At 43.3% G+C, this 72,089-nt stretch overlaps 3 protein-coding genes across 3 annotated transcripts in view; 1 reads left to right on the top strand and 2 right to left on the bottom strand.

Annotated features, from left to right (window-relative positions):
- The window catches only part of LOC130282410 (protein spinster homolog 1-like), a 2,941-nt gene extending 2,904 nt beyond the window's left edge, over positions 1-37 (top strand). The window contains exon 2 of the mRNA XM_056530632.1: positions 1-37. This exon is cut by the window's left edge and continues 1,551 nt beyond it. The gene's annotated coding sequence lies outside the window, so the exon portion shown is untranslated.
- A 32,473-nt stretch (positions 38-32,510) lies between these two features.
- LOC130283100 (trypsin-like) lies at positions 32,511-50,421 on the bottom strand. The gene is made up of 3 exons (XM_056532286.1): positions 50,412-50,421; positions 41,610-41,781; positions 32,511-32,775 (listed from the first exon to the last, which is right to left on the bottom strand). Exons 1-3 carry the CDS (start codon positions 50,419-50,421, stop codon positions 32,511-32,513), a joined length of 447 nt encoding a protein of 148 aa, XP_056388261.1.
- A 14,104-nt stretch (positions 50,422-64,525) lies between these two features.
- LOC130282409 (trypsin-like) lies at positions 64,526-69,149 on the bottom strand. The gene is made up of 5 exons (XM_056530631.1): positions 69,104-69,149; positions 68,781-68,934; positions 67,477-67,734; positions 65,664-65,796; positions 64,526-64,675 (listed from the first exon to the last, which is right to left on the bottom strand). The coding sequence occupies exons 1-5, from the start codon at positions 69,141-69,143 to the stop codon at positions 64,526-64,528; spliced, it is 735 nt and encodes a 244-aa protein (XP_056386606.1). The 5' UTR covers positions 69,144-69,149.
- Between the last annotated feature and the right edge of the window lie 2,940 nt (positions 69,150-72,089).

The raw sequence follows: 72,089 nt of genomic DNA, 5'->3' as shown, positions 1-72,089 counted from the left end.
TGCTTACCTTTATCTCGTTTACTTCATTAAAAAAAAATAAAAAATTGCTGCAATTGTTCTCTGTTCCACTTTACCAGTTAAAACATTATTCTCTACCTATCCAACTGTGTCCAAACCCCAAATAGAAAATGAAAATCTCCTCCAAAGACATAAAAAGACTATGAATAAGAAGAGGGATATATATGAGTGTGTGTATGTGTTTGTGTGTATATGTGTGTGTATATGTGTGTATATGAGTGTGTTCATGTGTTTGTGTGTATGTGTGTGTGTTTGTGTATGTATATATGTTTTTGTATGTATATGTGTGTTTATGTGTGTGTATTAGAGCTGCATGATATGGGGAAATTGTGCGATTGCGTTAATGGAGGTAAATATTGTGATTTCGATTTAACGCCTTAACGACATCGGAAGTAAATGTACATCATGGTGTGGTGGTACTTAACACACCACGACATACATCTATTTCATGAACATGAGCCCAAGCACCAGACGATTTCCACCATTAACCCCTCAGATGCCGTGCTCAATAGAGATCACAGCATCTGCGGCAGAAGGGCACTTAATATGGATGAACGGATCGCCCGTAGCGCTGCTGCGGGGATCTGATCATCCAATATGGCTGCTGGAGGTCCCCTCACCTGCCTCCGGCCGTCTCCTGGGGTCTTTGGCTCTGGTCTGAGATTGAGCAGACCAGAGCTGAAGATGACCAATAATACTGGTTAGTGCTATGCCCTATGCCAACCTTTATCGGCTCGGGGCACCCGGGGCGAAAAAATCGCGGGGAACCCCTACTGAAGTTGACGAGCAAAAAAAAAAGGCAGCAATGCACAATATCCAATGTCTGTTTATCAGTGGGTATGTAGTTTACCCCCTTAAGGACCAATCATTTTTCTGTTTTTGCACTTTCTTTTTTTCCTCCTTACCTTTTAAAAATCTTACCCCTTTCAGTTTAACACCTAAAAATCAGTATGAGGGCTTATTTTTGTGCCACCAATTCTACTTTGTATTGACATCAGTCATTTTACCCAATAATGTACGGCGAAACGGGAAAAAAGGAAAATTTATACGTTTAACCCCTTAAGGACACAGCCCATTTTCACCTCTAGGATGCAGCCCTTTTTTGCACATCTGACCACTGTCACTTTAAACATTAATAACTCTGGAATGCTTTTACTTATCAATCTGATTCCGAGATTGTTTTTTCGTGACATATTCTACTTTAACATAGTGGTAAATTTTTGTGGTAACTTGCATCCTTTCATGGTGAAAAATCCCCAAATTTGATTAAAAAATTTAAAATTTTGCATTTTTCTAACTTTGAAGCTCTCTGCTTGTAAGGAAAATGGATATTCCAAAAAATTTTTTTTTGGATTCACATATACAATATGTCTACTTTATGTTTGCATCATAAAATTTATGAGTTTTTACTATTGGAAGACACCAGAGGGCTTCAAAGTTCAGCAGCAATTTTACAATTTTACACAAAATTTTCAAACTCGCTATTTTTCATGGACCAGTTCAGGTTTGAAGTGGATTTGAAGGGTCTTCATATTAGAAATACCCCATAAATGACCCCATTACAAAAACTGCACCCCCCAAAGTATTCAAAATGACATTCAAAAAGTGTTTTAACCCTTTAGGTGTTTCACAGGAAAAGCAGCAAAGTGAAGGAGAAAATTCAAAATCTTCATTTTTTACACTTGCATGTTCTTGTAGACCCAATTTTTTTATTTTTACAAGCAGTAAAAGGATAAAATTTATACTTGAATTTGTAGCCCAATTTCTCTCGAGTAAGCACATACCTCATATGTCTATGTAAATTGTTCGGCGGGAGCAGTAGAGGGCTCAGAAGCGAAGGAGCAACAAGGGGATTTTGGAGAGTACGTTTTTCTGAAATGGTTTTTGGGGGGCATGTTGCATTTAGGAAGCCCCTATGGTGCCAAAACAGAAAAAAAAAAACACATGGCATACCATTTTGGAAACTAGACTAAAATGTGTGTTTCCCCCCAAATTTCACATTTTTGCTAGGGTTAATAGCAGAAAATGCCCCCCAAAATTTGTAACCCCATCTCTTCTGAGTATGGAGGTACCCCATAAGTTGACCTGAAGTGCACTACGGGCGAACTACAATGCTCAGAAGAGAAGGAGTCATATTTGGCTTTTTGAGAGCAAATTTTGCTCGAGGGGCATGTCACATTTAGGAAGCCCCTATGGTGCCAGGACAGCAAAAAAAAAAACACATGGCATACCATTTTGGAAACTATACCCCTTGAGGAACGTAACAAGGGATAAAGTGAACCTTAATACCCCACAGGTGTTTCACGACTTTTGCATATGTAAAAAAAAATAAAAAATTTAACCAAAAATGCTTGGTTTAGCAAAAATTTTACATTTTTAAAAAAGGTAATAGCAGAAAATACCCCCCAAAATTTGAAGCCCAATTTCTCCCAATTCAGAAAACACCCAATATGGGGATTGAAAAGTGCTCTGCTGGCGCACTACAGGTCTCAGAAGAGAAGGAGTCACATTTGGCTTTTTGGAAGCAAATTTTGCTCTGGGGGCATGCCGTATTTAGGAAGCCCCTATGGTGCCAGGACAGAAAAAAAAAACACATGGCATACCATTTTGGAAACTAGACCCCTTGGGGAACGTAACAAGGGGTAAAGTGAACCTTAATACCCCACAAAAAAAATTTTACACTAAAATGCTTGTTTTCCCCAAATTTTACATTTTTACAAGGGATAATAGCAGAAAATACCCCCCCAAAATTTGTAACCCCATCTCTTCTGAGTATGAAAATACCCCATAAGTGGGCGTGAAGTGCACTGGGGACGAACTACAATGCTCAGAAGAGAAGGAGCATCATTGAGCTTTTGGAGAGAGAATTTGGCCATGTGCATTTCCAAAGCCCCCCCGTGGTGCCAGAACAGTGGACCCCCCCCCCACATGTGACCCCATTTTTAAAACTACACCCCTCACGGAAGGTAATAAGGGGTGCAGGGAGAATTTACACCCCACTGGCATTTGACGGATCTTTGGAACAGTGGGCTGAGCAAATTAAAAATTTTATTTTTCATTTTCACAGACCCCTGTTTCAAAGATATGTCAGGCACATGTGGGGTGTAAATGCTCACTGTACCCCTTATTACATTCCGTGAGGGGTGTAGTTTCCAAAATGGGGTCACATGTGGGTATTTATTGTTTTGCACTTATGTCAGAACCGCTGTAAAATCAGCCACCCCTGTGCAAATCACCAATTTAGACCTTAAATTTACATGGTGCACTCTCCCTTCTGAGCCTTGTTCTGAGCCCCAGAACACTTTGCGCCCACATATGGGGTATCTCCGTACTCAGGAGAAATTGCGTTACAAATTTTGGAGGCTTTTTTTCTTTTAACGATTGTGAAATTTTAAAGTGTGGAGCAACACCAGTATGTTATTGTACAAAAATGTTTTTTTTACACTAACATGCTGGTGTAGACCCCAACTTTACCTTTTCATAAGGGGTAAAAGGAGAAAAAGCCCCCCCCAAAATTTGTTAGGCAATTTCTCCCGAGTACGGTGATACCCCATATGTGGCCCTATTCTGTTGCCTTGAAATACGACAGGGCTCCAAAGTGAGAGCGCCATGCGCATTTGAGGCCTAAATTAGGGATTTGCATAGGGGTGGACATAGGGGTATTCTACACCAGTGATTCCCAAACAGGGTGCCTCCAGCTGTTGCTAAACTCCCAGCATGCTTGGACAGTCAATGGCTGTCCGGAAATGCTGGGAGTTTTTGTTTTGCAACAGCTGGAGGCTCCGTTTTGGAAACACTGCTGTAGGATACGTTTTTCATTTTTATGGGGGGGGGGGGGAAGGGGGGGGCAGTGTACGTGTGTATATGTAGTGTTTTACTCTTTATTTTATTTTAGTGTAGTGTAGTGTTTTTAGGTTACATTCACACTGACGGCGGATTACACTGAGTCTCCCGCTAGGAGTTTGAGCTGCGGCTGCAGCTCAAACTTGAAGCGGGGAACTCACTGTAATCCGCCGCCAGTGTAAATGTAACTTGTACATTCACATGGGAGGGGGGGCAAAACTACAACTCCCAGCGTGCACTGACAGAATGTGCATGCTGGGAGTTGTAGTTTTGCAACAGCTGGAGGCACACTGGTTGGAAAATACTGAGTTAGGTAATAGAACCTATTACCTAACTCGGTATTTCCCAACCAGTGTGCCAGTGTGTTGCAGAACTACAACTCTCAGCATGTACTGACTGCCAAAGGGAATGCTGGGAGATGTAGTTATGCAACAGCTGGAGGCACTCAAGTACAACTCCCAGCATACCGAGACCATTTGCTGTTCCTTAATGCTGGGAGTTGTAATTTTGCAAGATTTAGAGGGGTTCAGGCTAGAGATCACTGACAGTGGTCTCTAAACTGTGGCCCTCCAGATGTTGCAAAACTACAAATCTCAGCATGCTAAGACAGCAAACTGCTGTCTGGGCATGCTGGGAGTTGTAGTTTTGTAACATCTGGAGGGCTACAGTTTAGAGACCACTGTCAGTGATCTCTAGCCTGAACCCCTCTAAATCTTGCAAAACTACAACTCCCAGCATGCCAACACAGCAAACAGCTGTCAAGGCATGGTGGGAGTTGTAGTTTTGCAACATCTGGAGGGCCACAGTGTAGAGACCACTCTCTAAACTGTCGCCCTGCAGATGTTGCTAGGCAACAGACTCCCGAACACGCGGCGCCATACTCACCTCCACCGCCGCCATGATTACAGCCGCCGCCGGGTAAGTGACCGCCGCTGCCACCACCGCTACTACACGGTTCCCCCCGCTGTGCCCGGACACCGATGGGTGGGCATAGCGGAGGGGAACCGAACTTTAACCCCCCCCCCTGCCCCCAGTCTGCTATTGGTCGGCCGCTCCGCCGATCAATAGCAGGGATAGGAGGGGTGGCAACCCTGCCACCTCACTCCTATCTCTTCAAGGGGGATCGAGGGTGTCTTGGACACCCTCGATCCCCCTTATTTTATCGCGGCGCCGCCGTTGATGGGCAGGGGGAGAGCGCTCCCCCTGCAAACACCATAGATGCCGTGATAAGAACTGATCACGGCATCTATGGGGTTAATGCTGCCGGGACCGGCGCGATCGCGGCCCCGGCAGCTGCGGTGGGACTCCGGCTGTGATTGACAGCGGCAGAGCAGGAGATCGCTTGGACGTATTCATACATCCATTTGCGCGAACGTGTAGTTCGCCTGGATGTATGCATACGTCCAATAGCGGGAAGGGGTTAAAATTGTCCTCTTCTGACCCCTTTGTTTTGATCAGACTTTTTAATCGCTTTTTTTTATGGTATAAAAAGTAACCAAATAATACGTTATTTTGGACTTTGGAATTTTTTTTGCGCGTATGCCATTGACCATGTGGTTTAACTCACAATCTATTTTTATAGTTCAGACATTTACGCACGCGGCAATACCACATATGCTTATTTTTATTATGTTTATATATTTTTTATATGGAATTTGGGAAAAGAGGGGGTGTTAATGGGTGTGTTTTTAAACTTTTTTTAAACTTTTTTTTAAACTTTTATTTTGCCACCCATGTACACTCCCCTACACCCCTCTGCCACCCATGTACACTCCTCTACACCTCTCTGCATGATGGGGCATTATATATGAGGGGCACATGATGGGGGCATTATATGTGAGGGGCGCATGATGGGGGCATTATATGTGAGGGGCACATGATGGAGACTTTATATATGAGGGGCACATGATGGAGACTTTATATATGAGGGGCACATGATAGGGGCATTATATGTGAGGGGCCCATGATAGGGGCATTATATGTGAGGAGCAAAGAACGGGGGCATTATATGTGAAGGGCACAGCAAAGGGGGCATTATATGTGAGGGGCGCATAATGGGGGCATTATATATGAGGGGCGCATGATGGGGGCATTATATTTGAGGGGTAAAGAGCAGGGGCATTATATGTGAAGGGCACAGCACAGAGGGCATTATATGTGAGGGGCACAGCACAAGGGGAATTATATGTGAGGGACGCATGATGTGGCATAATATATAAGGGGCGCATGATGGAGGCATTTTATGTTAGGGGCGCATGATGGGGGAATTATATGTGAGGGGCAAAGAACAGGGGCATTATATGTGAGGGGCAAAGAACGGGGGCATTATATGTTAGGGGCACAGCATTATTATTATGTGGGGGAACAGGACGGGTCATAATTATTATATGTAGGGGTACAAAATGGGGCATCATTACTATATGTGAAGGCACAGAGTGTTTTGCATTTCAGAAGTATAGTGTATATTATGAGTAATTTCTGGGGCTGTACGTTTTTTATGGGCCACAATACATTACGGTATTTTATTCAGAGGGTGCACTACACAGCAAATTATATTCAGAGAGTGCAGTGTGTGGTAGTATTATATTCAGAGGGTGCAGTGTGATAGTATTATATTCAGAGGGTACGGTGTGTGGTAGTATTATATTCAGAGGGCACAGTGTGTGGTAGTATTATATTCAGAGGGTGCAGTGTGTGATAGTATTATATTCAGAGGGTGCAGTGTGTGATAGTATTATATTCAGAGGGTGCAGTGTGTGATAGTATTATATTCAGAGGGTGCAGTGTGTGGTAGTATTATATTCAGAGGGTGCAGTGTGTGATAGTATTATATTCAGAGGGTGCAGTGTGTGATAGTATTATATTCAGAAGGTGCAGTGTGTGGTAGTATTATATTCAGAGGGTGCAGTGTGTGATAGTATTATATTCAGAGGGCACAGTGTGTGGTAGTATTATATTCAGAGGGCACAGTGTGTGGTAGTATTATATTCAGAGGGTGCAGTGTGTGATAGTATTATATTTAGAGGAAAAAGAAGGATCGTCCAGTGCTTGACTCAGGGAACAGGTATTTTATTAGGATATCATGGAGAACAGACAGGTACACGAAGACGGGGGGATTCTTTTCGCCCTCAGTAACCCCTACAGCGAACACCTGTTGTGGTATGGTCGCTATATCGATGATCTCCTGTTCATTTGGGGATCCGATGTGGTGGCCATACAGGGGTTCATAGAGTTTCTTAACTCCAATGACTGTAACCTCAGATTTACGGGCCGCCATCAACAGGTGGAAATAGATTTTCTTGACTTACACTTACGGGGTGACAAATCGATCGGCAAAATTATATCCACTACATATAGAAAGAAAACATCAGTAAATTCAATTTTACATGCCGCATCGTGTCACCCGGTTCATGTAATTGAAAATCTACCTGGGGGAGATGATCCGGGCACGCCGTAATTGCTCCCTTGAGACTGATTTTTCTAGGCAAACAGGCAACCGCTTGCGACAGCGTGGGTATCCCAATTGGTCCTCAGTGAAGATTGCTGAGGAGAGGAACCGTACAGACCTTATTAAAATGAACTACATCAAACCCTTGCCTGGGGAAGTCAGCAAGCCCATCATCTTTTCAACTCAGTATAGTACTGAATTCAGGTCGGTCAAGAAAATTAGTGACAAATATGTACCCATTTTGAACACTGACCCCGGAGTCAGGGAAGCTTTTGACTCATGGTATATGTGTGTGTCACGAAGGGCTCCTACTCTGGGCCAACTATTATCGATGAGTCTATTTTCTGATCGACCTGAGAAAAAACCTACATGGCTTAATTACACAGGGTCCTACAAATGCGGGGCAACAAGATGTGTGTGCTGCAGATATATGTGCAATTCTAACAGCTTTGCATCATGTAGCAATCATAACAAATTTAATAAGAACCAATACATTAACTGCAGCACAACCGGAGTTATCTACCTATTCACGTGCCGTGACTGTAACCTTCAATATGTAGGATGCACTATGGTATCTAAACATATTGCTGAAGTCCACGGTGGTAATACATCCTCCTTACAGTTGCAGTGTATCGAAAGAGTGAGATTGTCCTCAAGAGGTGCCAATCTCAGGCAAAAAATCCTGGACCGTGAGGTCTTCTGGATTCTAAAATTGAATACCAGATTTCCTCACGATCTGAACAGGAGATTAGATATGATCCTGAATTACTAAGTTCATTTCTTATGTATAAAACATTGTACTGCTAAAGATTTTTTATACACATACAGTACGGTGTCTTTGGGGGTGGCCTCTTTAGGCATCTGCAGCCACACGCCTCCCAGTGTTCTTTGCCTTTTAGATTTAGAACAATCGGCTTTCTTTGTAATTTATATGTCTTCGACTGTATTTGTTAGATACCGTGTATTTATATTGTTTATGCTGAAAACTTATATTTTAGCACTATGAAGGTATCTACATGCATAGACAATCTATTGATTGTGTATTCTCTTCACTATAGAGAAGACGTCACCTGTTGTCATTGATATCATTGTGTATTCTCCTCACTATAGAGAAGACGTCACCTGTAGTCACTGATATCATTGTGTATTCTCTTCACTATAGAGAAGATGTCACCTGTAGTCACTGATATCATTGTGTATTCTCCTCACTATAGAGAAGACGTCACCTGTAATCACTGATATTATTGTCTATTCTCCTCACTATAGAGAAGACGTCACCTGTAATCACTGATATCATTGTGTATTCTCCTCACTATAGAGATGTCACCTGAAGTCACTGATATTATTGTGAATTCTCCTCACTATAGAGAAGACGTCACCTGTTCTCACTGATATCATTGTGTATTCTCCTCACTATAGAGAAGACGTCACCTGAAGTCACTGATATTATTGTGAATTCTCCTCACTATAGAGAATACGTCATCTGTTCTCACTGATATTGTGTATTCTCCTCACTATAGAGAAGACGTCACCTGTAGTCACTTATATCATTGTGTATTCTCTTCACTATAGAGAAGATGTCACCTTTAGTCACTGATATCATTGTGAATTCTCCTCACTATAGAGAAGAAGTCACCTGTAGTCACTGATATCATTGTGTATTCTCTTCACTATAGAGAAGATGTCACCTGTAGTCACTGATATCATTGTGAATTCTCCTCACTATAGAGAAGACGTCTCCTGTAGTCACTGATATCATTGTGTATCCTCCTCACTGTAGAGACGACGTCACCTGTAGTCACTGATATCATTGTGTATTCTCCCCACTATAGAGAAGACATCACATGTAGTGACTGATATCATTGTGTATCCTCCTCACTATGTCCTATCAGAGCTGGAGTCACTTGTAAGTTCTGCAGTAATGATGGGTGAAACAACAACTCCCAGCATCCCCTTACCACTGCTTAGGTCATGCTGGGAGCTGTAGTTTTAAATGGTAAAAACTTATTTAGCACTTTCCCATTCTGTGGCTATTGGTATATTTGAAAATTATTATGACATGCGAGCATGGCCTAAGAGTCTTAAACAAGTTTAGGACTGTATGATACATTTAATAATATTGTAAGTTCTGTAAGCAACATCTTATTTTCTGTCTGCCAACACAAAATACTCTAATAGTGCCCCTGCCGAGAGTAGACTCTGGATCCACCCCTGGTGTGAACTTTGTACAGCCCGATAGGCCGGATAAATTCCTGGCATATTCCCAGACCTTACACAGTAACTTGGTGGTGGGTGAAGTGGCAGGGACCCTGGTCAGAGAACCTATTTGTAAGATGTGAATTGGTATTCATCTCCCATGCTTAGCCATAAATAATTTGCTAGACGGAATCAAATTCGTCACTCATGTCCAACCTTTTAATTGATGTAGTTGAGAAGCCAGATAGTATAGCCAGGGATTCGGCAAGGCAAGCCCACCTGAAGCCTTACCCCACTGTAACGTTTCCAGCCCAGTTTATCAGGAGGCCCGTGAACAAGCCAAAATTAAATATTACCCTCATAACGAGAGTCAGAGACCTAGGAGAGCTACTCTCGCTTCAATGCCACCATATCTAAATCCTACTTTCTCCGTAGATGATCAAATCAAACAGACCAGAGGCTCTATGGCAAGGGCAAAGAGAAGCTGCCACAGGGGACAACCCTGTCGTGTACCCCTCTGTAAGGCAAAGGGCTCCCGGAGTCGCCCATTCACTCTAATGCAAGCCTTCGGGTTCCAATAGGACAAAAATCTAGGCCCAAATCCCATACAATCCATAACCTCCCATAAATAATTCCACTGAACACTATCAAAGGCTTTGGCAGCGTTGAGTGAAAAAATGGACCGAGTCTCAGCCACCTCCTGTGACATCTGAAAATTAAGAAAGACTTGGCAAATATTATCCACAGTAGCTTTCCCAGGCATAAAGCCTGTTTGATCCCCGTGGACTAAGGATAAGACAACCTTTGCCAGTCTGTTTGCGAGTAACCATGCCAGCAGCTTAACATCCGTGTATAGCAGAGAAATCAGTCAGTAGGATCCTGCTGGCATCAGATCCTTTCCGGGCTTTGGAATAAGTACCACAATAGCCTCAAGCATAAAGTGAGGAAGGGAACTTTCCAAGACTGCTGACTCAAGCACCAGAAGCTGGGGCAACAGGACTCCCTGAAATAGCTTATACACCTCACTCGGGGTGCCATCAACCCCCTGGGACTTCTCATTTGCTGAATCCTTCAGAGCCGTCTCCAACTCCTCCAAAGTGAGAGGTGAGTCCAGCTCGCCTCGCTGACCCGGTGAGAGGGAGGGCAGGGAAATACTATTCACAAAAGCAGCTAGCTCCCCTAGAGAGCAGGTGGTTTTGGACGTGTAAGTGTCAGTAAAAGTCAAAAAACTCTTTCAAAATACCCCCATCATCACCCGCCCCATAGAATCTTGCAGACAGACAATATATGCCACACCCTGCTGGGCCCTGGCTACAGAGGCAAGCAGTTACCTGTACTGTCTCCACTTCCAAAATATTGTTATAAATCCTACAAATGCTCTGCCGTAGTGGTATAGCTACCATAAACATACAAATCCTACAAAAATACGGTAGACTCAAATATATGTGCAAACATGAAAACAATCTTTATTGAAATTACACAAGACATCATGATAAAATCACATAAAAGTCACAAAAAACATGACAAACAAGTGCCCGCAGGAAATGATTGGACCGACTGAAAAGAGAAATGTGTAGTTTTCTCTATTGGACTGTAAGGGAAAGGGCTTACAAGTGCCACGTGCAGATTACAAAACCATACTATGAGAGATGACAAATAGCAGAGGCCATACAATAAAAGGTGTCTAAGTGCTACAGTGCAAAGAACATGATAAAATAACAGTACAGTACATGATGTTATTGCACTTCCACAAAAAATATTGCACAAAGAATACCGGCCTCCCAAAACACAAAAAGTACGAAAAGTACAAGGGTACACTAAATCAGGGTGAAATACAAGTCCCGAACACATGCTGCACCCCCCACCACTGCAGAAGGGAAAGTCCCATCAGTCACCAAACACTACCTGCGGGTAACAAGGAACACGCTACCCTAACGCACATTTCGTGTTTTTGCTTGTTCACAGGGCCACGGACCTTGACAGTCCATTCCCAAAAATTGTACCCCCATATTAGAGACTTTTTTATAATGAATATAGTAAAATTCATATACTTTAATTCATGCTATATCCTCTCCCAAAGACCCCTGCTTCTTTCCCTATGACATCTTCTAGGATCTGAGTTGTTTACCTTTCTTATTCTTCACTATCAGGCCTAGACCGCCATTAAGATTTCTTCCAGTTAAGACTCGTCTCCACAGAACCAGCAAAACAAACATTTAAGCTCTTTTCTCCAGTACAATACAAACCTCTTCACAAACTCCCCATGTGCATTGCCCCACACAGTACAATTTCCTGCTTTGCGTCCGCATAAATATAGCTATAGGCCCCCATACATAGTCGTAGGCCCCCGTACTGTTCCGCTTTGCCACTGTAACAGTATAATCAAAGGTGATTCATTTTTACATCCTAAAACAGGCCAAAAATTTACCATTGGGGGAAGATATACCTGTAGGTCGTGATTTGTCATTTATTTGTTACAATGCTCTTGTGGGCTCTATTATGTAGGGGAAACTACAAGCGAATGTTGAATCCGTTTAAACGGTGATAAATCCTCTATCCGGACAGGGAAGGTGGATCTTCCCATCTTGAGACATTTTAGAGAAATGGGCCATAATATTAGTCAACTACAGTTTTGAGTGATTGATCATGTCCCCCCGCATGGACGTGGAGGTGATGGGGAAAGAATTTTTGAAACAAAAGGAACTGAAATGGATGCATACATTGAATACTCTACACCCACACAGTTTGAATATAGATTATAGCCTCAAACCTTTTCTGTGATCTAATGCTTTGTGTACCTTCAATATTTTTTCATTATTTTTCATATTTTTTATTTTTCATTTTTCATTGTTTTTTGTTATTTATTTTTCATAATTTTTTATTTATTTTTTTAATATTTTTATTTACATTTTTCATTATTCTTTATTACTTATTATTTCTTCATTTTCACTACTTTCTTTTTACATTAAATTTTTCTTTTTAATTATTTTTCCCTTTTTACTTTTTCCTCTTTCTCTCTCATTTTTCTTTTCTTTTTTGCTTTTTCCATTTTTTTATTTTTTCATTTTTATTTGTTTTTTACCCCCTCTTTTTTTTTTTTTAACCTTTTTTTTCATCTACATTTATTTTTTTGTTCTTTTGTTTTTTATATTTTATTTTTTGTTATTTTTCTATTTTTTGTTTATTTTTCTATAGTAGGAATATGTAAACATGTCAATTTTATGAATAATGAAAAGACGTGAGGTGTTGATTTTAATCTTTTACTTTTTTCTGTATTTTTTATAGGCACTGTTCACATTGTACACGTCACAAACAGATGGAGAAAAAAACGCATGGGGGATTCCACAGTCTAGAACATCAACATATATCTGTTTATACTTATAATATAATTATATTATCATGTTTTTTACATAGTCTATATCCCTCCTGTATGAATCTCATTTTGGAGTGAAATATATTACATGGGCCCGCTGTCATATGGTCATTATGATCTGGCAGTTGGATCCATGTATTCCCTGCAGGATGGCTGCGAGTGAGCGCACGCGCATGCAAATATAGTGATACGGGAGATTATGGAACTGCCAGCGAGTTACGGTCATGTGAATGCTTCTCGCGCAGTCGCAGTTTCATTGTTTACAAACAGAGAACGGAGAGTGAATCGATCGCAGCAACTGGATCCCCCGTGAGTTATAAGACATCAAGAAGCTTTAAGAGTATTGTGGAGTCCCCCCTGTTCTATATTCCTTATGGTTTTTACTATATACACTGTATTTATTGTATATTTTATGATGTTATACTGTCTGACAGTTCTTAGGTCACATGACTAGTATGTAAACCTATAAGATTCAGGAGGTTGTCCGAATTAACAATAACACATTATTTGCACTCGTGTTTCCACCAATCACGTGTATCTGTTACCTATATAAGAATGCTCTATTGATGTTTGTATCATGCTTGAAAAAGGCTTGTTGGCTTAAACGTCGCACTTGTATATGCTCTGATGCAATAAAAAAAATCTGCAACTAAACCGGACCTGGTGAATGGTGCTGTTTCCTAGAAGTTGAGTATATAGTAAAATTCATATACATTAATTCATGCCATATCCTCTCCCAAGGCCCCCTGCTTCTTTCCCTCTGACATCTTCTAGGATCTGAGTTGTTTACTTTTCTTTTTCTTCACTATCCGGCCTAGACCGCCATTAAGATTTATTCCGGGCAAGACTCGTCTCCACAGAACCAGCCAAACAAACCTTTAAGCTCTTTTCTCCAGTACAATACAAACCTCTTCACAAACTCCCCATGTGCATTGCCCCACACAGTACAATTTCCTGCTTTGCGTCCGCATCAATATAGCTATAGGCCCCCATACTGCCCCAATATATAGTCGTAGGCCCCCATTCTGTTCTGCGTTTGTGCTCCACTGCTCCCTTGAAGCAGTGACCAGTGGCTGCTGCCGCCATTACTGATTTTTTTTCAAGTACCCCCAGGTTTGAAACCCCTGCTCTAGCGGTCCACAGACAGTGCCAGACATCTAGCTTCAACTGTGCCTGAAAAAAACTGAGATCCAAGGTAGTGTGTTGGCTCCTGGGGCCTGGGCAGTGGGACATCATGCATCTGTGATCATTTAATGAGGGCTACTGGGTAGTTATTATAGCCATTAAATGGGGGGTACTAGATAGTGGTATCGTTATATGAGCATTTAATGGGGGCTATTGGAAGTGGAATCATCATGTGGGCATTTATTGGGGGGACACTGGACAGGGCATTTTATAAGGCTACAAGTTTGTAGCAGAATTATGCTGGTATTTGAAGTGAGCTACTGGCAGGTGTCATCATTATGTGGGCATTTATTGGGTACTACTGAGCAGTGGCATCATTATGTGGGCATATAATGGGGGCTACTAGGCAGTGGCATAATATCATTAAAACTAATTAGTAAGGAAGTCAGAGTTGTATAAACATATATAACTTTTTTTTACAAACATTTTTTTTATATTTTTTTCACTTGAGCCCCTACCCTACAAAATATCAGTGCATTATCCTGATTATATGACACAAAAAGGAGCAATCCTTCAATGTTGTAGAACACTGTTAAACTATCTTAGTTCTTGGAAACTATTGGATTGCCTGCCAAGCATAAGATGCTATCTAGACATTTTGGACTGTGCGGTGGGTATAAAGTCCTCTCAAACATTTGTGAACTAAAACTTTCCATACCACATGGCCAGAAACTGGTCTAAACGAGAATTATTAAATAAACAGAATATAGTTCAAAGAGTTATTTCTGGGTACTGTAGTGGTTCTTAAAAACCTGAAAGATGACTTCATGGCCACCTCTGGTCTTTTTGCAGTAACCATAATTGGTTCAAGGACTGCAGTGTTCATACAACTACCATTAATGTCAATGGTTCAAAGAGCGTAAGGAGCCAATGGGACCCAACATTTAGCACATTTAAAGGGGTACTTTGCTGAAAACATCTTATCCCCTATCCAAAGGATAGGGGATAAGATGTTAGATCGTGGGGGTCCTGCCACTGGGGACCCCTGCGATCTCCTCTGCAGCACCCCTGTCATTTGGTGCATGGAGCGAACTCCGCTCTGTGCCCATGACTGGCAATGCAAGACAGCACGCCCCCTCCATTCACATCTATGTGAAGCCATCACGCCCCCTCCCTGTAGACAGAAATGAAGGGGGCATGGTGTGGTGTGACGTCACGAACGCAGAAGCTGCAAGCTTCCGTGTTCCAGATGCCGCCAATGCCGGCCCGGAGATCACGGGGGTCCCCAGCCATCTAACATCTTATCCCCTTTCCTTTGGATAGGGGATAAGATGTTTAGAGCGGAGTACCTCTTTAAGACTACCACACCCCAAATGAAGCCTTGATTGTGCGAAACGCCGGGTGTATAGGCACTGTTCTAAGGGACTTTGTCTCTTTGCTGCTGATCACTCTGTATTATATTTATGAAGCACATTGTACATAATTGATGTTTACATTAATTCTCATCGCATGCATCTCTACTTTACTGCTTGAGCCTCCACTTTTTAGCTCTGTTCCTTTTTAGCGCAGATTCATTGGATTACAGCATATGGCATTTTATATGTTTTTAAATGCATTGTAATTGTTTGTGGTATTTTCATCAATAAAATTGTGGATTCTCATACTCTTTTTGTTTGGTGTAATTATTTTCCACATATCAACACGTTATATGTCTCTCTGACTTCTCATATCCTGCCTTGACCAGTCTAAGGGGTTTGTGGCTAATGAAGTCACACAAGGTGCGGAACCTTTCCTGCATTAAGCGGGCACCACTTGGTGAACCCCAGCAATTCTGATAGATCTTCTCAGCCAGCATTGTGCTTGAGAAGTTCTATGAATGAAGAGGAGCCTTCGGGTGCCCTAGCACACTCTTACATGAGCACAAGCTGGTCGCAGGGTAAATACATTTTTCTAAAGCTTGGGAAAAGTATTGTTGAAGAACATTTTTACCAAGCATTGATTGTTCCCAATGGTGTTGTGGGCAATAGAGCTGCCTAGTCTTTCACTAACAATGCCATCTCAAACTAATTGCTCCATCAGTTACTGTGTTCCTCTGCTGCCTCATCTCCATACCCTCCCCCATTCTGTTTCCATTATCCCCCGATTCGTCTTGATTGGTCTCCTCCCATCTATCTTCATGCTCCTTTACTTCGTTTCCATGCTCCCACGTTCTGTTTCCATGTTTCTTTCCCTCTGTGTTTCTGTCTCCATGCCCCCTCTATCTTGATGTTCCTCCCCTTTATCTTCATGCTATTCCTATTTGTGCTCATGTCCCTGAGCTCTATCTTCATACCCTCTTTATCTCCATCCTTCTCCCTTCTAACTCTATATTCCTCCCCTCTCTACGTGTTTCCCCTCTCTGCCTCCATGCTCCTTCCATCTATATCAATGTGCCTTCTCTTTCATGTTCCCCTTTTTTCTCCCTGCTCCTGACCACTATCTCCATGTTCTTCCCCTCTATCTCCATATTCCACCTCTCTGACTTTATGCTCCTCCTCTCTATATTCATGCTTCTCTCCCATCTCCAAGTTCCTCTTCTTTATCTTCAGGTTCCTTCCCTATATTTCCATCTTCCTCCCCTTTATCTCCATATTTTCCCTTTCTTCCTCCATGCTCCTCCTGTTTATTTTTATGTTCCTCCCCTCTGTCTTCATACTTTCTCCCTCTTTTTCCATATGCTTTTTCCCTTCTTTTTCCTCTGCTCTGTCTCTCCGCTCCTCACCTCTGTCACCGTGTTCCTCCATTCTATCTCTATCCTCCTCTTGGTCCCTCCATGATCTCCATGGTTCTCTCCTTTGTCTTTATGCTCCTCCTCTTTATCTCCATGTTCTTCTACTCTATCTTCTTGTTCTTTCCCGCTCAGCCTTTAAGTTCCTATCCCTCTGTCTCCATATTCCTCCCCTCTATCTCCACCACCATGCTCCTCCCATTAATCTCTGTGTCCCTCTCTATATTCATCTTCCTCTCCTCTATTATCATGCACATTTTCTCTATCACCATGCTGCTCCCCTCTAAATCCATGTTTCCCTCTGTACCCCCATACTCCTCCCCACTATCTCCATGCTACTTACTTCTATTTATATATTCCTCTCCTCTATCTCTGTGTTCCTTCCCTCTGTCTCATGTTCCTTATCTTTATGTGCATGTTCATCCCCCTCACTTTCTCCATGCTTCTCCCTTCTATCTCCCTGTTCCTCCTATCTGGCTCCTCTCCATGCACCCTCCATCTTTGTGGCCATGTTCCCTCTCCTCTATCCTCTGTCTCCCTGTTCCCATTATCTATATGTTCAATTTTGAATGTTCCGCATGTCCATTTTTTTAACGGCATCCTTCATTTTGTTTTGAAATGTAATGCAGTAGTTCCAGTTCATAAGGTTGAAAAAAGACCAGAGTCCATCAAGTTCAACCTATAACCCTAATAAGTCCCTACTGAGTTGAGTTGATCCAAAACCCTTATACTAGACGTAAAAATTCCTTCCCGACTCCAAATATGGCATCAGAATAAATCCCTGGATCAATGTTCTGTCCCTATAAATCTAATATATATAACCAGTGATGTTATTATTCTCAAAAATGCATCCAGACCCTTTTGAACTCTTTACAGAGTTCCCCATGACCACCTCCTCTGGCAGAGAATTCCACAGTCTCACTGCTCTTACAGTAAAGAACCCCCATCTGTGCTGGTGTAGAAACCTTCTTTCCTCTAGACGTAGAGGATGCCCCCTTGTTATAGATACAGTCCTGGGTATAAATAGATCATGGGAGAGATCTCTGTACTGTCCCCTGATATATTTATACATAGTTATTAGGTCTCCCCTAAGCCTTCTTTTCTCTAAACTAAATAACCCTAATTCTGATAATCTTTCTGGGTACTGTAGTTCTCCCATTCCCCGTATTACCCTGGTTGCCATCTTTGAACCCTCTCCAGCTCCACTATATCTTTCTTGTACACTGGTGCCCAGTACTGTACACAGTATTCTATGTGTGGTCTGACTAGTGATTTGTACAGCGGTAGAATTATTTCCTTGTTGTGGGCATCTATGCCCCTATTTATTTGCCTTGGCAGCAGCTGCCTGACACTGGTCGCTACAGCTAAATTTACTGTTAACTAAGACTCCCAAGTCCTTATCTACGTCAGTCATCCCAAGTGTTCCCCCATTTAACCCCTTAAGGACCGGGGTTTTTTCCGTTTTTGCATTTTCGTTTTTTGCTCCTTGCCTTTAAAAAATCATAACTCTTTCAATTTTGCACCTAAAAATCCATATGATGGCTTATTTTTTGCGCCACCAATTCTAATTTGTAATGACGTCAGTCATTTTGCCCAAAAATCTACGGTGAAACGGAAAAAAAAATCATTGTGCGACAAAATTGAAAAAAAAACGCAGTTTTGTAACTTTTGGGGGCTTCCGTTTCTAGGTAGTACATTTTTCGGTAAAAATGACACCTTATCTTTATTCTGTAGGTCCATACGATTAAAATGATACCCTACTTATATAGATTTGATTTTTTAAGACTTCTGGAAAAAATCATAACTACATGCAGGAAAATTAATACGTTTAAAATTGTCATCTTCTGACCCCTATAACTTTTTTATTTTTCCGTGTATGGGGCGGTATGAGGGCTCATTTTTTGCGCCGTGATCTGAAGTTTTTAACGGTACAATTTTTGCATTGATAGGACTTATTGATCGCTTTTTATTCATTTTTAAATGATATAAAAAGTGACCAAAAAAGCACTATTTTGGACTTTGGAATTTTTTTGCGCGCACGCCATTGACCGAGCGGTTTAATTAATGATATATCTTTATAATTCGGACATTTCCGCACGCGGTGATACCATATATGTTCATTTTTCTTTTTATTTACACTGTGTTTTTTTTTTTATTGGAAAAGGGGGGTGATTCAAACTTTTAATAGGGGAGGAGTTAAATGATATTTATTCACTTTTTTTTTTCACTTTTTTTTTGCAGTGTTATAGGTCCCATAGGGACCTATAACACTGCACACACTGATCTTCTATGCTGATCACTGGTTTCTCATAAGAAACCAGTGATCAACGATTCTGCCGCATGACTGCTCATGCCTGGATCTCAGGCACTGAGCAGTCATTCGGCGATCGGACAGCGAGGAGGCAGGTAGGGGCCCTCCCGCTGTCCTGTCAGCTGTTCGGGATGCCGCGATTAGCCGCGGCTATCCCGAACAGCCCGACTGAGCTAGCCGGCCACTTTCGGTTTCACTTTTAGCCGCGCGGCTCAGCTCTGAGCGCGCGGCTAAAGGGTTAATAGCGCGCGGTGCCGCGATCGGCACTGCGCGCTATTAGAGGCGGGTCCCGGCTTCACTATGACGCCGGGCCCGCCGCGATATGACGCGGGGTTACTGTGTAACCCCGCGTTATATCAGGAGAGCAGGACCAAGGGCGTACCTGTACGCCCTTGGTCCTTAAGGGGTTAATACACAATCCCGTCCCAGATTTTTCTTCCCCATGTGCATAATCTTACATTTATCAGTGTTGAACCTGATCTGCCACTTTCCAGCCCAAACCTCCAACCTATCCAGATCCATTTGTAACAGTGCACTGTCCTCTATTGTGTTTACCGCTTTACACAGTTTAGTATCATCTGCAAAGATTGCTACTTTACTTTAAGTACCATTAATAACCACCCTCTCTATCACTGAGACAGTTATTTACTCACACACATTCTCCCCCAGCCCAACCCTTGTCATTTTATGCACAAGTCTTTTATGTGGCACCGTATCAAATATTTTGGAAAAATCCAGATATACAACTTCAAGCGATATATTAAATTTTTAAGGACACAGCCAGTTTCATTTTTGCGTTTTCGTTTTTTCCTGCTTGCCTTCTAAAATCCATAACTTTTTTCACCCACAGACCCATATGAGGGCTTGTTTTTTCCATGACCAATTGTGCTTTGTAATGACGCCTTTTGTTTTACTATAAAATGTATGTTGCAACAATAAAAAATTTATTTTGTGAGTAAAATGAAAAGAAAAATGCAATTTAGCAAATTTTGGAGGGTTACATTTTTATGCAGTGCACTTTACGATAAAAATTACTTGTTTTCTTTATTCTGAGGGTCAATACAATTAAAACATGGTTAAATGTTTTTCTATTATTGTACTACTTGAAAAAAATAATCAAACTTTTTAAACAAAATTAGAATGTTTTAAATCGCCCAATTCTGACCCCTCTAACTCTCATTTTTCGGTAGGCAGACCAGACCAGTTGTGCATGTACAAGACGTAAATGTATGTTCTGTTGGGCTAAGTACCAGCGCATCCGAACTTACATTTATATCCATTGTCCTTAAAAGGGTTCTCCAATGGAAAAAGTTTTTTTATTTTATTTTTATTTTTTTTAAATCAACTGGTGCCAAAAAGTTAAACAGATTTGTAAATTACTTCTATTTAAAAAATCTTAATCCTTCCAGTACTTCTCAGCTGCTGTATGCACCACAGGAATTTCCTTTCTGTCTGACCACAGTGCTCTCTGCTGACACCTCTGTCCATTTTAGGAACTGTCCAGAGTAGGAACAAATCCCCATAGCAAACCTATCCTGCTCTAGACAGTTCCTAAAATGGACAGCGGTGTCAGAAGAGAGCACTGTGATCAGACAGAAAATAAATTCAATTAGAAAATAACTTCCTATGGAGCATACACCAGCTGATAAGTACTGGAAGGATTAAGATTTGTAAATAGAAGTAATTTACAAAACTGTTTAACTTTCTGGAACCAGTTGAACCAATGGAGTACCCCTTTAAGGGGTTAAATAGCTTAGGGTGCCCTGATTTTGTTCCATTTTACATTGATACACCCTTCCGTTCAGAAATATTTGGGTTTATAGGTTGTCTGATAATTCAGGTAATCAGATGGGCAGGCCGGAGCGGGGTGTATGAGGTATATATACACCCATCAATGTAAAACATTCACATCCACCTACTGTATAATCCCGCCCATCACCTGATGTCACTCCTATTATTATAAATAAGTTCACGCCCATATGACTGATTCCTTGAATAATCAGACAAACTATAAACCCTCATATCTTGGGAACAGAAAGGCGTGCCAAGAAACTGTAAGAAGGTGTGTGAACAGGGCACCCTAAGCTATTTAATGGGGTTGGCCACAGTTATCCCAAGAAAATAACCCCTTTTTAATTAGAAATAGCTGGTGGCGCAGGTCCAGCTTCTCTGTTCACCAGTGATCATTTGTTATCACCCAGGGAAGATCCTTCAAGCTAATATTTTCCTTACAGAGTCTATACATTCCCCTCAGTGACCGTTCTCCACTATAATGTCCACATGCTTTAATTGGTACAATCCCTTTAAAGGGGTACTCCGGTGCTTACACATCTTATCCGCTATCCAAAGGATAGGGGATAAGATGCCTGATCGCAGGAGTCCCGCAGCTGGGGATGCACGGGATCATGCACGCAGCACCCCATTTGTAATCAGTGCCCAGAGCGTGTTCGCTCCAGGTCTGATTACGGTCGACCGCAGGGCAGGCGGCGTGTGACGTCTCGCCTCCGCCCCCGTGTGACGTCACGCCCTCCCGTAGGCTTGCATTGAGGGGCGGATCGTGACGTCACACAGGGGCGGAGGCGTGACATCACACGCCGCCGGCCCTGCGGTCGCCGGTAATCAGTCCCGGAGCGAACACGCTCCGGGGACTGATTACAAACGGGGTGCCGCGTGCATGATCCCGGGCGTCCCCAGCTGCGGGACTCCTGCGATTAGGCACCTTATCCCCTATCCTTTGGATAGGGGATAAGATGTGTGAGCACCGGAGTACCCCTTTAAGACCAAACTATTTTTGTCCTGAGTTGGCATATGGGGGGCAGTCATGTGTGGGTGAGGCCTGGTAAAGGTACATGTGTAGGCACTTACAAGTCAAGATGGAAACTCAAGAAACACTAAATGTGGGGGCAGCAATGAGAGTCTTGCTCATGGTGCCATTCAGCCCTTTCTATAGATTAAAGGGGTACTCCGCTGCCCCATTGTTCGGAACATTACGTCCCCTCAATGCACGTCTATGGGAGGGGACGGGGTGACTGCCACGCCCCCTCCCATAGACTTGCATTGAGGGGGCGTGGTGTGACATCATGAGGGGTGTGACCGTGACATCACAACTTCCACCACACGCACCCAGCATTCTAAATGAATGCCGGGTGCTGCACAGAGATGGCAGGGGTCCAAGCGGCGGGACCCCCGCGATCATACATCTTATCCCCTATCCTTTAGTTTATATTATTTATTTTTTTCTTTTTTTATATTTTATTTATTGAGTTCAGTGGGATCCGACATCCAAGTATAACACCAGACGCGTTTCGGGGTATTGTCAGTCAAAGTTCACACATGGTTCCATGCATAGTATATAGTATATCCAGATTATGCATAGTATAAAGCAAGACTCCAGAGTAATCTCTATGTTGTATAATGTACTATAATTTAAGAAATACTTATATTAGGAGGTAGAAGTGAAGAAATAAATAAATAAAAAATAAAATATAAAATAAAGAATAATAAATAATAAATAAAAAATAAATAAAAAAAGATATAAATGTTATATTTTTATTTATTTATTTATTTTTAAAATAAAAAAGTGGATATATTATTTTTTTATTTTTTTATTATTTATTATTCTTTATTTAATTTTATATTTAATTTTTTATTTTATTTTATTATTAAAATTTTTTTTAATTTTTTTCTTTTCTTTTTTTTTCTTTTCTATATTTTACTTATTTTATATATATTTTATATTATATATTTTATATTATATATATTTTTATTTTATTTTATTATTTTTAATTTTAATTTTTTTTATTTTTTATCTAAGTGGATATATTATTTTTTTATTTTTTATCTTTTTTATTTATTATTATTCTTTATTTTATTTTATATTTTATTTTTTACTTTATTTTATTATTTATATATATTTTTTTCTTTTTTTATATTTTATTTATTTTATATATATTTTATATTATATATTTTATATTATATATATATTTCAATTTTATTTTATTATTTTTAATTTTTAAATTTTATTTATTTATTTTTTATTCTTTTAATTTATTATTTATTATTCTTTATTTTATTTTATTTTTTATTTAGTTATTTCTTCACTTCTACCTCCTAATATAAGCATTTCTTAAATTATAGTACATTATACAACATAGAGATTACTCTGGAGTCTTGCTTTATACTATGCATAATCTGGATATACTATATGTATGGAACCACGTGTGAACATGTGACTGACAATCTAATGAATCCATTTCGGACTTTCAGATGAGAGCAAAGTCCATTCCTGAATTTTGGAGTCTCTGTACGGTCTAATTAAGTTTCTAACTGAAGTGACTATATATAAGTCTAGTGAGCTCATTACTGCCATGTACACCACTGAAGGAGGGGTGTTAATCTGCCATACCCCGAAACGCGTCTGGTGTTATACTTGGATGTCGGATCCCACTGAACTCAATTCATATTAAGCACCTCATTTTGGTGACATCAGATACATGGTAATTCATTCAATTTCTATGTAGAATAGGGGCTATATGGAGTCATATTGATTCTTGTATATCGATTTTTGTATTTACTTGTGTATTTGTGGCATCCGCTTTAACTATTATATTGGTGCCTATGTGGGGCCCCATGTAAGGCACACTATTATCATCATCTTTTACTTAAGTGTATTTTATTGCTAATTCCCATATATTGAAGTTTTTACATAATAAATCTATTCATTGGATCATTATATTTATTTCCTTTCTTGGTGATACCAGACAGATACCATATAACTTTTTGGTGAGTTAATGTACTGAGGACTAGAACATTTTTTTTCTTTTTTGATTTATTCCTTTTTCTCCTCTTTTGGGTGAGAGGTATCCAGTTAACCTCGTACATTTTTATGCTGTAGAGCTACGTATCTCTATTCCAATTAGATTTGTAAATTACTTCTTTTAAAATATCTTAATCCTTTCAGTACTTATGAGCTTCTGAAGTTAAGGTTGTTCTTTTCTGTCTAAGTGCTCTCTGATGACACCTGTCTCGGGAAACGCCCAGTTTAGAAGAGGTTTGCTATGGGGATTTGCTTCTAAACTGGGCGTTTCCCAAGACAGGTGTCATCAGAGAGGACTAAGACAGAAAAGAACAACCTTAACTTCAGAAGCTCATAAGTACTGAAAGGATTAAGATTTTTTAATAGAAGTAATTTACAAATCTGTTTAACTTTCTGGAGCCAGTTGATATATATGAAAAAGTTTTTGCCTGGAATACCCCTTTTATGACAGCTCCATAGCCAATGGCTGCTGTAACCTCCTCTTTGGACCCAAAAAGGAAAAGAAACGGTCAGGAGCATAACTGGCTGACACATAACAGCAAAACACAACACAAAAGGAGAATTTATCATGGCTGCGTCTGGAATGGCATGTTTTGGTGTATGGATATGCCTGTCTTGGTGAAATCTTTATTTTAGAGTACATTTATTATGTCGTTTCAAGATGTACATAGAAAATATTGTCAAAAATCAACATATAGGCCTTGAGTGACTTTATTTTTGCAAATCCATTTTAATTATCCATCCATTTGTTTTTATTTTTTTACAGATTAGGTAACTAAATAACTAGTAATTTCTCATAATGTCTTGAATCCAGCTGACGTAATTGCAGACTTTGGTATAGACCCAGGGGGAGTTGTTCTCATTGCAATCATTTCCCCAGGACACGATTCCTTGCAGTTGTTTATTGCAGATGAGAGGTCCGCCCTCATCCCCCTACAGAAGACAACACAACCTATCATTAATAGCCTTGTATTACCAGGTAATAGGGTGGTCTCACCAATTGCATTCATGTCTTGGAAATGACATAAGGGTTATCCTTTGGCATGGATGAATACATCCACATTTCTCGTCCACCCCCTTCACTCCATACTGAAAGCATGCCGGGAATTTCAGATGACTTTTTAGGATAAGCTGCCCTGTGCGTACATGAGAAGCAGCTCTATTTCTGGTCATTATGTAACAGGTATATGGGAATTTTCATTAAATGTGGGGGCAACAATGGAGAGTCTTGCTCATGGTGTTATTCAGCCATTTCTAAAGATTAAAGGGATACTCCTCTGCCCCAGCACTCTGGACCTTTGGTTCCGAAAGGCTTGGAGCAGGCGGCAGGGGTCGTGACGTCACGATCACGCCACCTCGTGATGTCACACCACGTCCCCTCAATGCAAGTCTATGGGAGGGGGCGTGGCGACCGCCACGCCCCCTCCCATAGACTTGCATTGAGGGGGCGTGGTGTGACATCATAAGGGGCGTGGCCGTGAAATCACGACCCCCCGCCACACGCACCCAGCATTCTAAATGAATGCCAGGTGCTGCACAGAGATCGCAGGGGTCCCCGAGATCATACATCTTATCCCCCATCCTTTGGATAGGGGATAAGATGTCTAGGGGTGGAGTACCCCTTTAAACTCACACAGACTCCAGTTCTTGCTGTTTGACAATGTATGGAGATATACCACTCTGTATGCACAGTATGGCCGTATTACAAAACCTGACTTTAATTACCAGCATTTGACTATTAGACTGTCATAGACCACGTGTAACCTAGGATACGTATGCCACAAGAATTAACCCTAGCACTACAATGATGTTCAATAAATGTCCCATTCAGAAAGGAATCCCGCACCCTGGTTTACCAGTCACTATCTACAGATATTGAGGGGTACCCATCCGCAATATGCATAATAAGCTACAGCAAGACGTATCCACCAAGAAAGAACTGCGTGGCACTCACCGATCTGTACTATTCATTTATTCTTATTCAAACAGGTATCACAAGGTAAGCGCGAGGTTCAAACAGAAAAAGCATAAGCGTCATGAGACAACAGTGCACTTCTTCTGGCCTGGGCTAAAGGAATACTACAGATCGGTGAGTGCCACGCTTTTCTTTCTTGTTGGATACATATTACTTTGGAAAGCGGTACATATACATATTACTTTGGAAAGGGGTACTCTGCTGCCCCACCGTTCGGAACAAAATGTTCCGAACGCTGGGGCAGCAATCTATAATTTGCAGTTCTCCCAGAGCTGGTGGGCAGAGATCCACCCTCCTCTTCCATAGACTTGTATTGCATGTCTTGCTGACACAGGACCAGGCTGAGATGATTTTTTTTAGAGTGGAATACAGTCTTACAGGGGCACAGGTGGGGGGGAGGGGGTAGAGAAGCTTGATAAAGGGGGAAAGAAGCTTTTTTGTCTAATAAGTCATATTACAAAGTTTTGTATATCTGCTTGTACTATTGTTCTATGCAAAGTTTGTTTGCAACACAGAAACATAGAATGTGTCGGCAGATAAGAACCATTTGGCCCATCTGATCTGCCCAATCTGAATCCTATCAATAGCTCTGGAGCTATCTTATATGAAGGATAGCCTTATACCTATCTCTATCTTATATGAAGGACAGCTTTATACCTATCCCTATCTTATATGAAGGATAGCCTTATGTCTATCCCTATCTTATATGAAGGATAGTCTTATGCCTATCCCTATCTTATATGAAGAATAGGCTTATGTCTATCCCTATTTTATATGAAGGATAGCCTTATACCTATCCCTATCTTATATGAAGGATAGCCTTATGCTTATCCCTATCTTATATGAAGGATAGCCTTATGCTTATCCCTATCTTATATGAAGGATAGTCTTCTGCTTATCCCATGCATGCTTAAACTCCTTCACTGTATTTGAAGGCTATTCCATGCATCCACTACTCTATCAGTAAAGTAATACTTTGTGATATTACTGCAGAAACATTTTCTCCTTTAATTTAACCACTTAAGGACCAAGGACGTACTGGTACGTCCTGAGTCCTTTCTCTTTCTATAACGCGGGGCCACGACGTGGCCCCGCGTCATAGCAGGTCGGGCCCGGCCTCTAACAACGGCCGTGACCCGTGGCTAATAGCGCGTGGCAATGATCACGGTGCCACGCGCTATTAACCCTTTAGATGCGGCGTTCAAAGTTGAACGCCGCGTCTAAAGTGAAAGTAAATCACTGCCGGTTAGCTCAGGGGGCTGTTCTGGATGTCCGCAGCGAAATTGCGGCATCTCAAACAGCTGTGGGACACGAGGAGGGTCTCCTACCTTGCCTCCTGGTGTCCGATCGCCGAATGACTGCTCAGTGCCTGAGATCCAGGCATGAGCAGTCGAGCGGCAGAATCATTGATCACTGGTTTCCTATGAGAAACCAGTGATCAATGTAAAAGATCAGTGTGTGTATGTGTATCTTGTAGGTCCCTATAGGAGCTATAACACTGCAAAAAAAAGTGAAAAAAAAAGTGAATAAAGATCATTTAACCCCTTCCCTAATAAAAGTTTGAATCACCCCCCTTTTCCCATAAAAAAAAAAAAAAAAAACATATGTGGTATCGCTGCGTGCGGAAATGTCCGAATGATAAAAATATATCATTGGCGTATGGCGTCAATGGCATTCGCGCAAAAGAATTCCAAAGTCCAAAATAGTATATTTTTGGTCACTTTTTATATCATGAAAAAATGAATAAAAAGCGATCAACAAGTCCGATCAATACAAAAATGGTACTGCTAAAAACTTCAGATCACGGTGCAAAAAATTAGCCCTCATACCGGCTCATATGCGGAAAAATAAAAAAATTTAAACGTATAAACGTACAAAATCAAACCTATATAAGTAGGGTATCATTTTAATCGTATCTTTCTGTATATCCTACAGAATAAAGAGAATGTGTAATTTTTACCGAAAAATGTACTGCATAGAAACAGAAGCCCCCAAAATTACAAAATGGCATTTTTTTTCAGTTTTGTCTCACAATGATTTTTTTTTCCGTTTCGCCATTTTTGGGTAAAATGACTGATGTCATTACAAAGTAGAATTAGTGGCACAAAAATTAAGCCATCATATGGATTTTTAGGTGCAAAATTTAAAGAGTTATGATTTTTTTAAGGTAAGGGGTAAAAAATGAAAGCGCAAAAACGGAAAACCCCCTGGTCCTTAAGGGGTTAAAACTATGTCCCCTTGTGGTAGTTTTTCTTCTTTTAAATATGGTCTCCTCCTTTACTGTGTTGATTCCCTTTATGTATTTAAAAGTCTCTATCACATCCCCTCTTGTCTCTTCTTTCTTCTAGACATGTTAAGGTCCTTTAACCTTTCCTGGTAAGTTTTATCCTGCAATCCATGTACTAGTTTAGTATCTTGTCTGAACTCTCTCTAGCGTATCTATATCCCTCTGGAGATACGGCCTCCAGTACTGCGCACAATTCTCCAATTGAGGTCTTACCAGTGTTCTGTACAGCGGCATGAGCACTTCTCTCTTTCTACTGCTTATACCTCTCCCTATACATCCAAGCATTCTGCTAGCATTTCCTGCTACTCTATTACATTGTCTTCCTACCTTTAAAGGGTAACTCTCACTAAAACTAATTTTTGCTATTGCACTCCTTAGGGTAAATAAAAAATATTTCTAATATACTTTGTTTAAAAAAAATTAACTTTTCTATGTTTTATAGGTGCTTAAAAAAGCTCAAGAGCACATTTTCCCCCATCTTAGACACAGACTTTGGACCGAAGTCCAAACACAAAAAGTGCACCCTGGAGTGCTGAGGGGGTGTCCAGCCTCATCCAATCATAGCTCCTCTCACACTTAACTGCCATATGCTGTTGGTTGGACCCCCCCCCCCCCCCCCATCAGCACTCCAGGCTGCACTTCCTGTGTTTGGGTTTCGGTCCAAAGTCTGTGTATGAGATGGGGGAAAATGTGCTCTTGAGCTTTTTTAAGCACCAATAAAACAAAGAAAACTTAATTTTTTTAAACAAAGTATATAAATATTTATTATTTACCATAAGAAATGCAATAGCAAAAAATTTTTTAATGAGAGTGCCCATTTAAGTCTTCTGAAATAATTACTCCTAAATCCCTTTCCTGATACTAAGGTCAGGACTGTGTCAAATATTCTATAGTGCCTATGGAATTTCCTGGTGCATTGTTTGATCATGCTGCATGCACCTATTCTCTCACAGCATCAGGATATCATCAGAACCACTGAGCCCATTTAAAACATTTAACAGATGTGCATCAAAAATTGTATTCCTAATAGTTTCTTAGAAAATCCAACAAAATCATAAATTTGACACATATGATCAGCAAAAGCTAAAGGTTTGCTATGGGAATTTGCTCCTACTCTGGAAAGTTTCTGACACGGACAGAGGTGGCAGCAGAGAGCACTGGAAAGAACTACACAACTTCCTCTGCAGCATACAGCAGCTGATAAGTACTGGAAAGATTAAGATTTTTACATAGAAATCATTTACAAATAGTATACTGTATAACTTTTTGGCACCAGTGGATTTGAATTTTTTTTTTCCTCCAGAGCATCCCTTTAAGCCTAGTGATCAGAATGGAAAATGCAGGAATTATTTCTTCATTATAAAATATTGATATTTAAATTGGCACTCTCATTAAAACTTTAAATAATTTGTTTTAAAAAAAAATGAAGTTTTCTATGTTTTATTTGTGTTCAAAAAAGCTGCCACTAGGTGTCTCCCTACTTGTCCAGAGCACATTTTCCCCCATCTTTTGCACAGAATTTGAACTACTGATGGCCTGGCAGAAGTCCAAAATCAGGAAATGCTGAGGAGTGTGTGTGCAGCCTTATCCAATCATAGCTCATCTCACACTGAACTGCTCTGGGCTGTGTGTAGCAGAGTGAGGGAGGAAGTTCTCCCCTCTATGGCTAGATGATGTCACGCCTTTTGGGGAACACCCCTTCCCAGTCTATGAATCAGACTGAGACTGAGCAGAAAATACAGAGCAATATCAAGGTAGAAAACGAAAAAATAATAAAAATAAAAGGCAGGGGGTTTATCATGATGGGGCAGTGAACTGGGAGGATTAGAAAAATTTACAAGATCATGAGAGGACCACCAAAAGCAAAACAAAAATTATGCACAAATAGACAGCATATAGAAAAAATATTAACAAAATCTTTATTAAATGTATCATCAATTAAAAGCAACAATACATATACATAATAAAAGCCAGGCACCGAAAAAGACTACAGATGGGTAGGTAAGGGCTGGAACTCAGCGTGGAAGTAAGAATAAACATAAGTATAAGGTCAAAGGGTAATCAGGTATCAGGTATCTATATAGGATCACACATCAGGATAATGCTAAAAGCAAGCAAGAAGGCATGGAAGGAACGAATGTGAAAACCAAACCCAGAGACCAAATGGAAGTATGCCAGACCTTACCTACCAACCCCAACGATCGTTTCACCACTGAATGGCTTCCTTAGGGGAAGCCACCCCCTGAGGAAGCCATTCAGTGGGGAAACGATCGTAATATCCTGGGGACAGGCTGTAAGCCCCCTTCAAATTGGGAGGATTTAACAGTGCTATAACCCCACAAAGTATCATGAATATTCATTACCTTACAAGTGCTAGCTGCACCGACATGTCCAGCACAAAACATGTTGTCCGTCAGTCTTCAGGGATAGTATCTGGAACATTTACTACAGTGGGACTATCCAAGCACTGAAGGGTAGAGGCCGGTTCAAAGACTGTAGTGTAAAAAAGAATAAATGTACATGACATACATTGATATTGTATGGTTAGATTGGCTGGAAAAAAAGAGAAGAGCGTCACGCCCCCCCCCCCCCCTCCCATTGACTTGCATTGAGGGTGTGTGGCCATGACCTCATGAGAAGAGCGAGACCGTGACCTCACAAGCCTCCACCCCGCATCGCCAGTCATCTGGCACGGAGCGAAGTTCACTCACTCCATGAACCAGATGTCTTGGGTGCCGATATGGCTGGGGTCCCCAGCAGCGGGACCCCCACAATCAGACATCTTATCCTATATCCTTTGGATAGGGTATAAGATGTCTAGGGGCGGAATTTCCAAAAATATTCTGCTTCAAATTCTGCTACTCATGGGGCTACTGAACTGTACTGCTAAGGTCCATATTTGAGGTTGTATATCTGTCACTATCTTTCAGAATATATCTTGACATCTCTATATACAGTGGGGCGCCCCTTTATTTCAAATAAATGCTAAGTTTTAAAATTTCTAGAGCTTTTTCTCATGTAATAAAATGCATATGGGCTGCAGACCGGGCCAAAATATTAAAGTGTTATCCCAAGATTTAAAGGAGATAATGCATAGATGGGATCAAGCCACTGGGACCACAGCTGAATGGGGCAGCAGAGCACATGATAACCCATCTCTCCAGGCAATCTCTTTGGGATGGGAGACAGGCTTGCTTAAAGGAGGTGATGGGTTAACATGGGGCTGGACAGATCAATACAGTTAGTAGTAGGAAACAGGTTTACTCCCAAGATGCGGCGCGTTTCACAGCATAGACCACCTTCTTCATCAGGCAATGCCTGATGAAGCAGCTGGTCTATGCTGCGAAACGCGTTGCATCTTGGGGATAAACCTGTTTCCTACTACTAACTATATTGATCTGTACAGCCCCGTGTTTACCCACCACCTCCTTGAAGCAAGCCTGTCTCCTACCTGTTGAATTGTCGTGTAAAGAGGCTGCAGGATGATCACTTTGCCTTCTTCCATGGTTGTGTATGGGGTGCACAACATATTGGGGTAAGTGTATCTCTCACCCCGCTGTTTCCATTCCCTTTATTGCTTGGACTTACTACACTATGGAGTGCTCTCTCTGTTCATTTTAGATCTCTATGGGATATTAGCTTAGAGATATTCAAAAGTCCCATAAAGAATGAATGGAGAGATGGATGATCATGTGTTCTCTATTTATCAAGGAACTTAGCAAAGAACTTCCATACTCATGACTAGTGGGCGTCCCAGTGGTCAGACCCCTCAGATCAGATACTTATCACTAATCTCATATATAGATGATGACCTTGAATATTAGGATACAGACCCTAGATCAAAGCAAGGACTGCCCCCTCCAAAAACTGCTCAATCCCTATGCCCTCCTATATACTTCTCCCTCTGCCCTCCTATATACTGCTCCCAATATATATATTGCTCCTTACACATGAACACTTGTCTCCCAACCCCATGATTTCCTCTATAACTTCCTTCTTTATGGCTCCTAGCAGATACAATGTAAGTGTATCTGTACCGGTTTATAGACTTTGTGCAGCCGGGACAGCAACAGGGCCACATTCAGATCACTGCAGTCCGACACAATTTGCATAAAATGGGGGGTGCTTTGTGGCAATTTTGTGCAAATCGAGGCAAAAAACAATAATGTGTCTTGCTGTTCAGGGGGTTCCCTTTGGGGATGGAGGGCCTGGCTATTATCCATATTTCCCCCCGAACGCTGGCCTTACCCACACCCTTTGAGTGAAGTCCCTTCCATTAGCTGTATCCCCCTATAGTCAGCCGGAATCACAGGTCATGTTCAGTAGATAATAGTATGTTTCCAAACCCTTATCATTTCTTACCATTATTGGTCAATGTGATTCCCCATCCGGAGACCTGACAGAATGAATTGGGGCCTACGCAGCCCGTGGGCAGAGACGCTTTGTTGACAAAATTATTAAAAGTTGGGGTTGAGGCTAATTTGATCAACATGATGTCGTTGTCCAGGGTTCTTGGATTAAAGGCTTGGTGCCGTATGACCTTGATGGAATTGTTGTACTGTTCTGTATTTTCAGTCCTCTTTATGTCATGTTCTCCCAGAACAACCTGAACACTTCTGCAAATAAAGGGGAATGTCACGATTCGGCTTACAGGTTGTGGATCCACTGTGTCAGCGAGGGATTGGCGTGGACCGTGCTGGTGGACCGGTTCTAAGAGGCTACTGGTGTTCACCAGAGCCCGCCGCAAAGCGGGATGGTCTTGCTGCGGCAGTAGCAACCAGGTCATATCCACTAGCAACGGCTCAACCTCGCTGACTGCTGAGAAGGCGTGGGACAGAAGGACTAGGCAGAGGCAAGGTCAGACGTAGCAGAAGGTCGGGGCAGGTGGCAAGGTTCGTAGTCAATATGGATAGCAGGAGATCAGGTAACACAGGCTTGGACAACACTAAACGCTTTCACTGGCACAAGGCAACAAGATCCGGCAATGGAGTGCAGGGGAAGTGATGTGATATAGCCAGGGAACAGGTGGAAGCTAATTAAGCTAATTGGGCCAGGCACCAATCATTGGTGCACTGGCCCTTTAAGTCTCAGAGAGCTGGCGCGCGCGCGCCCTAGAGAGCGGAGCCGCGCACGCCAGCGGGTCTGACCGGGGCGCTGCACGGAGAGAGACGCCGTGAGCGCTCCGGGGAGGAGCAGGGACCCGGAGCGCTCGGCGTAACAGTACCCCCCCTTAGGTCTCCCCCTTTTTTTGTCCGACAACTGCTTTACCTGGGACGAGGACACCGGGAGTGAATGGAGGGTTTCCGCAAAGGCAGGCAGTACAGCAGGAGTGGGAATGGGGAGGGAGGGCAGAGGGTGAAGCTTGGCACAGGGCAGTGTGTCACCAGGATGGGGGCCATGAGGAGGCACTGAGGCTTGCCTGACGGGACTGGGAGGGGGGGAGAGGCATTTCTTATGGCAAGCAGAGTCCCAGTTCTTGATCTCCCCGGTGGTCCAGTCAAGGGTGGGAGAATGAAGCCGGAGCCATGGCAGACCGAGGAGGACCTCAGAGGTGCAGTTGGGAAGGACAAAAAATTCAATCAATTCGTGATGGGGTCCAATGCACATTAAGAGGGGTTTTGTGCGGTAACGCACGGTGCAATCCAATCTAACTCCGTTGACCGCGGAAATGTAGAGCGGCTTGACGAGACGGGTCACCGGGATGCAGAATTCATTCACAAAAGAATCCAGAATAAAATTTCCAGAGGCACCAGAGTCCAAGCAGGCCACGGCTGAGAGGGAGGAGTTAGCAGAAGGAGAAATCCGCACGGGCACCGTGAGACGTGGAGAAGCAGACTTTGAACCAAGAGACGCCACACCCACGTGAGCTGGGTGCGTGCGTGCGTTTCCCAGACGTGGAGGACGAATAGGGCAATTCACCAAGAAATGCTCGGTACTGGCACAGTACAGACAAAGATTTTCTTCCCTACGGCGATTCCTCTCTTCCTGGGTCAGGCGAGACCGATCCACTTGCATGGCCTCCTCGGTGGGAGGCCCAGGCATAGGTTGCAAAGGATACTGCGGGAGAGGTGCCCAGAGGTCTAAGTCTCTTTCCTGGCGGAGCTCCTGGTGTCTCTCAGAAAAACGCATGTCAATGCGGGTGGCCAAATGGATAAGTTCTTGCAGGTTGGCAGGAATCTCTTGTGCGGCCAGCACATCCTTGATGTTACTGGATAGGCCTTTTTTAAAGGTCGCGCAGAGAGCCTCGTTATTCCAAGATAATTCGGAAGCGAGAGGACGAAATTGGATGGCGTACTCGCCTACTGAAGAATTACCCTTGACCAGGTTCAGCAGGGCAGTCTCGGCAGAAGAAGCTCGGGCTGGTTCCTCGAAGACACTACGGACTTCAGCGAAGAAGGACTGGACTGTGGCTGTGGCAGGATCATTGCGGTCCCAGAGCGGTGTGGCCCAAGACAAGGCCTTTCCTGAAAGAAGGCTCACTACGAACGCCACCTTAGACCGTTCTGTAGGAAACAAGTCCGACAGCATCTCCATATGCAGGGAACATTGAGACAAAAATCCACGGCAGAGTCTAGAGTCCCCATCAAATTTGTCCGGCAGGGACAAGCGGAGGCTAGGAGCGGCCACTCGCTGCGGAGGAGGTGCAGGAGCTGGCCGAGGAGATGGTTGCTGCTGTAGCAGAGGCAGAAGTTGCTGTAACGTGGCGGTCAACTGCGACAGCTGCTGTCCTTGTTGGGCAATCTGCTGCGATTGCTGAGCGACCACCGTGGTAAGGTCAGCGAGACTTGGCAGCGGCACCTCAGCGGGATCCATGGCCGGATCTACTGTCACGATTCGGCTTACAGGTTGTGGATCCACTGTGTCAGCGAGGGATTGGCGTGGACCGTGCTGGTGGACCGGTTCTAAGAGGCTACTGGTGTTCACCAGAGCCCGCCGCAAAGCGGGATGGTCTTGCTGCGGCAGTAGCAACCAGGTCGTATCCACTAGCAACGGCTCAACCTCGCTGACTGCTGAGAAGGCGTGGGACAGAAGGACTAGGCAGAGGCAAGGTCAGACGTAGCAGAAGGTCGGGGCAGGTGGCAAGGTTCGTAGTCAATATGGATAGCAGGAGATCAGGTAACACAGGCTTGGACAACACTAAACGCTTTCACTGGCACAAGGCAACAAGATCCGGCAATGGAGTGCAGGGGAAGTGATGTGATATAGCCAGGGAACAGGTGGAAGCTAATTAAGCTAATTGGGCCAGGCACCAATCATTGGTGCACTGGCCCTTTAAGTCTCAGAGAGCTGGTGCGCGCGCGCCCTAGAGAGCGGAGCCGCGCGCGCCAGCACATGACAGCCGGGGACCGGGACGGGTAAGTGACTTGGGATGCGATTCGCGAGCGGGCGCGTCCCGCTATGCGAATCGCATCCCCGCCGGCAATGTCAGTGCAGCGCTCCCGGTCAGCGGGTCTGACCGGGGCGCTGCAGGGAGAGAGACGCCGTGAGCGCTCCGGGGAGGAGCAGGGACCCGGAGCGCTCGGCGTAACAGGGAAAATGCAGTTTGCGATACTATACAAAATGTACAATTTGCATATAATAAGTTGACTAGAGGGTCCCGTAGCAATATGTGATGACTCCCCCAGCTCTACCGTTAGCAGTCAGAAGTCTTCTGTATTCGCTCTTCCATTTTCCCACCATCCAGTTTGTACATGTACATGTATAGGCTTCTGCACCCCAACCTGATCTCAACAACCTGGGGTATAAGGATGAACCAAGGGTACACTCCACACATCCAAATGCTTAGATACTGCATGAACATTTTTAGGTATGTGATACACCCCAGTCAATGCTAGAGGACAACAGGATTAACCAAAATGTTCCCAGACCACAGACCGATTCATTACTGATCCCCCTTTTACAACAGGTGTGACTGGCATTGGCTATTGATCAATGCTACAACATAATCAGTCATTTTGGAGACTATAGATATATTAAAGGGGTACTCCACTGGCCAGCGTTCAAAAGTAAATATTCCAAATGCTGTTTTCTCGCTGTGGGGGTCACCGCCACCCCCCCGTCCATAGACATAAATTGAGGGGGTATGGCCGTGATGTCACGAGGGGCAAGGCCGACCCCTGCAGCGCGAAAACAACGTTCGGAACACATACTTCCGAAGACTGGCCAGTGGAGTACCCCTTTAAGGGCGTTTTTATTGATGGCCTATTTTCAGAATAGAACAAAACAGGGTAAGGTGCAGCTCAATTCACGTACCTACAACCGAGTTGTCTGCCTAAATCCACCACCCGTGGAATAAGGAAAAATTCTAATATACAAAAAAGGCAGTCCTCTAAGTGGTAGGGATAATCATTATTGTTTTATTTGTAAATAGGAGATAAAATATGGTATAAAATTAAAAGATGTTGTATCATACTCAACGAGAGACCGCAGGGCCCTTTTGGTTTGTTCTCTCTTAAATTAATATGAAAACAATACATAAAATCATACAAAAAATAAAATATGTAAAACAGTATATATGTATATATATATATATATATATATATATATATATATATACATACATATATAATAAATATATATATAAATCGGTTGTAACGTTATATAACACAGGAGAGGTTGGCAGTAATGTAATCTACGGTATAAAGGAAATTTTATTATTAGCGGCCGTAGCAAAGTTTTTGCGGCAATGAGAGAAATATATGGCGGCCGCTCCAAGTAGGTAAATGTTCCGTTTAATACTTCAGAATGAAAAAGGTGGTGTACAACACCGCTCACCGCTCGAGTGACTATGGTTAAAGGGGTACTCCGGTGGAAAACATTTTTTTTTTAAATCAACTGGTGCCAGAAAGTTAAACAGATTTGTAAATTACTTCTATTAAAAAAAAAAAAAATCTTTACTCTTCCAGTCCTTTTTAGTAGCTGTATGCCACAGAGGAAATTCTTTTCTTTTTGAAATATTGTTTTGTCTTGTCCACAGTGCTCTCTGCTGACACCTCTGTCCGTGTCAGGAACTGTACAGAGCAGCATAGGTTTGCAACAGGGATTTTTTCCTGCTCTGGACAGTTCCTGATACGGACATCAGGTGTCAGCAGAGAGCACTGTGGACAAGACAAAAAATAAATTAAAAAAGAAAAGAATTTCCTCTGTAGCATACAGCTGCTAAAAAGTACTGGAAGGGTTAAGATTTTTTTAATAGAAGTAATTTACAAATCTAAAATACATAGGTGTAGGAGCTCTACATAAAGCAGAAAGGCCCTAAGCCGAGGATACTGTGCTGCACATACCCAATGTGCCAAATATACCGTATATACTCGAGTATAAGCCGAGTTTTTCAGCACGATTTTTCGTGCTGAAAACACCCCCTCGGCTTATACTCGAGTGAACTCTACGCCCTCAGTGGTCTTCAACCTGCGGACCTCCAGATGTTTCAAAACTACAACTCCCAGCAAGCCCGAGCAGCCGTCGGCTGTCCGGGCTTGCTGGGAGTTGTAGTTTTGAAACCTCTGGAGGTCCGCAGGTTGAAGACCACTGCGGCCTTTGACATCATCCAGCCCTCCTCTCACCCCCTTTAGTTCTGTACTCACCTCCGCTCGGCGGGATGTTAGGGTGCGCTGGTCCGGTGCTGAGGTCGTCCGGTGGGATAGTGGTTCTGGGCTGCCATCTTCACCGGGGGGCCTCTTCTCCGCGCTTCGGGCTCAGCCCCGGAATAGTCACGTTGCCTTGACGACGACGCAGAGGGACGTTCATTACCAATGTCCCTCTGTGTCGTCGTCAAGGCAACGCCTCTATTCCGGGCCCGAAGCGCGGAGAAGAGGCCTCCCCGGTGAAGATGGCAGCCTGGAACCATTATCCCACCGGACAGTCCTGCAGCACCGGACCAGCGCACCCTAACGTCCCGCCGAGCGGAGGTGAGTACAGAACTAAAGTGGGTGAGAGGGGAGGGGGGGGGGGGCTGGATGATTTCGAAGGCCACAGTGGTCTTCAACTTGCGGACCTCCAGAGGTTTCAAAACTACAACTCCCAGCAAGCCCGGACAGCCGATGGCTGCCCGGGCTTGCTGGGAGTTGTAGTTTTGAAACCTCTGGAGGTCCGCAGGTTGAAGACCACTGTATCAGACATTGACAAGCGGTGATGATGAAAGGTGTGAGGGTTGATGACATGTGGTGATGATGACAGGGGGATGATGAAGGGGGGTGTGGGATGATGAAGGGGGGTGTGGGATGATGACATGGGGATGATGAAGGGGGGGTGTGGGATGATGACAGGGGAATGATGACAGGGGGATGATGAAGGGGGGTGTGGGATGATGACAGGGGAATGATGACAAGGGGATGATAAAGGGGGTGGGGTGGGATGATGACAGGGGAATGATGACAGGGGGATGATGAAGGGGGGTGTGGGATGATGACAGGGGAATGATGACAGGGGGGTGATGAAGGGGGGGTGTGGGATGATGACAAGGGGATGATGAAGGGGGGGTGTGGGATGATGACAGGGGGATGATGAAGGGGGGTGTGGGATGATGACAAGGGGATGATGAAGGGGGTGTGTGGGATGATGACAAGGGGATGATGAAGGGGGGGTGTGGGATGATGACAGGGGGATGATGAAGGGGGGTGTGGGATGATGACAAGGGGATGATGAAGGGGGGTGGGGATAATGACAGGGGGATGATGAAGGGGGGTGGGGATAATGACAAGGGGATGATGAAGGGAGGGGGGTGGGATAATGACAAGGGGATGATGAAGGGGTGTGTGGGATGATGACAAGGGGATAATGACAGGTGGTGATGATGAGGGTGTTAATGACGGGGGTCTGGATGATGACAAGGGGATGATGTATTTCCCACCCTAGGCTTATACTCGAGTCAATCCAGTATGAGGCTTCTGTATACTTCGTGGCTGCATTGAGGCGCGGAGCGTGACGTCACACGGGGGGGGGGGAGGCGTGACGTCACACGCCGCCAGCCCCTTGGTCGCCGGTAATCAGACCCGGAGTGAACATGTTCCGGGGACTGATTTTAACTGGGATGCTGCGTGCAAGATCAGGGGGGTCCCCAGCAGCGGGACCCCCGCAATCAGGCATCTTGTCCCCTATCCTTTGGATAGGGGATAAGATGTCTAAGCGCCGTAGTACCCCTTTAAGGCACTGCAAGCCCAAGGATGTCTTGAGAGTGATTCTTATAGAGGATAGAAATGCAATGCGTATTTAGAGCTGTATAGCCTGGACTTTAGACTGCGATTTTGCTGGCAATTCTCTAAATGGCGTCCTTGTGGTTTATAGGATCCGTATATATATATATATATATATATATATATATATATAAAACTGAGTAGAGCGTCCCACAGCACTCCAATTAAGGTGAAAAAAGCAAATGCAGTGTATTCCCTCATATGTGGCAAGCAACGTTTCAACTGTCTGCACAGTCTGTAAGACTGTGCAGACAGTCGAAACGTTGCTTGCCACATATGAGGACATAAACTGCATTTGCTTTTTTCACCTGAATTAGAGTGCTGTGGGACGCTCTACTTGGTATTGACTACTACTGCTGCCAGTGACTACTACTGCTGCCAGTGACCTGTGCTGCCATTGGGCCCGTTTGCACCCGCATCCCTTTGACGCTGCTGGTAGTGCTGTTCCACTTTGCTACTATATATATATATATATATATATATATATATATAAAACTGGATACACCGAAAGGAATATTAAACTATTTCAATGCCTGACGCGTTTCAGGGCGTAGCAGCCCTATCTTCAGCAGCAATTATATAAGGTTGTGATCTCAAGACATCCTCGTTCAAACCCGTTAATCATTCTTCACTGGAGCGGTGTTGTACACCACCTTTCTGAAGTATTAAATGGAACATATACCTACTTGGAGCGGACGCTATACATTTCTCTCATTGCCGCAAAAACTTTACTACTGCCGTTTATAAGAACATTTTCTTTTTTACCGCAGATTACAATACTGCCAATGTCTCCTGTGTTATATAACATTACAACCGATATACTAGAAAATTTAATATATATATATATATATATATATATATATATATATTACACTTTCTAGCATATTTACTGGGTACTCCGTATACTGTTTTAAATATTTTATTTTTTGTATCATTTTATGCCTTATCTTCATATTAGGCCATCAATGAAAACCCCTTTAGTTATCCAGTCACCCAATATACATACAGTGGTTCCTCCATCTACAATAATGAATTGGTTCTGGGACGACCAGGGCTCAAGTCCTGCAGGAACGCATGGGAACGGAGTTCCTGCACTTTTTCCACAGCAGTTCCCCATTAGCGAGAGTCCTGTCGGACCAGTCCTTGAGTGGAAATCTTGGGTGAGTTCCCATACTTTTTTTTCCTGGGACTTGACCCCTGGTGACAACCATTGTACGCTGAAATCAGAACTCTATGGATACCTTGTATTTGGTTCTGAAGCCCCCAAAATGTCTTCCAAAAATAGGAAAAAGTGAGGATTAAAGAAAAATAGGTAGAAGTCCCTACATAGAAAAGTAATAAAGATCTGCTGGAAGCTGTAATCACTGTCTATGTAGAGGACAGGAGCTTCTTCAAGGGTTTTACCAGTGAATGCCCATTCTGATTGGTCGGATCTTCCGGCCATTGACACGTTTCACAGATCTGGACTGTCTGTAACATTTTATGTTGAGTCTGGTTTCAAGTTACAATGGTCCCGAAAAATCTGAAAATATTGAAACCTGAGGCCATTATAAGTTGAGGGATCACTGTACACAAATTGAGTCATTGGACTTCATAATTTCTCTTCCACTGACTTATAATAGTCTGATAGTGTATCAGTCCGACCTCTGAACACTCTGTAAGGCTGCATTCACTTTACGATTGTAGCCTACGGCTGCCGGATCCGACTGGGGGAGGGTAAAATCGGGCGCTCCCATACCCCAGCCTGACCGGCACTGAAATCCATTCACTTTAACGTTACAATTGCAGCCTATGGCTGCTGGAACTGGCTGGGGGAGGGGAAAACCGGGCGCTCCCGTACCCGAGCCACAACGACGCCAAAACGTATTCACTTTAACAAGCTGACTGGAGTCAAACAGTGACTCTGGTTAGCTCATTTCTGCCCCGGTCCGGTCCGGTCACAAAACCGAATATGGGGCAAAAATGAACCGACCAGAGTCACTGTTTGACTCCGGTCGGCTCGTTAACGTGAATGGGTTTCTGCGCCGATGCGGCTGGGTTACGGGAGCGCCCAGTTTACCCCTCCCCCAGCCAGTTCCAGCAGCCGTAGGCTGCAATCGTAAATTGAGAAAGTCCCAATATCCACATAGCAGCCCACCTGCACCAAACTGTAGTCAAGAGACACATAGCTAAAAATAATATATGTATCTGCGCAAGAAACTTTATACAAATAAACAGAAAAATACTTTAATCTGGACAGACTGGAAGGTTTTACTTACCCTTTAAAACACTGAGCAGAAGTCAGAACCCACTGATCTGCAATGAGCGCCCCTCCACAGAAGTGAGTCCCCGCTGTACGCAGGGACACCTGGTAAGTAATGGAATTCTTGGTGCAATCAAAACCGTTCATAATCCTGTCATCTGCTTCACCCCCATGAGGCTTAGAGAGAACTGGGGAAATTGGTATATACAGGTAAGGGATATTTGTGGTAGATATATATCTGTCTCATATCTATCTATCTATCTATCTATCTCATATCTATCTCTCTATTTATCTATAGCATATATATCTATCTCCTATCTATCTATCTATCTCATATCTATATATCTAGCTCATATCTATCTATCTAGCTCATATCTATCTATCTATCTCCTATCTATCTATCTATCTATCTATCTCATTTCTATCTATCTAGCTCATATCTATCTATCTATCTATCTATCTCATACCTATCTATCTATCTCATATCTATCTATCTATCTATCTCATATCTATCTATCTATCTATCTCATATCTATCTATCTATCTATCTATCTATCTCATATCTATCTATCTATTTATCTATAACATATCTATCTATCTCCTATCTATCTATCTCATATCTATCTATCTATCTCATATCTATCTATCTTATATCTATCTATTTCATATCTATCTATCTTTCTATCTATCTATCTATCTCACATCTATCTCATATCTATCCATCTTTCTATCTATCATATATATATATATATATATATATATATATATATATATCATATCTATCTCATATCTATCTATTTCATATCTATCTATCTCATATCTATCTATCTCATGTCTATGTCATATCTATCTATCTATTTCATATCTATCTATCTCATATCTATCTATCTATTTCATTTCTATCTTATCGTTCTCATATCTATCTATCTCATATGTATCTCATATCTCTCACATATCTATCTATCTATCGTTCTATCTATCTCATATCTCTCTCATATCTATCTATTGTTACGCCGAGCGCTCCGGGTTCCCGCTCCTCCCCGGAGCGCTCGCTTCACCTCCTCCGCTGCAGCGCCCCGGTCACGTCCTCTGACCCGGGGCGCTGCGATCCTGCTGCTAGCCGGGATGCGATTCGCGATGCGGGTAGCGCCCGCTCGCGATGCGCACCCCGGCTCTCCTACCTGACTCGCTCCCCGTCTGTTCTGTCCCGGCGCGCGCGGCCCCGCTCCCTAGGGCGCGCGCGCGCCGGGTCTCTGCGATTTAAAGGGCCACTGCGCCGCTGATTGGCGCAGTGGTTCCAATTAGAGTTATCACCTGTGCACTCCCTATATTACCTCACTTCCCTTGCACTCCCTTGCCGGATCTTGTTGCCTTAGTGCCAGTGAAAGCGTTCCTTGTGTGTCCCTTGCCAGTGTTTCCAGACCTTCTGCCGTTGCCCCTGACTACGATCCTCGCTGCCTGCCCCGACCTTCTGCTACGTCCGACCTTGCTTCTGCCTACTCCCTTGTACCGCGCCTATCTTCAGCAGCCAGAGAGGTGAGCCGTTGCTAGTGGATACGACCTGGTCACTACCGCCGCAGCAAGACCATCCCGCTTTGCGGCGGGCTCTGGTGAAAACCAGTAGTGGCTTAGAACCGGTCCACTAGCACGGTCCACGCCAATCCCTCTCTGGCACAGAGGGTCCACTACCTGCCAGCCGGCATCGTGACAGTAGATCCGGCCATGGATCCCGCTGAAGTTCCTCTGCCAGTTGTCGCTGACCTCACCACGGTGGTCGCCCAGCAGTCACAACAGATTGCGCAACAAGGCCAACAGCTGTCTCAACTGACCGTTATGCTACAACAGTTGCTACCACAGCTTCAGCAGTCATCTCCTCCGCCAGCTCTTGCACCTCCTCCGCAGCGAGTGGCCGCTCCTGGGATACGCTTATCCTTGCCGGATAAGTTTGATGGGGACTCTAAGTTTTGCCGTGGCTTCCTTTCCCAATGTTCCCTGCATCTGGAGATGATGTCGGACCTGTTTCCCACTGAAAGGTCTAAGGTGGCGTTCGTAGTCAGTCTTCTGTCCGGAAAAGCCCTGTCATGGGCCACACCGCTCTGGGACCGCAATGACCCCGTCACTGCCTCAGTACACTCCTTCTTCTCGGAAATCCGAAGTGTCTTTGAGGAACCTGCCCGAGCCTCTTCTGCTGAGACTGCCCTGTTGAACCTGGTCCAGGGTAATTCTTCCGTTGGCGAGTATGCCGTACAATTCCGTACACTTGCTTCAGAATTGTCCTGGAATAATGAGGCCCTCTGCGCGACCTTCAAAAAAGGCCTATCCAGCAACATTAAAGATGTTCTGGCCGCACGAGAAATTCCTGCTAATCTACATGAACTTATTCACCTAGCCACTCGCATTGACATGCGTTTTTCTGAAAGGCGTCAGGAACTCCGCCAAGATATGGACTCTGTTCGCACGAGGCGTTTCGTCTCCTCGGCTCCTCTCTCCTCTGGTCCCCTGCAATCTGTTCCTGTGCCTCCCGCCGTGGAGGCTATGCAGGTCGACCGGTCTCGCCTGACACCTCAAGAGAGGACACGACGCCGTATGGAGAACCTCTGCCTGTACTGTGCTAGTACCGAACACTTCCTGAGGGATTGTCCTATCCGTCCTCCCCGCCTGGAAAGACGTACGCTGACTCCGCACAAAGGAGAGACAGTCCTTGATGTCTACTCTGCTTCTCCACGTCTTACTGTGCCTGTGCGGATGTCTGCTTCTGCCTTCTCCTTCTCTACAGTGGCCTTCTTGGACTCTGGTTCTGCAGGAAATTTTATTTTGGCCTCTCTCGTCAACAGGTTCAACATCCCAGTGACCAGTCTCGCCAGACCCCTCTACATCAATTGTGTAAATAATGAAAGATTGGACTGTACCATACGTTTCCGCACGGAGCCCCTTCTTATGAGCATCGGATCTCATCATGAGAGGATTGAACTTTTGGTCCTCCCCAATTGCACCTCGGAGATTCTCCTTGGACTTCCCTGGCTTCAACTTCATTCCCCAACCCTGGATTGGTCCACTGGGGAGATCAAGAGTTGGGGGTCCTCTTGTTCCAAGAACTGTCTAAAACCGGTTCCCAGTAACCCTTGCCGTAACTCTGTGGTTCCTCCAGTAACCGGTCTCCCCAAGGCCTATATGGACTTCGCGGATGTTTTCTGCAAAAAACAAGCTGAGACTCTACCTCCTCACAGGCCTTATGATTGCCCTATCGACCTCCTCCCGGGTACTACTCCACCCCGGGGCAGAATTTATCCTCTCTCTGCCCCAGAGACTCTTGCCATGTCCGAATACGTCCAGGAGAATCTAAAAAGGGGCTTTATCCGTAAATCCTCCTCTCCTGCCGGAGCCGGATTTTTCTTTGTCTCCAAAAAAGATGGCTCCCTACGTCCTTGCATTGACTACCGCGGTCTTAATAAAATCACGGTTAAGAACCGCTACCCCTTACCCCTCATCTCTGAACTCTTTGATCGCCTCCAAGGTGCCCACATCTTCACTAAATTGGACTTAAGAGGCGCCTATAACCTCATCCGCATCAGAGAGGGGGACGAGTGGAAAACGGCATTTAACACCAGAGATGGACACTTTGAGTATCTGGTCATGCCCTTTGGACTGTGCAATGCCCCTGCCGTCTTCCAAGACTTTGTCAATGAAATTTTTCGTGATCTATTATACTCCTGTGTTGTGGTATATCTGGACGATATCCTAATTTTTTCTGCCAATCTGGAGGAACACCGCCGGCATGTCCGTATGGTTCTTCAGAGACTTCGTGACAACCAACTCTATGCCAAAATTGAGAAATGTCTGTTTGAATGCCAATCTCTTCCTTTTCTAGGATATTTGGTCTCTGGCCAGGGACTACAGATGGATCCAGACAAACTCTCTGCCGTCTTAAATTGGCCACGCCCCTCCGGACTCCGTGCTATCCAACGCTTTTTGGGGTTCGCCAATTATTACAGGCAATTTATTCCACATTTTTCTACCATTGTGGCTCCTATCGTGGCTTTAACCAAGAAAAATGCTGATCCCAAGTCCTGGCCTCCTCAAGCAGAAGACTCCTTTAAACAACTCAAGTCTGCCTTTTCTTCGGCTCCCGTGCTCTCCAGACCTGACCCTTCCAAACCCTTCCTATTGGAGGTTGATGCCTCCTCAGTAGGAGCTGGAGCTGTTCTTCTACAAAAAAATCCTTCCGGGCATGCTGTCACTTGTGGTTTTTTCTCTAGGACCTTCTCTCCAGCGGAGAGGAACTACTCCATCGGGGATCGAGAACTTCTAGCCATTAAATTAGCACTTGAGGAATGGAGGCATCTGCTGGAGGGATCAAGATTTCCTGTTATTATCTACACCGACCACAAGAACCTCTCCTACCTCCAGTCGGCCCAACGGCTGAATCCTCGCCAGGCCCGGTGGTCTCTGTTCTTTGCCCGATTTAATTTTGAGATCCACTTTCGTCCTGCCGATAAGAACATTAGAGCCGATGCTCTCTCTCGTTCCTCGGATGCCTCAGAAGTTGATCTCCCTCCGCAACACATCATTCCACCTGACTGCCTGATCTCCACTTCTCCTGCCTCCATCAGACAGACTCCTCCAGGAAAGACCTTTGTTTCTCCACGCCAACGCCTCGGAATCCTCAAATGGGGTCACTCCTCCCATCTCGCAGGTCATGCGGGCATCAAGAAATCTGTGCAACTCATCTCCCGCTTCTATTGGTGGCCAACTCTGGAGACGGATGTTGGGGACTTTGTGCGAGCCTGCACTATCTGTGCCCGGGATAAGACTCCTCGCCAGAAGCCCGCTGGTTTTCTTCATCCTCTGCCTGTCCCCGAACAGCCTTGGTCTCTGATTGGTATGGATTTTATTACTGATTTACCCCCTTCCCGTGGCAACACCGTTATTTGGGTGGTCGTTGATCGATTCTCCAAAATGGCACATTTCATTCCTCTTCCTGGTCTTCCTTCTGCGCCTCAGTTGGCTAAACAATTTTTTGTACACATTTTTCGTCTTCACGGGTTGCCTACGCAGATTGTCTCGGATAGAGGGGTCCAATTCGTGTCTAAATTCTGGAGAGCTCTCTGTAAACAACTCAAGATTAAATTAAATTTTTCCTCTGCATATCATCCCCAGTCCAATGGACAAGTAGAAAGAATTAACCAGATCCTGGGTGATTATTTGCGACATTTTGTTTCCTCCCGCCAGGATGACTGGGCAGATCTCCTTCCATGGGCCGAATTCTCGTATAACTTCAGGGTCTCTGAATCTTCCTCCAAATCCCCATTTTTCGTGGTGTACGGCCGTCACCCTCTTCCCCCCCTCCCTACCCCCTTGCCCTCTGGTCTGCCCGCTGTGGATGAAATTTCTCGTGACCTTTCCATTATATGGAGAGAGACCCAAAATTCTCTCTTACAGGCTTCTTCACGCATGAAGAGGTTCGCGGATAAGAAAAGAAGAGCTCCCCCCGTTTTTTCCCCTGGAGACAAGGTATGGCTCTCCGCTAAATATGTCCGCTTCCGTGTCCCTAGCTACAAGTTGGGACCACGCTATCTTGGTCCTTTCAAAATTCTGTGTCAAATTAATCCTGTCTCTTATAAACTTCTTCTTCCTCCTTCTCTTCGTATCCCTAATGCCTTTCACGTCTCTCTTCTCAAACCACTCATCCTCAACCGTTTTTCTCCCAAATCTGTTCCTCCCACTCCTGTTTCCGGCTCCTCGGACGTCTTCTCGGTCAAGGAGATTTTGGCTGCCAAAAAGGTCAGAGGAAAAAATTTTTTTTTTAGTAGACTGGGAGGGTTGTGGTCCTGAAGAGAGATCCTGGGAACCTGAGGACAACATCCTTGACAAAAGTCTGCTCCTCAGGTTCTCAGGCTCCAAGAAGAGGGGGAGACCCAAGGGGGGGGGTACTGTTACGCCGAGCGCTCCGGGTTCCCGCTCCTCCCCGGAGCGCTCGCTTCACCTCCTCCGCTGCAGCGCCCCGGTCACGTCCTCTGACCCGGGGCGCTGCGATCCTGCTGCTAGCCGGGATGCGATTCGCGATGCGGGTAGCGCCCGCTCGCGATGCGCACCCCGGCTCTCCTACCTGACTCGCTCCCCGTCTGTTCTGTCCCGGCGCGCGCGGCCCCGCTCCCTAGGGCGCGCGCGCGCCGGGTCTCTGCGATTTAAAGGGCCACTGCGCCGCTGATTGGCGCAGTGGTTCCAATTAGAGTTATCACCTGTGCACTCCCTATATTACCTCACTTCCCTTGCACTCCCTTGCCGGATCTTGTTGCCTTAGTGCCAGTGAAAGCGTTCCTTGTGTGTCCCTTGCCAGTGTTTCCAGACCTTCTGCCGTTGCCCCTGACTACGATCCTCGCTGCCTGCCCCGACCTTCTGCTACGTCCGACCTTGCTTCTGCCTACTCCCTTGTACCGCGCCTATCTTCAGCAGCCAGAGAGGTGAGCCGTTGCTAGTGGATACGACCTGGTCACTACCGCCGCAGCAAGACCATCCCGCTTTGCGGCGGGCTCTGGTGAAAACCAGTAGTGGCTTAGAACCGGTCCACTAGCACGGTCCACGCCAATCCCTCTCTGGCACAGAGGGTCCACTACCTGCCAGCCGGCATCGTGACATCTATCTATTTCATATCTATCTATATCATATCATAGTGCTGCTTCCTTACTAATTTTTATCTATCTATCTATCTAACTATCTATCTCATATTTATCTATCTCATATCTATTTCATATCTATCTCATATCCATCTATCTCATATCTATCTATTTCATATCTATCTATCTATCGATCTATATATATCACATATCTATCTATCTCATATCTATCTATGTCATATCTAACTATCTCATATTTATCTATCTCACATCTATCTATCTTATATCTATCTATCTATCTCATATCTATCTATCTCATATCTATCTATCTATCTATTTCATATCTATCTATCTCATATCTATCTATCTCATATCTATCTATCGTTCTCATATCTATCTATCTATCTAACTATCTATCTCTCTCTCTCATATCTATCTATCTATCTATCTAATATCTATCTATCTGTCTGTATCATATCCATCTCATATCTATCTCTCTCATATCTATCTATCTAATATCTATCTATCTATATCATATCCATCTCATATCTATCTATCTCATATCTATCTATCTATCTCATATCTATCTATCTCTCTCATATCTATCTATCTATCTATCTATCTATCTATCTCATATCTATCTATCCCATATCTATCTATCTATCTGATATCTATCTATCTATCTCATATCTATCTATCTCATATCTATCTATCTATCTCTCTCTCATATCTATCTATCTATCTAATATCTATCTATCTATCTATCTATATCATATCCATCTCATATCTATCTATCTCATATCTATCTATCTATCGTGTATATTTTCCTTTTTTTCACTGCAGCTCAGGAATGGACATATTTGGGATCTCATTCCAGTTTCATATTCACCCTATGAGAAGAAGATTTCATTAATATAAACTTACCCCCTGCAACGAGGAAGGCAACGACCAGAAGACGCCTCATGGTGATGATGTAGACGCCTCAGTCCAAACCTTTCTTATTTATAAGAGATCTATGTACCAGATCACCAAGGGCACGCATTGTTTATGGTCATATCCGGCTACATGAATAAATAATAGATGTTTATATACAGATGGTTTCGTTCATCTCCTTCTCACACGATAAACCGTAATTCAGGATGTTTATTTAGAAACACATCTTTTTTTATTTCTAGTTGTCCAGATTGCTCATGCACCTCGGGGTTTTAAACTAACTGTTCCGAACGCTGGAGCCGGAGCCAGGAGCTCGTGACATCATAGCCCCGCCCCCTCATGATGTCACACCCCACCCCCTCAATGCAAGTCTATGGGAGGGGGCGTGACGGCCGTCACGCCCCCTCCCATAGACTTGCATTGAGGGGGGGGGGGGGTAACATCATGAGGGTGTGGGGCTATGACATCACAAGCTATGGGGCTATGACATCACAAAAAAAAAAAAAGAAAAAAGAAAAAAAAAACTCTTTGCAGGGGGGGGGGGGGGGGGGTTGTGTACAGTATACAGCCTTTTCTGTATACTGGAGTGTTCAGTGATGAAAAAGAAGCGATCCTGTTGCGGCGCTCGCCCGTGTGGCAGGAATGAAGTTCAAAAGCCGATGGTAAGTAAAGGCATACTTTATTCAGAATCAATTCGTACTACACGTTACGAAGGGACACGCTCCCCTCTTCCTCAGGTCCAATCCTTAGAGGACTAGTGGGCCGGGCTGTGATTTAAATACGGGAAAAGCCCGCGAAAATCGGACCGCAATTTGCAGGCTTTTCCCGTATTTAAATCACAGCCCGGCCCACTAGTCCTCTAAGGATTGGACCTGAGGAAGAGGGGAGCATGTCCCTTCGTAACGCGTAGTCCGAATTGATTCTGAATAAAGTATGCCTTTACTTACCATCGGCTTTTGAACTCCATTCCTGCCACACGGGCGAGCGCCGCAACAGGATCGCTTCTTTTTCATCACTGAACACTCCTTACAGGCCGTCCAGCTGGACGGGAGGATCCAGGCGGCACACCGTGACTCGTTACCCACATCGGCTGGGCCCCCGAAGCAACATTAGATGTTATGCTCTTAGCATAACATCACCAGGTGAGCACACTCTGTTTGTGTTATTACACCCTCTTGTTGGTTGGATTTACGGCACATAGACGGGCGCATTGTCTCGTTTTGTTTTTCATATTCCACTTTTCTGTATACTGTATACAGAAGATCACTTACTTGATGTCATCGTTAGAGGCGGGGTTACAGAATGGATCGACAGACCAAGAACAAGGCTGGTAAGTGCGCATCTGTTCACATTGTTTTTAGCTTTATTATTATTATTTTTTTATTTTTTATTTAAAAGGCATATAAGGCTGCATTCGTATCACGTTTTGACCCTACAGCTTCCAGATCTGGCTGAGAAATTTCAAAACTGATCACTCCCGTATCCCAGCTGGTCCGGCGCCAAATCTCATTCACTTGAATGAGCCTCATATTCGGTTTTGTGACCGGACTTAAAACCGCAGTATACTACGGTTTTATGTCCGGTCACAAAACCGGATACAGGGCAAAAATTAGTCGACCGAAGTCACTATCTGACTGCAGTCTTACTTAAACCTATAGTTCACCACAAGGCAATCCAAAAAGTTACCCTATTTCCCATGTATAAAAACTGAATCTTTATTAGTTGCAAAAGACACCAAAAAAGTGGATTAAAATTCCAGTGTTAATCACTCCTTCATGGATAAGGATAAATCCACATATCTTATTGCCAAACTGGCCATTTAATCCTATTATGTATGATTCCCGTATGCACCTGCAGTGTGCAATTCAAGTAAGGAGTGGTCACCATATTAAAATCTGAACTCAGCCCCCCTCGACATGTTTCGCTGCTTAACGCAGCTTTGTCAAGAGGATCATGGGCACTGACTCCTTTCGGCTCATTTAAGTGAATTAGATTCGCCGCCGGTCTGGCTGGGATACGGGAGTGTCCTATGTGGAAATTTCCCAGCCATAGGGGCAAAATGTGATGTGAATAAAAACTTGAAAATGTATAAGGTGAACAGTGTATTCCCAAAGAAGGAGCCTCCAACTGTTGTTAAGCTGTTTCTAAACTACTACTCCCATTATTTCCAGACAGCCTTTGGCTGTCTGGAAATAATGGGAGTAGTAGTTTAGAAACAGCGAACCTCAAGCTGTTGCTAAACTGGAGGATTGCTGTTCCTTAACTACAACTCTCATCATTCCCAGACAGCCTTTTGGCTGTCTGGGAATGATGGGGGTTGTAGTGTACCAACAGCTGGAGGCTTCCTGTTTGGGAAAGCACTGGTTTTGAGCGCTCTCCCTCACAACCCATTTTTTTTGTTCTTTTCTTCTCATTACAGATCTGTGTATCCTGTGGATTGCATAGGATTCTGTGGTCTACGTCTATGACCAGCTATTTTTTAAAAATTTTTTATTTACATAAAATGGTTAATGGGGGCTTGTGGGAGAGTGTTTTTTGCAATCATTTTTATAATTTTTTAAAAAACGTGTCATGTTTTTAAAAACATTTTTAATTGATTTTACAGGCTTAGTAATGGAAGCCGTCTCATAGACGGAAAAGACCCAGAGCATCAAAATTGATGTGGTAACAGGCTGGTGTTATTTAGGCTGGGAAGGGCCAGTAACAATGGTCCTCGCCCACCCTGGTAACGTCAGGCTGTTGCTGCTTAGTTGGTATCTAGCTGAAAGTAAAAATAGGGGGAACCACAAATATATATATATTTTTTAAATAAATAAATCGGGCACAGCTCCGACCCAACATTGCCAGGTTCGTACGAGCCAAACTTGGCAATGTTGGAAAGTTCTGCAAGAACCCCCCGAAGTTCAGATCAAATCCAGGTTCTGGGGACTCCTGCTGCACCTCCTGTAACCCTCCCTCCTGTTGCACCTCCTGCCACTGCTGTCACCCTGCCTCTAGCTACACTTCCTGTCACTGCTGTCACCCTCCCTCCTGGTGCACCTCCTTTCAACCCCCTCCTGCTGAACCTCCTGTCACCCTCTTTCCTGCTGCATCTCCTATTATACTCGCTCTTGCTGGACTTCCTGTCACCCCCTCTCGTGCTGCACCTCCTCTCACTGCTTTAACCATGCCTCCTGTTGCGCCTCCTGCCACTGCTGTCACTCTCCCTCTTGTTGTGCCTCCTGCCACTGCTGTCACTCTCCCTCTTGCTGCACTTCCTGTCACTGTTGTCACCACCCTCTTCTGCTGCACCTCTTGTCCCCCTCTCTTCTGCTGCACCTCCTGTCCCCCTCTCTTCTGCTGCACCTCCTGTCACCCTCTCTTCTGCTGCACCTCCTGTCGCCCTCTCTTCTGCTGCACCTCCTGTCGCCCTCTCTTCTGCTGCACCTCCTGTCGCCCTCTCTTCTGCTACACCTCCTGTCACCCTCTCTTCTGCTGCAGCTCCTGTCACCCTCTCTTCTTCTGCACCTCCTCTCACCCTCTCTTCTGCTGCACCTCCTCTCACCCTCTCTTCTGCTGCAACTACTCTCACCCTCTCTTCTGCCGCACCTCCTCTCACCCTCTCTTCGGCTGCACCTCCTGTCCCCCTCTCTTCTCCTGCACCTCCTGTCACCCTCTCTTCTGCTGCACCTCCTGTCACCCTCTCTTCTGCTGCACCTCCTGTCACCCTCTCTTCTGCTGCACCTCCTGTCACCCTCTCTTCTGGTGCACCTCCTGTCACCCTCTCTTCTGCTGCACCTCCTCTCACCCTCTCTTCTGCTGCAACTCCTGTCACCCTCTTTTCTGCTGCACCTCCTGTCACCCTCTCTTCTGGTGCACCTCCTGTCACCCTCTCTTCTGCTGCACCTCCTCTCACCCTCTCTTCTGCTGCACCTCCTGTCACCCTCTCTTCTGCTGCACCTCCTCTCACCCTCTCTTCTCCTGCACCTCCTGTCACCCTCTCTTCTGCTGCACCTCTTGTCACCCATTTTTTTTGGTTGTGAATCCACCCCAATTATGTGTTTATGATGAATTTGAGACAAATCTATCAATGGGCTTTTAAGTTATTGCACAATGTATGTAAACTGTAGCCCTCACTTCATTCAGTCAATTATCATTTATATTTCTATTGTAATCACATGTTGTGGGGTCGTTCACAAACTCCTACTTTGAGGATACATTTGCGAAACTCCACTGGTCAGCTTGGAGTTGTAGTCCACTAAATGTTATGTCACATGGCAGGGTGGTGAAACTAACCTGGTGTTCCCTGTGACACAACAATCTATTGTTAGGGTCATTGAACTCATATGCAAAGTGTGGGAATAAGAAATCTGGACACAAGGATTCAATGAAACAATTTAGTAATACTACTAATTTACTACTAGAATATCTGTCTTCAGGTTGGGTGTGCTATTACAGCTCAGGTCCATTAAAGTGAATATAGCCAAGTTGTAATACCACAAACTTCCTGGAGATAGATGTGGTGCTGTTTTTTGGAAAATAGCTTAGAATTTTACTGCTTTTAAAAGGGTACTCCACTGGGAAACATTTTTTTTTCTAGATAAACTGGTGCCAGAAAGTTAAACAAATTTGTAAATTACTTCTATATAAAAATCTTAATCCTTCCAGTACTTATCAGCTGTTATATGCTCCACCGGAAGTTCTTTTCTAGTTGAATTTAATTCTCTCTGACCACAGTGCTCTCTGCTGACACTTCTGTTCATTTTAGGAACTGTCCAGAGTAGAAGCATATCCCCATAGCAAACCTCTCCTGCTCTGGACAATTCCTGATATGGCCAGAGGTGTCAGCAGAGAGCAATGTGATCAGACAGGAAGGAAATTCAAAAAGAAAATAACTTCCTGTGGAGCATATAATAGTTCATAAGTACTGGAAGGATTAAGATTTTTTTTAAATAAGTAATTTACAAGTCTGTTTAACTTTCTGGCACCAGTTGATTAAAAAAATAATAATAATGTTTTCCAGTGGAGTACCCCTTTAAGCCAGGAGAATGAATCTTGGTCACTGTCCCTTTAACAGTTACCATTATAGCAGCTTTAAAGGGGTACTCCCACCCTAGACATCTTATCCCCTATCTAAAGGATAGGGGATATGATGTCTGATCGGGGATAAGATGTCTGATGTCCCAGCGGCGGGACCCCCCCAATGTTGCATGCGGCACCCACCTGTTTCTTGTCCGGAAGCGCTGGAGAGTCTCGGTCTTGACCATGGGAACGGAAGTCCGTGATGTCAGGACTCTGCCCCCGTGTGACATCACGCCCCGTCCCCTCAATGCAAGTCTTTTCTTTTTTATTGCAATGTTATAGCCCCCATAGGGGGCTATAACATTGCACACACAGATTTCCTACACTGAACAATGCCATGCATTAACATGGCATTGAATAGTGTTATCGCCGCTCGACTGTTCCTGTCTGGATCTCAGGCGCAAAGCAGTTAGTCGGCGGTTGGACACGCAAGAGGCAGGTAGGGATCCTCCTCGTGTCCTGCAAGCTGTTCGGGACGCTCCGATTTCACCTCTGCGGTCCCAAACAGCACGACTGAGCTACCAGGATGGTTTTGGTTTCACTTCAGATACGGTCAACTTTGATCGCCGCGTCTGAAGGGTTAATACCGGGCATCACCGTGATCGGTGATGTCCGGTATTAGCCGTGGGTCCCGGCCGTTGATGGCGCAGGATGAAAATATACGTTATGCATTGTTAAAAGGGTACTCTGGTGAAAAACTTTTTTTTTTCTTTTTAAATCAACTGGTGCCAGAAAGTTAAACAGATTTGTAAATGACTTCTATTAAAAAATCTTAATCCTTCCAGTGCTTTTTAGGGGCTGTATACTAAAGAGAAATTCAAAAAAGAAAGGCATTTCCTCTCATGTCATGACCACAGGGCTCTCTGCTGAACTCTGCTGTCCGTTTTAGGAACTGTCCAGAGCAGCATATGTTTGCTATGGGGATTTTATCCTGCTCTGGACAGTACTTAAAATGGACAGCAGAGGTCAGCAGAGAGCACTATGGTCATGATGACATCAGAGGAAATGCAAAATTCTTTTTTGGATTTCTCTTTAGTATACAGCTCCTAAAAAGTACTGGAATGATTAAGATGTTTTAATAGAAGTGATTTACAAGTCTATTTAACTTTCTGGCACCAGTTGATTTAAAAAAAAAAAAAAAAAAAAATTTTCCACAAGAGTACCCCTTTAACCCCTTGGTGACGGAGCCCATTATGACCCTAAGGACGGGAGCATTTTTTGCAAATCTGACCACTGTCACTTTAAGCATTAATAACTCTGGGATGCTTTTACTTATAAATTTGATTCCGAGATTGTTTTTTCGTGACATATTCTTCTTTATGGTAGTGGTAAATTTTCGTCGATACTTGCATCGTTTCTTGGTAAAAAAAAATTCAAAAATTTGATGAAAAATTTGAAAATTTTGCTTTTTTCTAACTTTATTTTTGCATCATAAAATTGATGAGTTTTTACTTTTGGAAGACATCAGAGGCCTTCAAAGTTCAGCAGCAATTTTCCAATTTTTCACAAAATTTTCAAACTCAGAATTTTTCAGGGACCAGTTCAGTTTTTAATTGGATTTGAATGGCCTTCAAATTAGAAATACCCCATAAATGACCCAATTATCAAAACTGTACCCCTCAAAGTATCCAAAATGACATTCAGTACGTTTGTTAACCCTTTAGGTGTTTCACAGTAATAGCAGCAAAGTGAAGGAGAAAATTCAAAATCGTCATTTTTTACACTCGCATGTTCTTGTAGACCCAGTTTTTTAATTTTTATAAGTGGTAATAGGAGAAAAAGCCCCCCAAAATTTGTAACCCAATTTCTCTCAATTAAGGAAATACCTCATATGTGTATGTCAAGTGTTCGGCGGGCGCAGTAGAGGGCTCAGAAGGGAGGGAGCAACAATGGAATTTTGGAGAGTGAATTTTGCAGAAATGGTTTTTGGGGGGCATGTCACATTTAGAAAGCCCCTATGGTGCCAGAACAGCAGAAAACACCCACATGGCATCCAATTTTGGTAACGATACCCCTCAAGGCACGTAACAAGAGGTCCAGTAAGCCTTAACACCGCACAGGTGTTTGAGAATTTTTCGTTAAAAACAGATGTGTAAATGAAAAAAAAAAATTTCACTAAAGTGCATTTTTTTCCCAAATTTACAATTTTTACAAAAGGTAATGGGAGAAAATGCCCCCCAAAATTTGTAACCCCATCTCTTCTGAGTATATAAATCCCATGTTAGGATGTAAATAGCTGTGCTGGCGCACTACAATGCTCAGAAGAGGAGGAGCACCATTGAGCTTTTGGAAAGCAAATTCATTTGGAATGGTAGTCAGGGGCCATGTGCGTTTACAAAGCCCCCCATGGTGCCAGAACAGTGGACCCCCCCACATGTGACCCCATTTTGGAAACTACACCCCTCACAGAATTTAATAAGGGGTGCAGTGAGTATGTACACCCCACTGGCGTTTGATAGATCTTTGGAACAGTGGGCTGTGCAAATTAAAAATAAAATTTTTCATTTTCACGGACCACTGTTCCAAAAATCTGTCAGACACCTGTGGGGCGTAAATGCTCTCTGCACCCCTTATTACATTTCGTGAGGGGTGTAGTTGATAAAATGGGGTCACTTGTGGGGGGGTCCATTGTTCTGGCACTATGGGGGCTTTGTAAACACACGTGGCCTGCAATTTCGGACAAATTTTCTCTTCAAAATCCCAATGGCGCTCCTTCTCTTCTGAGCATTGTAGTTCGCCCACAGAACACTTTACATCCACATATGGGGCACATATGGGGCATTTTCTTATTAAGAAATGGGGTTACAAATTTTGGGGGTCTTTTTTCCTATTTTCCCTTGTGAAAAGGAAAAATTTAGAGTATCACCAGCATTTTAGTGAAAACTTTTTTTTTTTCATTTTCCCATCCAAATTTAATGAAAATTCGTCAAACACCTGTGGGGTGTTAAGGCTCACTATACCCCTTGTCACGTTTCGTGAGGGGTGTAGTTTCCAAAATGGGGTCACATGTATTTATGTTTTTGCGTTAATGTCAGAACCGCTGTAAAATGAGCCACCCCTGTGCAAATCACCAGCTTAGGCCTCAAATGTACATGGTGCACTCTCACTCCTGAGCCTTGTTGTGCGCCCACAGAGCATTTTACGCCCACATCTGGGGTATTTCCCTGCTCAGGAGAAATTGCGTTACAAATTTTGGGGGTCTTTTTTTTCCCTTTACTGCTTGCAAAAATAAAAAGTATGGGGTAACACCAGCATGTCAGTGTAATTTTTTTTTTTTTTTACTCTAACAGGCTGGTGTAGCCCCCAACTTTTCCTTTTCATAAGAAGTAAAAGGAGAAAAAGCCCCACAAAATTTGTAGTGCAGTTTCTCCCGAGTACGGAAATACCCCATATGTGGCCCCAAACTGTTTCCTTGAAATATGACAGGGCTCTGAAGTGAGAGAGCGCCATGCACATTTGAGGACTAAATTACGGATTGCATAGGGGTGGACATAGGGGTAATCTACGCCAGTGATTCCCAAACAGGGTGCCTCCAGCTGGGAGTTGTTGTTTTGCAACAGCTGGAGGCTCCGTTTTGGAAACACTGCCGTACAATACGTTTTTCATTTTTATTGGGGGGGGGGGGGGGGGCAGTGTAAGGGGTGTATATGTAGTGTTTTACCCTTTATTATGTCTTAGTGTAGTGCAGTGTTTTTAGGGTACATTCACATTGGCGGGTTACGGTGAGTTTCCCGCTAGGAGTTTGCGCTGCGGTGAAAAATTTACCGCAGCCCAAACTTGAATCAGGAAACTTACTGTAAACCTGCCTGTGTGAATGTACCCTCTATGTTCACATGGGGGGCAAACCTCCAGCTGTTTCAAAATTACAACTCCCAGCATGTACTGACAGACCGTGCATGCTGGGAGTTGTACTTTTGGCACAGCTGGAGGTACACTGGTTGGAAAACCTTTACATAGGTTCTGTTACCTAACTCAGTATTTTCCAACCAGTGTGACTCCAGCTGTTGCAAAACTATAACTCCCAGCATGTACTGACAGACCGTGCATGCTGGGAGTTGTACTTTTGCAACAGCTGGAGGCACACTGGTTGGAAAACCTTCAGTTAGGTTCTGTTTCCTAACTCAGTATTTTCCAACCAGTGTGCCTCCAGCTGTTGCAGAACTACAACTTCCAGCATGTACAGATCACGGAAGGGCATGCTGGGAGATGTAGTTATGCAATAGCTGGAGGTACGCAACTACAACTCCCAGCATGCCGAGACAGCTGTTTGCTGTTTGGGCATTCTGGGATTTGCAGTTTTGCAACATCTGGAGGGCTACAGTTTGTAGACCACTGCCCAGTGATCTCCAAACTGTAACCCTCCAAATGTTGCAAATCTACAAATTCCAGCATGCCCAAACAGCAAACAGCTGTCTTGGCATGCTAGGAGTTGTAGTTTTGCAACATCTGGAGGGCTACAGGTTAGAGACCACTGTAGCCCTCCAGATGTTGCTTGGCAACTTACCGGCTTCCGTAGGATCCAGGGAGCCGCCCTCTTCTGCCGCACGACGTCACCGCCCGCAGATCTCCGTCGCCGCTGCCTCCGGACAGGTAAGTGCACGTCGGAGCCTGGTCCCCTTCGTTTCCCCGTTCTGCCCCTCCTGTTGTGGTGGGCAGAATGGGGAAAACAAAAGTTAACCCCGCCGCCCCCGATCTGCTTTTGGTGGTCGCGTATAGACCTGCAATGTGTGAATTCACTTGCGATTTGTGCCGACCTCCAACATGGGGGTGGTCTGATGACCCCCTGGGCATTTGTGCGGGGTGCCTGCTGGTCGATATCAGCAATCATCCCACTCCGGTCACCGCCCGGCGTGCAGCGGGGACCGAAATTCCCAAGGGCTTATGGATACACCCTTCGTCCTTAAGTACCAGGACGCAAGGGCATATGCATACGCCCTTCGTCCCCAACAGGTTAAGGGGTTAATTTTGATCAGTGTTCCCTAACCAGGGTGCCTCCAGCTGTTGAAAAACTACAACTCCCAGCATGCCCAGACAGCCGTTGGCTGTCCGGGCATGCGGAGAGTTGTAGTTTTGCAAAAGCTGGAGGCACCCTGTTAGGGAAACACTGATTTAGATAGAAAGCCAGAATAAAGCTGTTTGCAGGGACAAGTCCGCCCTCTACTGGCCGAATAATCCTACAGCATCCCTCAATCATTACCCCCATCAGAAGAGAACTAGAAGATCTAATTTATGTTAGGCCTGGTTCACATCACGATTTTACCATCCTATTAACAGACAGTAAAATCGGACAAAATCAGATTACCTGAAATTGTATACAATCGTATTAAAAAAATAGTTTGGTCTCCAATTTTAAGTCGTATCAAAAAATCGTACAACTGAAATTTTCATCCGATTTTTCACAAAAAATATGATCATGTTTGGAAAATGATATGTATGTCAAGGGCAATAAAGTTTATTTAAAGACGCTGAAGTGCATGTGTAAAAAGAAATTGTGTGCAATAAATATGAAGAAATCGCACGATTCAATACGATTTATATAGGCCACAATAATATAAAAATCCAACACGATCTCGATCTAGGCGAAAAATCGTGGTCAACCATGATTTTACCCCCTATCTAAAATCGCGCAAATTCGGATGCGGATCAAAATTGATGCATGTGTTGGATGTGATTACTGAATGGAAGACAATGGATACGACCTGGTATACAGATTTGTACCAACTGGAGGTAAAAAAAATATTGAGAAAAAGTAGGATGGTAAAATCGTGATGTAAATGCATAGTATTATAGTATTTATATTCTTGTATATAGGAGCAGTATTATAGTAGTTATATTCTTGTACATAGGGGGCAGTATTATAGTAGTTATATTCTTGTATATAGGAGCAGTATTATAGTAGGTATATTCTTGTATATAGGAGGCAGTATTCTAGTAGTTATATTCTTGTATATAGGAGCAGTATTATAGTAGTTATATTCTTGTACATAGGAGGCAGTATTATAGTAGTTATATTCTTGTATATAGGAGCAGTATTATAGTAGTTATATTCCTGTATATAGGAAGCAGTATTATAGCAGTTATATTCTTGTATATAGGAGCAGTATTATAGTAGTGATATTCTTGTATATAGGAGCAGTATTATAGTAGTTATATTCTTGTACATAGGAGCAGTATTATAGTAGTTATATTCTTGTACATAGGAGGCAGTATTATAGTAGTTATATTCTTGTGTATAGGAGGCAGTATTATAGTAGTTATATTCTTGTATATAGGAGCAGTATTATAGTAGTTATATTCTGGTATATAGGAGCAGTATTATAGTAGTTATATTCTTGTACATAGGAGGCAGTATTATAGTAGTTATATTCTTGTATATAGAAGGCAGTATTATAGTAGTTATATTTTTGTATATAGGAGCAGTATTATAGTAGTTATATTCTTGTATATAGGAGCAGTATTATAGTAGTTATATTCTTGTATATAGGAGGCAGTATTATAGTAGTTATATTCTTGTATATAGGAGCAGTATTATAGTAGGTATATTCTTGTATATAGGAGGCAGTATTATAGTAGTTATATTCTTGTATATAGGAGCAGTTTTATAGTAGTTATATTCTTGTATATAGGAGGCAGTATTATAGTAGTTATATTCTTGTATATAGGAGCAGTATTATAGTAGTTATATTCGTGTATATAGGAGCAGTATTATAGTAGTTATATTCTTGTATATAGGAGCAGTATTATAGTAGTTATATTCTTGTATATAGGAGCAGTATTATAGTAGTTATATTCTTGTATATAGGAGCAGTATTATAATAGTTATATTCTTGTATATAGGAGGCAGTATTATAGTAGTTATATTCTTGTATATAGGAGCAGTATTATAGTAGTTATATTCGTGTATATAGGAGCAGTATTATAGTAGTTATATTCTTGTATATAGGAGCAGTATTATAGTAGTTATATTCTTGTATATAGGAGCAGTATTATAGTAGTTATATTCTTGTATATAGGAGCAGTATTATAATAGTTATATTGTTGTATATAGGAGCAGTATTATAGTAGTTATATTCTTGTATATAGGAGCAGTATTATAGTAGTTATATTGTTGTATATAGGAGCAGTATTATAGTAGTTATATTCTTGTATATAGGAGCAGTATTATAGTAGTTATATTGTTGTATATAGGAGCAGTATTATAGTAGTTATATTCTTGTATATAGGAGCAGTATTATAGTAGTTATATTCTTGTATATAGGAGCAGTATTATAGTAGTTATATTGTTGTATATAGGAGCAGTATTATAGTAGTTATATTGTTGTATATAGGAGGCAGTATTATAGTAGTTATATTTTTGTATATAGGGGCAGTATTATAATAGTTATATTCTTGTATATAGGAGCAGTATCATAATTGTTATATTCTTGTATATAGGAGCAGTATTATAGTAGTTATGACTCAAGCAAGAGTGGATAGTCGGCACCTCAACCCCAGATAGAACTCCTCCCTTGGTATTCAGCAGCAAGGTGTATGCAACCAGGTTCCTGGATATGTCTGAAACAGTTCCGTAAAGTACTGTCAGGCACTTTACTCTGAGTGGTTCTGAGTCCCTTAGAACTATAGCATTCACAAATATATGCAGAGAAGAAAAAGAGGGACGTCACTCACCAGGATACGGTGCAATTTTCTTTATTTCAACGGTGCAGAGACATGGTAAGTAGGACTAACTCATCAGTGAAAAGCTGGGTGACAGCTGTTGCGCGTGCGTATCACGCTTCCTCAGACCCTAGGCTTGAGGAAGCTTCCTCAGACCCAGGGTCTGAGGAAGCGTGATACGCACGCGCAACAGCTGTCACCCAGCTTTTCACTGATGAGTTAGTCCTACTTACCATGTCTCTGCACCGTTGAAATAAAGAAAATTGCACCGTATCCTGGTGAGTGACGTCCCTCTTTTTCTTCTCTGCATATATTATAGTAGTTATATTCTAGTATATAGGAGCAGTATTATAGTAGTTATCTTCTTGTATATAGGAGCAGTATTATTGTAGTTATATTCTTGTATATAGGAGCAGTATTATAGTAGTTATATTCTTGTATATAGGGGCAGTATTATAGTAGTTATAGTCTTGCATATAGGAGCAGTATTATAGTAGTTATATTCTTGTATATAGGAGCAGTATTATAGTAGTTATATTCTTTTATATAGGGGGCAGTATTATAGTTGTTATATTTTTGTACATAGGAGGCAGTATTATAGTTGTTATATTCTTGTACATAGAGAGCAGTATTATTGTTATTATAGTATGCCTATTATTATTATTATTACTACAATTATTATTATTATTTTACTTAGGAGACTGGATGGATGGGTGTCATGCTGAGGGTGGGTCACTGGATGGATAAGGGACATGCTAAGGGAAGGGCACAGTACGGATTGGGGACACCAGGATTTTCTTGCACCAGAATCCACAAGACTTTAGCTACACTCCTAAGCAAGAGGGAGGGTGACAGGAGGTGCAGCAGGGAGGGGGGTCGACAGGAGGTACACCACGGGGCCTTTGGCTGGCTGAAAGCACTGCAGATGGCAGCAGAGTTAATCCATGTGTGTTACAGGAGCATGACACCCATCCAAATGTACAGTCTTCAGGAACCTCTGAATGAGAGAAAGTGCGGAATGAGCCAGGCCACCGTCAGGGGCAGCGCAGAGGAGCGTCATTCTTGTATCTAATCCTTATATGCTGCCATTGGTGGTCGGACTGACAAACACCTAGGATGCCAGGATGAAATTCTCAGTCAAGATGACGACCTGGCGCCTGGGATTTGTCTAATCCTGAAGTTAAGCATTATTCTAATCTAAACTTTGAATGTACAGGCTTCGTTTCCTCATGTGTTGGTGTCTAAGGGCCTTTTCTTTTTCACATTCTTCAGCTCGTCTTGCTACACGAGAGGATCTACTAGTGAGCTTAGGCCCTGGGACTATAATAAGTCACAAAAGTCCAGCAGAAGAGAACTCCTTTTGGAAGTGACTTTGGAGCCAAATAGTTTTTACTATAATGTATTTCTTATGGGATGATGCTCTTTTTGATGATATGTCTTGTGTGCATTGATAACTGAGAGCATCATGCAATTTAAAGGATATGTGTACATGTTCTATATCATCTGAGGGTCCTAAGAAATGGAAAAACCCTTTATGCCTAGTATGAGTACTGATTGGTGCTAATTTTATGTGCCTTTACAGGACTGAATTATTTTGTTGGCAGGACCATAGAAACGATAGCTGGATTGTTTTGTGCGACCTTTATCGCCCCACACTACCTAATTAACAATGCTATTAGGCCTACAAAAATGATGCATCTTAAGTGGATAGACACCTAGAGACCCTCAATCATGAGACTGACCCACACCAGTCTGCGGCCGCCAAGGCAGCAAAAAAACAAGAATGCACACTATTAGCACATAGTTTTACCCTCAACCTAGCATTCACTGAGCAGTCTAATTAAGGAACCCAATGACTTCCTCGAGAAGCTGAGAGGGAACCCATTTTTGGAGTTAAAGGGGTACTCCACTGGAAAACATTTTCTTTTAAATCAACTGGTGCCAGAAAGTTAAACAGATTTGTAAATTAATTCTATTAAAAAATCCCAATCCTTTCAGTACTTATCAGCTGCTGTATTTACACAGGAAGTTCTTTTCTTTCTGAATTTCCTTTCTACCTGACCACAGTGCTCTTCTGACATCTTTGTCAATTTTAGGAACTGTCCATAGTAGGAGCAAATCCCCATAGCAAACCTCTCTTGCTCTGGACAGTTCCTGAAATGGACAGAGGTGTCAGCAGAGAGCACTGTGGTCAGACAGAAAGGAAATTGAAAAAGAAAATATCTTCCTGTGCTGATAAGTACTAGAAGGATTGGGACTTTTTAAATAGTGGTAATTTACAACATTTTCTGTTTAACTTTTTGGCACCAGTTGATTTAAAAGAAAATGTTTTCCAGTGGATTACCCCTTTAAGAAGCCATTTTTTCTCTCCTTAAAAAAGAACAATTGGCAAATACCTCATATGATTTGTTTGATTTGCCTCTGGATAAACATTTCCGGATATATTGATCCAGATGGATGGGTAACATAGAAACGTAGAAGATTGTTTTTTAGAAAAAGACCAGCTGGTCTATTTAGTCTTCCTTTATATTATTATCTTTATATTTTTTTTATCTTCAGATAAAAAAAAAACTTTTCTAGTTCAATATGTTATGTAAACTTAAACCTTAGTTGAGTTTAACTTTTTTATTGAAATGAGAAGAGAAAAAGACAAACAAAATAAAGATGTTTAGTTGGCGGCCACTGTGCTGGAGATCCAGGAGTTGTAGTTGCAGACCTTGGTGTAGACACCGGGATAGTTCCTGAGGGCACAGCCATATCCCCAGGAGACAACACCCTGGAGCTGTCCATTGCAGACCACGGGTCCACCGGAGTCACCCTAAGGGGTTAACAGAGAACAATTATTAGATTTTGATGGAAATGCAGTAAAAACATTCTATTAAATACCAAGAACTTATAAACTCCTCATCAGTGCTTCCCTAAAATATATTGTATCCCCAGTACTTGTACAGGAAGTTAGAATGGGGTTCTTCACCCACTTTATGCCAAAAACTTAAAGAGGTATTCTGCCCCTAGACATCTTATCCTCTATCCAAAGGAGCATCTGGTGCAGCGCCGGAGGCTTGTGACATGACGGCCACTCCCCCTCAATTCAAGTCTATGAGAGGGGGCATGACGGTCCTCCCATAGACTTGCATTGAGGGGGCATGACGCAGCCAAGATCATAGGGGTCCCATGCGGTGGGACCCCCGCGATCAGACATCTTATCCCCTATCCTTTGGTTAAGGGATAAGGTGTTTAGGGGCGGAGTACCCCTTTAAGATCGTCAGCAAGGGCCAAATGTCCAGGAATTCCATCACCGGTACATAGGAAATGTTAAATTCCCTTTAAAGTGATTTCTCAGGATGTTTTTGATAGATGATTTATCCTCAGGATAACCAAGCACCAAGCACTCATGCCGATTATGCTGTTCACAAAAACAGAGAACATAGCCTGAAACAGATAGCTCTGTACATTGTGTAGTGGACGTGCTAGGTTACTGATGGGTACCGTTTTCTTTGGTGGAAGCGGTGATGCAGTAACCCTGCACGGCCACTACACAAACTATCGTGTCTGCTTCTGGACCTGTCTTCTGTGTACGGGGGGCACTGGTGATTGTCATTCCTGGGTGTTGAAACTGGATATTGATGACTTCTCCTGAGGATAGACCATCAATGAAAAAGTGTCAAAATCCCATCAATATCATTCAGTAGGCCAGGAAATCCATTAGCCTTTGTTGGTTACTGATCAATGAACTGTGGCCTATGATTGGTCTTATCCTCACTTAGCCTGGTAAAGTATGAACATTTGCAAAAAAGAAACATTACCTGGCAGGAATCCTTGCCTCCTTCCAGATATCCAACACAGATCATGTTGCCGGTGATCTCTCCGGGGTAGGCGTTGCTACACTGGGAGGCGGTCAGGATGGGGGCGTTCAGGCACTGCAGGAGGTTGGGCATGCTTGCTGCAAGTAAAAGAATATAAAATATTAACATATTATATGGTTAGTAGATACAAATATTATTAACTGAATTCAGATAGAAAACATCAATCATCACATTTAACAGTATGGTTTCTACACAATTGCAGCTCATACCTGATATCTCTACAAAATATATAATTTTCCAGTTATACGTTAATAACTATTACAAAAAAGGTATTATCCATATACAGTGACCACTGTAGCTGGGAAAGATCTCAAAACAATTATATACATATATCATGGTACCAATGGTGGAGGTCCTGGGTAGTAGCCACCTACTAAAATTCTAGAAAAGGAGAACCACAAAGAGCAGTATTTGTTCTGTTGGACCCATCATGTCTAAGCATTACACGGATGGCCCAGTGAATAAAATACTAAGGATACAACACAACTGTTCTCTACAATAAGCTGCATTCTCATCATGTTTTTGGTCCAACATCAAGGTATACGTCAAAAACCAATAAGAAAGTTATACCTGCATATACTATGATGTGTTACCAGAGCGCTCACAGTCTTAAATTGGCCAACCATACTCTAAAATGGACAATGATTGGTCCATTTCTAAAAGTCAGGATTAAAAAATGTGGTCTGCCAGCTGAATGATGAACTTTACATTCAAGTAGAAAAAATATCAGTCCAAAGTGTTCATAGTCTTTAATTTCTTAAAGTCTATTTAAGATTTTATTCTTAAGGAAATACCCATGGTGCTTCCAGAATATAAAAAAAAAAAAATACCATTACTTAAATGTCCATATCCCGATGGCGCCTTGTTCCCCATTTAATAACATGCCCACACTGTAGGAACTGCCCGATAAGCCAACCAATGATGAGCAGCTTCTGCAGGGTTTGAATGTCATCAGAGGCAGGAAGAAAAAAAGAGGACTGAAGAATAGGTGGCGTTGGAAGAGACAACCCCACCCATAGACTTGCATTGAGGAGGACGGGCGTGATGGCACGAGAACGCCGGATGCTGCAGAAGATCGTGGGGTCCCAGCGGCGGGACCTCCATGATCAGACATCCAAAGGATAGGGGATAAGATGTCTAGGGGCTGAGTACCCCTTTAACCAGCCTGTAAATATTTATTTCGGTGCACCAAACAATTTATCAGTAGAATTATGCATGCTTCATTGGCCATTTGAGTTATCTGGTTGTCTATCGGAATCGAATTTGCAGCCAGTCAGATGAATCCACTGGAAGAACTTAATTGCCATGCGAGCTGCTCTCACTTCTTAAAATCATCTCTGACATATTGACTTTGAATACTAAATGCTACTCACAATCTTATAGAATAAGCGCCCATTGGTCAGGGTTCATCTCCTCATGGATGGTAACTCCACTGATCCCAGCCGCAGCACTATGGCCCTAGCAAATTCATTGTATATCAATACAACGCTAGAGCTTTGTAAAAGCAGAGCAAACCAACCTCTGATGACAACCATAAGAATGGGGAGGAAGATTGATGTCCTGGTAAATGTGATAAGCACTGACGACACAATGACTCTACCGGTGAGGTAATGCCACTCTGCCTATTAACAATACCAGCCCTTAGCAATCTCCACCCCTAAGCAGACTCCAACTCATAACATGTCATAAATCCCTATTAACTTGTACTTACTCCAATAATATTGACAGTGCTTAGAAATATGAAAGTCTCAACTTACTTCCACTGCTGAGGGTGTTGCCCCATCCGGAGATCAGACAGCTGGTTCCGGCAGAAGCGCAACCAGTGGGCAGACCAACAGCCTTGACGTAGGAGTTGAGGGTGGCAGCAGAGGCCAGCTTGATCAACAGGATGTCATTGTCCAGGGTTCTGGAGTTGTAGCTTCCATGTCTGATGACCTTGGCGGAGTTGATAAACTGCTCGGTGCCTTCACTGGTAGCGATGTTGTGTTCTCCCAGTCTGACCTGAAAGCTCCTATTAAAACAAATAAAGATCTATGAGATGAGATATAAACCTTTCTATGTTTTAAATATATATTTAAAATGGTGGAGCAGTAAGGACATACATCATATATAACCCCATTGGTCTGTGGTGTGGCACAGATATGGATGAAGCACAATTATAGTATAAAATTCTGGTATTAAAGGGGTACTGTAGTGAAGTACATCTTATCCCCTAGTTATATGTCATGGTGGGGAGGTCCGACCACTGGAACCCTCCGCAATCTCCTGCATGGTGCCTCGGCAATCTGCAGAAATAGGGCATCACGCTCCCCTCCATGAAGCGGAGATACATGGAGGGGGGTGTGTCGGCCATGGCTTCTTTCAGGGGTACACTGGAGTACTCCTTAAAGGCCACAGTTGTATTGTACTGCTCTACTTTAGAGAATATATATATACACAACTTGCCAACTTGTTGCCAACAACGTGCCTTAAACTTAATTTTTATTGTGTATTCTCATAAAAGTCAACATTTAGTATGCCCTAGTTAACAACCTTATAACCCAGATTAAACTGGACTCTGCTAATTTTACTGAACAATTTTCAGTCAGGTAAACATTTAAGCATTATTTAACCAATGTGTTGCCCATAGCAACCACATGACAAACAACTGGAGCTCTACTAAATATGTGCAAGGTTCTTGACGTGTTTCTACCGAGTTTGCTCGGCATCCTCAGGAGATAGCACCAATCATATGAGCCACAATGTGTATGGTATTAGGACATTAATTCAAATGATTAAATATCTCAATGTTCTGGACTAAAATATGAGCACTTCAGATTACAGATAGATATCTGTTGGTAGGGCAGGGACCATGATGCCCAAGAATGGTGCTTCACATGTCATGGATACAGTTCCCTGCCCATAATCTGGCAATAACCCGCAGTGGCAGGGAGCCGTACTGAACATGGCTGCCATGCGCTTCTGAGCTACTCTAGAGAATAATAAGTAATAATGAAGGTCAAAGGGTGTAGACTCGAATTTAATGGTTCCTTCTTGGTCAGAATTCAGGTAACTTACGCCTTGTAGCAGTGAGCAGCAGAGATGACCCAAAGGTTGTTGATCAGGGATCCACCACAGAAGTGGTAGCCGGAGTTCAGAGACACCACGTAGGGGACGGAGTTCTTGGTGCAGGTGTAACCTCCTACAATCTTATCATCATCCTCAAAAGCAGCTGAGAAAAGTAACATTACTCAAGTTAGATTCTGTTTACATTGACTTCTTATAAAAGCAACAAATTGAAACAATAATAGAGAAAATAGTTAAAAACATCAAAAAGTATTAGAAAGCAAAATATATCAAAATTATCCGTTAAACTCATAGGAAGGAACCACTGGACTCACCAACTGCTCCAAGGAGCACACAGATCAGAAGAAACTTCATGGTGGATCTGAGATGAGTATGGAGCGTGAACGACTGATATTTATACCCAAAAACTTATCAGGTTATCTTCCCTCTGACCTTCTCACCATGCGTAGGAAAGTTAATGAATATCCACATAACCTAAAATATAAATGGTAAACTGTGGATGAAGGTCACGAAGTTCTTAATGTATCTATACAGTAGATATGTTTGTAACCCTGGATGATCATTTTTGTCATCTAGGAAGGTAAGTAGTACACATGTCACATACGTTGTTTGTCTTTAGATTGTGTTACTGTAACTGGTACATTTAGGTGCGTGATCTGTATGGGAGTTGGTGCACATGTACCACCACTAGCATAGACCGTCTTATTGTCAAGGTTTATTAATTCTGCCTTTGTATTTGGAGTAATGGCCTCGAAATGGACTTGATCTGCTTCTGTATTCAAACATATGGACTAAGAAACTATGAAATCACCAAAGAAATGTATCCATCCAATTGAAGGTAAAATTTACACCCTTAGGGTCTTTTCACACAGGCGGGTTACCTGCGGAATTTCTGCAGCGTATTTGCTGAACTCTAGATTTTTAGATTATGTTTCCCACTAGAAGCACAAAGCCAAAGCCATATTACCCATATTACAACCATAACTAATACCCCAACATAAAATACCAGGACAAAAGATGTGTTGAAATAGGCCACCTCAGCATGTTTATTATATACACAACATGTACATGATAATATTGAATATAATATAAATAACTTTAAGTAACATTATTAACAGTTTTTCAGGTACATAACTTGAGCACACACACACACATATATATATATATATATATATATATATATAGTGACCTCCCCCCCGACCTACGATGGCCCCAACACCCGACATACCATAATTTCAACATGTGATGGCCTTTCTTTTATATAAACACGAGTAGTGTTGCTAGAGTTGGTATCACCCGGTGTGGTAAAAAATGGTGTCACCTAGAGATGAGTGGATCGAAGCTGGCGAACCCGAATTCATTAAGAATTTCATGAAAAATTTGATTTGCAATGAATGTGAATATCGCCCCAATTCTATCGCTCGAATCACTTCATTAAACTCCATTAAGTGACGTCCAGGCTCCAGGGCATCTAAAATGGTGGGCTGTGTGTTGCCTCATACATTTAAAAAGCTGCCTCAACTTCATAAGGAGGCAGGAATAATTTTTCAGCGCAATTCTGTGTCTTTGTTCCACAACAAATCTGCTAGTTATACTAGTATGTACAGTAGACGGTATAATACTCAGCAGTCTATTCCTAATAGTTTATGAGAGAGTGCAATTTTGTGTTTAGTACACAGCAACTGTGTACTGCTGGTGTTGTGCAAAAATACATATTTTTAAGCATACTGTAGTGCATTTTTCTGCCCTCACAAGTGCATACCACATACTTACATCTATGTAGTGTACTATAGTGTAAAATTTAAGCAAGTCGACGCGCCCGCCCTAGGGAGCGGGGCCGCGCGCGCCAGGAGGAAGCAGACGGGGGCAAGAGGTGAGTGAGACGGGACGCGATCCGAGGGCGGACACGAGCCGTGCCTCTGCTACTGGGGAACACGACCTGGTAGTTACTGCCGCAGCAAGTCCATCCTGCTTTGCGGCAGGCTCTGGTGAACACCAGTAACTGCTTAGAACCGATTCCCCAGTACGGCCCGCGTCATCGCCTCTCTGGTACAGAGGATCCACCTCCAGTGTCTTCACCAGCCGCTAGTCCGGACCCTGACAGTAGATCCGGCCATGGATCCCGCTGAGGTACCGCTGCCAAGCCACACTGATCTCACCTCAGTGGTTGCCCAGCAGTGCCAGCAAATTGCTCAACAAGGACAACAGCTGTCGCAGTTGACCGCCATGATTCAACAGCTCCTGCCTCCACAGCCTCAACCGCCAGCTCCAGCATCTCCTCCTCTCCGAGCTGCTGCTTCTTCTGCTAGAGTCCGCCTGTCTCTCCCAGATAAGTTTGACGGGGACTCTAAAAAATGCTGGGGATTCCTGTCCCAATGCTCCCTGCACTTAGAGATGTTGTCGAACCAATTCCCCACAGAACGGTCTAAGGTGGCGTTCGTCGTCAGTCTACTTTCTGGGAAGGCCTCGGCCTGGGCCACGCCGATTTGGGACCGCAACGATCCTGCCACTGCCTCCGTCCAGTCCTTCTTTTCTGAAGTCTGCAGTGTCTTTGAGGAACCTGCCCGTGCCTCATCCGCGGAAACTGCCTTACTGAACCTTGTCCAAGGAGACTCTACTGTGGGTGAATACGCCATACAATTCCAGACTTTGGCCTCTGAGTTGGACTGGAACAATGAGGCTCTCTGCGCGACCTTTAAAAAAGGTTTATCCAGCCATATTAAGGATTGTCTGGCCGCACGAGAGATACCCTCCTCCCTGACTGAACTAATCCACCTTGCTACCCGCATTGATATGCGCTACATTGAGAGACGTCAGGAGCTCCGCCATGAGAAAGATCTCGTTCGTACCAGGCGATACCCACGCCTGGCTCCTCTCTTCCAGCATCCTTTGCAGTCTGTTACTGTGCCTCCGGCTGAGGAGGCTATGCAAGTGGACCGGTCTCGCCTGACCCAGCAAGAGAGGACTCGCCGGAGGAACGAGAACTTATGCCTATACTGTGCGAGCTCTGAACATTTCTAAAGGATTGTCCTCTTCGTCCTCAGCATCAGGGAAACGCTCGCACATAGTGAACGTGGGAGAGGCGTCACTGGGTGTAAATTCCTCCTCTCCACGCCTGACTATTCCGGTGCGGATTTCTCCAGCTGATAAAGCCTCCTTTTCTGCGGAGGCATTCTTGGACTCCGGTGCAGCAGGAAACTTCATAAAAGCCTCCTTCATCAACCGGTTTAACATCCCTGTTATCCGTCTAGTCAAGCCCTCCTACATTTCCTCAGTTAACAGAAAACAACTGAATTCTAT

The sequence above is a fragment of the Hyla sarda genome, chromosome 7 (genome assembly GCF_029499605.1).
Source record: "Hyla sarda isolate aHylSar1 chromosome 7, aHylSar1.hap1, whole genome shotgun sequence".
Taxonomy (NCBI): domain Eukaryota; kingdom Metazoa; phylum Chordata; class Amphibia; order Anura; family Hylidae; genus Hyla; species Hyla sarda.
This window is presented reverse-complemented; position numbering and strand designations above follow the sequence as displayed.

Excerpts from the sequence above, each read along its gene's own strand:
- LOC130283100 (XM_056532286.1), bottom strand. Across the intron at positions 32,776-41,609 it reads TCTGCTCAGTGTTTTAAAGG|AAGTGTTCAGGTTGTTCTGG; the intron begins GTAAGTAAAACC and ends CTTTATTTGCAG.
- LOC130282409 (XM_056530631.1), bottom strand. The coding sequence starts at position 69,143 with ATGAAGTTTCTTCTGATCTGTGTGCTCCTTGGAGCAGTTG. Across the intron at positions 67,735-68,780 it reads GCTGCTCACTGCTACAAGGC|GAGCTTTCAGGTCAGACTGG; the intron begins GTAAGTTACCTG and ends TTGTTTTAATAG. Across the intron at positions 65,797-67,476 it reads ACCCTCAGCAGTGGAAGTAA|CATGCCCAACCTCCTGCAGT; the intron begins GTTGAGACTTTC and ends ACTTGCAGCAAG.